The following is a 65857-nucleotide window of genomic DNA, read 5'->3' as shown; positions in this document are numbered from 1 at the left end:
GCTCCTCAGATCCAGGTGGGGACAAGTCCTGGTGGTCCTGGCTCCTGATTGTCCTTCAGTCTGGCCACTCCCCCCCCCCCCCCCATGGCCGCAGTCTCAGTGTACGGTGTCTGGATTACCTCAACAATTTTCTGACTGGTTTTCCTGCATCTGCCCTTCTCTCCGATCCATCCTGCACCCTGAATCTGTAATGTTCTTTATAAAACACAAAGCTGGACATTTTCCCTCCCCGGCTTAAAACCCTTTCATCCCTCCCCTGTTGTCCTCGGGTTGTTGCCCCACTCCCCCCACATGATGTAGCTCCTGCATACCTCTCGGTGCCCTCCCTGCCAGCGTCCCCGTGACTCCAGCCGTCCAGCCACACTGCCGTTTCCCTTCCCGTGTCCCATTTGATCCCTGTGTCTTGCTCCTCTGACTGGAATGCCCTGTGCCCTTTGCTGGGTGAGCGCTCACTCCTTCATGACTTACCCTTGTTATCATGCCTCAGAAGCTTCCCGGAGGCAGAATCGGGTGCTTCTACCTTTGTGCCCAAACTGCATCACGTACGCACTGCTGATACAGCACTGATTACACTAAATTCAGTTTTCATGTCTGTCTCTCTCCCTAGACTAAGCCCCTCAAGGGCAGGGCTGGATTTCTTCTTACGCATCCCCAGTGCCCAGAGCAAGGCCAGCCTAGAGCAGGCACCAGACGCTGTTGAAGAAAGGAGGATGAGGGCTCCCTGCCCTTGGAACCTTTCTCCCCACTGCTAGCAGGGTGGCTGTTGAATGTCGAACCTGCTGTCTGCAGTGGGACCCAGGCATGGGGCACATTGGGCCTCACCTTCCCAGAAATGAGTAACTTGGGGCTCAGATGTGAAAGGGAGGGGCTTTACCAGTGGCTCCGCACAGCCTGGAGAAGGAAGCGGGGAAGAGACGATTATCTGTTTTACAGTGGGAAACTGAGCGTTTGTGGCTTGCGCAAGATCACACAGCTCCTTAGTGGTGTCTCAGGCAGATATTCCTGCAGTGCCTTCTCACGAGAGTGGAGTGGCCCTAGCAGGAGCTTCTGGCGCATGCCTTGTCCTTGCCACAGGCGTCATCAGAACTGGAGGCAGAATCGTGTCCAACGTCCTGTTTGTTGGGCTTGTTGGTTGTCTGGCTGGACAGGATGGCCCCCTTACCTGTATGCTGTCCCAGTGTTGCCATTCCTTCCCCAGGCTCTGCCCTCCCCCTGCACCATGGGGTGACACATTGACTGGTTTCCCTTTTTCTTCGTGTGTCCTGATGGGAGCTGGTCCTCAGCCCAGAGCTTGGCTCTCTGCTGGGTCTGGGTCCATGTGGAGGGGCTTTGCTGGGTGGGCTTTCCGTTTTGGCCTCAGGGTGCAGTTTCCTTCCCTAGGCCTGCCAATGGCTTGCCTGGCCAGCCTCATAGCATATTGGCCACTATCCTATCCAAGAAGGAGTCCTCTGGTTTAAGTGGACCCAATAGGTTCCTTTCTTTGGCCAGACCAAGAGCCCAAAGGCCATCGAAGTGAGGGGGCACCTTCTCAGGCCCTGACACCATGGCCATTTCAGGGCTTTCAGCCAGGCCTCCAAAGGGGGTACAAGACCCAAACTCCCACCAGCCCTGCCCAACTCCTCGATGGATAGTGACAGGAAGGTATCTGCTAGGAAGCAGTGTAGGGCCACCCTAGTCTGCCGGAGGCTACAACAAGAGTGTGGGGGCTGTTTCTTCAGCTATGTGGAATCCAGCAGTGTTCAAACCCCAAAGGATCTCTTGGGGGATTGACCTGAGGAGGAGTGGGGAGTAGGTGGAAGGCCCCTTGGGAGGGAGCTGGGGCAGGCCCGTCCTTCACTTTGCCGTCTCTTTCTGTTGGGCTTCTCCCCGTTCATGGTTTTTGTATGTTTTGTTTCTTTATCTTGCTTCCTGCTGCTCATGTGCCCCCATGCTGTCTCCCTGCAGGCTCTCAGTCCCACATAACTATATGAGGTTGAGTTGCTGTTTGTATAATTTTTTCTTAAGTTCCATCTTTATTATATTTTAGGGCCCAGGGATCATCCTGATATTGTTGATTCATTTATGCAACTCCTGGCACAGGTGTGTTTTAGTTTTATTCATTCACGTTCTGTTCTCTCTCTTTCTCTTTCTCTTATGTTGAAATTCAATTTAAGCCTATTTTTAGCTTTCTGTTGACAAATTTTTTTTCTGTTCAGTTGAATAGAGTTTCTTCATCTGTTTCCGTGGAAGTTGACAACCCAACATCCTCCTTTAGAGCCCCTTTGCCTCAACTAGCTCAGTCTTCTCCAAAGACCAGGGAGAGGCTAATCCTGAAGGGAGGGAGCTGGGCTGGCCTGGTGGGGTGGGGGCGCGGGGTGGTGAGCGTTCCCAGCAGCTCCTGTGTGGCTGGAGTGTCCGAGAAGTGCAGGGGTAAGACTGGAGCTGAAGGGCCTGGGCTTCCCGTGCTCCTGCCGGGAACTCCCTGCCTCAGTGCCCCAGCCTGCTCTGGAGAGGTAGGCTGGGAGGAGCTCTGAAGGGAGGGCTGAGATGAATGTGCTGCGGGGGAGCCCATAGTTGGGCTGTTAGACAGGCTGCGTTGCTGCTGGGAAGTGGGGTTGTGTTTGGTGTGTGTTCAAGTGTGTTGGACCTTACTTTGTATGTTTTGAGTTTGGTTTGGGAAGGGAACAGAAATCACGTAACTGCTGTTAAGTAGTATGTGTGTAGCGTGTTGGGTGCATGTGTAGCTGAAGTGTGCACATGTGCACTGAGCCGTGCTTTATGTGGCTGTGTGTTGGGCATCGATGGATTTTGAATGTTGCTGTGTGTTGGAGGCGTGTGCATGTTGGGCTGTGGGAATGTGTGTTATGGAGGATAGGAGTATATATTGTGCTATTGGGGTTGGTATGTCTGTAATAGGGTGTGTATATTCTGGAAGATACATGTGTTGGGCTGTGGGAATGTGGGATTAGTATGGTGGGAGTGCTCTGTGTTAGGGGTTCCTGTGCTTTGGGGGTCCTGTGGGTTGGAGTTAATAATACATTTATTTGCTTAATCATTCCACAAATATTTCCTGAGTATGTAATACATGCTTGGTACTCTGCGAGGTGCTGAGGGTATAACGGTGAGCAAAAGCACACACAGTTCTTACTCTCTAGGCACTTACACTTTAGTTAGGGGACAGGGTGTGAGGAGTTGGGGGAGGGAGTACGTTCTGGGCCTGGGTGGATGTGTGTGGAGGTATGTGCGAGGGTGTATCTTAGGGGTGAGGGTCTTTGTGTTCTTGTGGATGGGCGAGTACATGTGCTGGAGGACTGGGTAGATTGAGGGTGTGCGTAGGGACATGGTTTCGGGATGTGGGGAATTTTGGGGGTATGACTATGAAGTGAGAGTGTGTTGCAAATGTGGGAGAGTGAGTGTAAAAGATGTGATCGAAGTGTGTTTGAGGGTAAATAGGGCGTTTCAAGTGAGGTTGCATGTTGGGGGTGTTTGCACGTGCGTTAACATGGTGGAGTGGAAGGTATGTGAGGCGCTGGAGGGTTAGGGGTCTATTTGGTATGCGCTGGGGGTGCTGCTGGGAAACAGCAGTGTTTTATGACTGCTGGAGCTGTGCAGAGCATCTCCTGTGACCTGAAGATGTGCCAGTCATGTCCTGGTACCACTTGGGGTGGGCTGTCTGCCCCCCGTACTCCATCTGTTCCCCCCAAATGGCAATGTGGTTCCTTGGCTGGGTATGACTGCCAAGGGCCTGGACACAGGGTACCCTGGGTGAAAGGTGGGGCCATGGCTCCAAGGCTCCTACCCTACATTTCCTCTTCCTGAACTGGAGGGTGTCTGAGGAATGCACGCGGAACGTGGGAAGGGGCTGTTGGACTGTGTTCCATGTCCAGCTGCCATCTCGTCTTCCTGTTGCTCTGTTAATAAATACAGGGGTCTCAACTACCTCTGTGAATCAAAGCGAAGTCACTGCTGGCGACCTCAGCCTGCAGGAGGTCTGGCCCTGAGGGAGGGGAGAGGGGAAGGTATTGGCTCAGGGAGTGACTTGGGAACCGAGCTTTCTGCATTATGACCCCTCCCAACCTCTCATATACACCTATGCATTCATGTACACATACATGTACATAGTATCCCTGAGCTACTTCTCTCCTGGCCTACTGAGCGCTGGGGTGGTCGGGTCCCCCAGACATGGCTGGTAGCTGGTTTTGGCAGCCGCTACCTGTGGTGTGTGAAGTTGGGGCCTGAGGTGGCAGATGAGTGGGGGGGATAGTCCTTGGAACTGGCTGGAGCTGGGCTTACCAGCTCCACCTCCTACAGGCTCTGAAGCGGAAGCCAGATTTGTTCCTGTGTGAACGGTTGGATGTCAAAACTGTGTTCCAGTGTGGTAAGTGGGGCCAGGTGGACAGGTGGGCCTGGGGCCTCCTCGGGAAGATCCTTAGGCCCCATCTGATCTGCTTCTGCCTCTCCTACAGCTGTGCTGGCCCTCAAGTTCCCTGAGGCACCTACTGTCAAGGCCTCCTGTGGCTTCTTTGTGAGTCCCATGCTGACCCCTGAACACCCACCACCCCTACACCCAGTCCTACTCTGCCCAGGACTCCAGAGGGTAGGGGTGTGGTGTGCAGGCTTTGTCTCCAGGGTGAGGGGGGAGGGAGCTGGGACTGACAGGCCTCTCCATCCTCTGCAGACAGAGCTACTGCCTCGATGTGGGGAAGTAGAACGCGTGGGGAAGGTAGTACAGGAGGACGGCCGTATGCTGCTCATAGCAGTACTGGAGGTGAGATGGAGCAGGTGGGGGCTTGATGGGGGTGCAGTGACCCTCACTGCTGAAGCAGCTGCACCTTCTGCGAGTCTTGAGCCTTTGGTTTCTAAGCTCTTTGATTCTGTTTCTTCCTCATTTAAATGGCTGGAAGTTGTCAGGGTTGCTGTGAGGATCAGCTGGCTCTCAAAAAGCAGCTGTCACTTGCCATGTGCAGTGTAGCTGAGGCGGAGGGGTCGTGGCTCAGCACCCTTGCTGCAGAAGGGGCAAGGCTCTGGTATGCTGAGAACCCGTGTTCCTCAGGCCATTGGGGGCCAGGCCTCCCGCAGCCTCATGGACTGCTTTGCTGACATCCTGTTTGCTCTGAACAAACACTGCTTCAGCCTTCTGAGCATGTGGATCAAGGAGGCACTGCAGCCACCTGGTTTTCCTTCTGCCCGCCTCAGCCCTGAACAGAAGGACACCTTCAGCCAGCAGATCCTTCGGTGAGCAGAGCTGGTGGGGCCTGGGCTCAGGTCTGGAGGAGAAGGAGGTAGTGGTGGATGGTGCTAACCTGCGCTCCCTTCTCTCCTTTAGTGAGCGAGTGAACAAGAGGCGGGTGAAGGAGATGGTGAAGGAGTTTACACTGCTGTGCCGGGGGCTACATGGCACAGATTACACAGCTGACTACTGAGGGGCGCTCCCGTCCCACCTACACATCCTCGTCACCCCTCCCTGTCCCCAAAGAGTAAACCTAGACCCTCACTGCGTTATTGTCTCTGCTTCCTTTCTGCTTCCACCACCGCCTAACTGGGTGACCCCAGAAGGCCTGGGGGAAAGATGGGAGGATGCTTGGATCCAGGCCTTGGTAGGGAGTAGTGGGGCCAACCTCTAGCTCCTAGGGTGGAAGGGGCACTGCTGGAGCAAGCTGCTCCTAGGCTGGAGCCATTCAGAATACTGCCATTGTCCTTGGGGTGGGGTGGGGATTGCAGTGGTATCAGCAACCTCCCCCATTAAATTAGTCCCAGTGTTCATAAGTGCATACATTTATTTAATCAGTAATGCTGAGTACTAGGCCTCTAGTTCTGCCTTGCCTTGTTCTGTCTAAACAAAGGTTGATCTAGTTCATAGCTACCATGCCAAGCTGGGAGAATGGGACCAGTGAAGGAAGGCTACGTGGAGGAAGTTTCATTTCTGATGGGAATGGGTGGCTTCTGAGGTAGAGGACTTGAGGCCTTGGGCTGGAGGTGAGGTTGGGGCTGGGTCCATTTGTGAGGGAGGAACTGGAGAGTGACTTTGAGTTCCTGGATGGGTTTCTGGTGTGGGGTTATGGGAGCACCCAAACTTGCACGTAGTGGAGAGGTATAGAAAGTAAGGCTGTGCATGTGCGGGAGGAGGCATTGCATGCCCCAGAGGAAGAGGAAGGCAGGACCTAGTGTTGTCCGTGTACCCGTAACTCCCCACCTCTAGGTTCCTGACCAGCACACTGGTTCCTGACCAGTGGTCAGGGCTTGGTCAGGACCAGGGACAGCTCCTGCACAGCTGCTGCTCTTCTCCCTTTGCAGGGTTCCCTCCCTTTCTACCCGGCTGCCTCTCAGGAACCCCAGCGTTCTCAGTAAGATCTGACGATCAGGTCTGGGTTCTCCCCCATCCTGCCTGTGAGCCCGAGTCTCCTTAGGGGTGATAGAACTGGTTATGCCCACATTTGTCTCCTTCCCCTGTTCTTTTCCCAACCTTTGCACAAATTCTGTATCCTCCATTCTTCATTCTCGCTCAATCTCTTCCCATGCCAGCCTTTTATGTGCCATCATCTGAGGCCACTTTGTCCCCCTTCCCCTACCTTTCTCACCTTACTCTTGGTTTCTCACTTAGACCTGTTCTACTACATATCCAAGTGTTTCCTCCCCACCCTCACCCCCACCCCCTCCATGACCAGCATAGCACATGTAAGCTAAGAGAATGAGGAATCAAAATCCCGGATCCTGAAATCAGACCTGGGTTTGATTGTGCCACTGACTTGCTGTATCTTATTAGACAGGTGGTTAGCCTCTTTTAACCTTGCTTTCCTCACCTGTAAAATGAGACAGTTCTTAGTCTAAAGACTATAAACTAAGATTGTAGTGCCTGGTGAACAGAAAGTGCTCAATGTTTGCCTGACTGACAGACTGCTGTGAGGATAATAGCAATGCTTTCAGTACATGGGATATGCAAAGGATTACTTCTTAAGTTTTATATCTAAATTGTTTTGACCCAACAATCCTATTAGACTATTGCTACAATCCCCATTCTGCAGATGAGGAAACGACCATGGAGACGTTGGAGCTACTTAAACTGGAGTAGTTATTTTCAGGGAGTTGGTGTTTCTGAGGGCCGGGGGTGGGCTGAACCTGAAAACTCCCAATTCCTGGAGAGGAGGGACAGAACTACAACTCCCACAAGGCTTCGCGCCTCCCCTGAGGCGCTTCGGATTGGCCTCGGACTCAGAGGCCAACCATTGGTTCTCCGTGGGCGGTTTAGTGGCAAGGATTGGAGGGCTGGAGCCATGCTGGTTTAGGATTGGTAAGATTGCCATCAGCCCCGCCTCAAAAACCCGGAAGTAATTTTTCTTGTTGGCCCATGTGTACCGGGGAAACCCCAGTTTGGAGGCGCGGACTGACTGACTGACTCATTGGGGGTCCCTTTTGAGGACGTGAGGCCTGAAGCTGACCGAAGGAGGTCACCGCTGCTTCCCGCCACCCAAACTCATGGAGTCTACATTCAGCAGTCCCGCAGAGGCGGCGCTGCAGCGGGAGGCGGGCGCCGCGGGGCTGCTCACTCCTCTCGCGGATCTGGACCGAGTATACGAGCTGGAACGAGTCGTCGCATTTGTCCGCGACCTGGGGTGTCAACGGGTGAGGGCAAATTAAGGAGTGGTAGCTCACCTCTCTGGGGATGGGTCGCCCAAAGGATCGGGGTCTTGGGGTAATTTTGTGAGGAAGGTGGTAGGGGCGTGCGCCTCTGCGACGAAGGGCTTTGAAGAGTGTGTAGGGACGCCAAGAAGTTTTTCCTTGAAGAGACCCTCGGTGAAGGAGAAGCCACTCCTGATTCCATAGTTTATACTTATAGGTGGCCTTGCAGTTCCCTGACCGCCTATTGGGAGATGCTGGCGTGGTGGCTGCACGACTGGAGGAGAGCACGAAGTCGAAGATGTTCATTCTTGGGGACACGGCCTATGGCAGGTGCGAACTTGAGCTGAAGGATGGAGTGTGGGATAGGCCTAGTGGTCCTCGGCTTGCTTCTCCCCTACTGTGACAGTGTCTGCTCCGGTGGCCGCGTTTCTCCTCGATGGTGACTGCTCTCCCGATACCGCTCCTTTTCTTCTCATAACATCATTTTCTTCACTGACCACATTTCCCATTGACGACAGCAACGGTCTTCCTTCTGAGAGCCCCTCTCACTAATGGTATCTCCCTTGCAGCTGCTGTGTGGATGTTCTGGGTGCTGAGCAGGCCGGAGCTCAGGCCCTTGTACATTTTGGCCCTGCCTGCTTAAGCCCTCCAGCCCGCCCGCTGCCCACTGCCTTCGTCCTTGGTCAGCGTTCTGTGGTCCTGGAGCTCTGCGCCAGAGCCTTTGAGGCCCAGAACCCAGACCCCACAGCGCCCGTGGTGCTGCTGAGTGAGCCGGCCTGCGCCCATGCCCTGGGTGAGGGGTTTTGCCTGTGCATGCATGAAGGGTGGGTCAACTACTTTGTGCTTTAATTTCCCCGTCTCAGTACATTCCCATTGGGTTCTCCATAAGGGCTTGACCCCAGCCTCTGCTTCTGGGTCACATTCAGTCTTCTGGGGGATGAGAGGGCTCCTGTTTTGCCAGGCCCCAACCTTGACACTGCCTTCTTCTTCCAGAGGCCTTGGCCACTCTCCTGCGCCCACGGTACCTGGACCTGCTTGTCTCCAGCCCAGCTCTTCCCCTGCCAGTGGGCTCCCTCAATCCAGAGCCTGAGTTTCTGGAGCGTTTTGGGCGTCGCTTTCCCCTGGCTCCCGGAAGGTGTCTAGAAGAGTATGGTGCCTTCTATGTAGGAGGCTCTGAGGCCAGCCCTGACTCTGACCTTGACCCTGACCTGAGCCGACTGCTCTTGGGCTGGGCACCAGGGCGGCCCTTCTCCTCCTGCTGCCCAGACACAGGGCGGACTCAGGATGAAGGTGCCCGGGCTGGGAGGCTAAGGGCACGTAGACACTACCTGATAGAGAGGGCCAGAGATGCCCGAGTGGTGGGGCTGCTGGTGGGGACATTAGGTGTGGCCCGGCACCGAGAGGCGCTAGCACACTTGCAGAACCTGACTCAGGTTGCCGGCAAGCGTAGCTATGTATTGGCTCTGGGGCGGCCCACACCTCCCAAGCTTGCCAATTTCCCTGAGGTGGACGTCTTTGTGCTGTTGGCCTGTCCTCTTGGTGCCCTAGCTCCCTGGCCTTCTGGTAGCTTCTTTCGGCCTGTATTGGCACCATGTGAGCTGGAGGCTGCTTGCAACCCCGCCTGGCCACCTCCAGGCCTGGCTCCTTACCTCACACACTACGCAGATTTATTGCCTGGTGAGTGGTGGGTGGGGCACTGCCTGAGCTAGAAACACTTGAGGCATGGAATCAAGGGGCCAGCATGGATCATCTTTCTCCCTCCTAGGCTCTCCCTTCCACGTGCCCCTCCCCCCACCTGAATCGGAACTGTGGGACACCCCGGATGTGTCACTCATTACCGGGGAGCTCCGACCCCCACCTTCCTGGAAGCCATCAACTGATTCTGGATGCTCAGCCCTGACCCTGCGGCCCCAGCTGGAGCTGGTTGAGAGCAGCCCAGCAGGTGAGTGTGCCAAGTCTCCACTCCCATCTGAGCTCTTCCCCCAGATTCTGCCCACTCACCTTCAATTCCCTCCCTTTGCAGCCTCATTTCTTAGTTCCCGGAGCTGGCAAGGACTGCAGCCCCACCTGGGTCAGACACCAGTGAAAGGAGCTGTGAGTGGAAGACGAGGGATTGCCATTGCCTACGAAGACGAGGGAAGCAGCTGATACCATGGGGGGCCAGAGACACAAATGGACTTAAAAATCACTGCTAAGACTCTGGTGCTCCCTACACCAACCTTACCCCTCTGCCAGGATCCTTGAAGAACCCTGGATGGAGGGGAGGGCAGGCCGCCTCTCACTGAAGATAGGTTCTAGCCTTGTCCTGTCCTAGCTCTGACACAAGGCTTAGCATATATTGGCTTAGTAAATGCCTGTTGTTTGACTGGTGGGGACTGATTTGGGGCTTTCCTGAAGCCTTCTAGGCCCATCTGTCCTCCTGGGAGCAGTCTAGGACCTCTGGCCAGTCCCAGGTCCTGGTGTGCAGTTGAGGGTCTGCCCGTGTCAAAGGCAGGTATAGGTGGTTTAGACAAGGGTTTCTCAACCTTGGCACTATTGTCATTTTAGGCCTGGTAATTCTTTGTTGGGAGGGGTTGTTCTGTGCATTGTAGGATGTTTGGCATCATCCCTGGTTTCTGCCACTAGATGCCAGTAGCACCCTTCCCCAATTGTGATAACTAAAAATATCTCCAGACATTGACAAATGTCCCCTGTGGGGGCAATATTGCCCCCAGTTGAGAACCACTGGTCTACATTTGTGCTGTCCAGTACAGCAGCCACTAGACACATGTGGCTATTTAAACATAAATTTAAGATTAAAAACTCAGTTTCCCAGTCACACTAGTAATATTTCAGTGCTCAAATAGCCACATGAGAGGGCAGCATAGCTATAGGGTATCTCCATTATCACAGAAAATTCTGTTAGACTCTGATTTGTTTCTCAATGAGATCACAGAAACTTGAATAAACCAGATACTTTTTCTCCTTCCGTTTTTTATTCAAATACTGCAGGTTCTGCACAGACCCTGCGGGTGGAGATCTCAATTGTATTTAACTGGATTCCTGTCCTTACAGTGTAATTGGGAAGAGAGGCAGTTAAGTAGGCAATTACCACATGGTGCAACAGTACTCTGTGAGGAGGGAAGCCTCCAGGGGTAGCTGGAGCCCAAAGAAGGCTTCCCTGAAGGGGTGATACCTAAGCTGAATCTCTTAGACAAAAAGAAAAAAAAAAGGAAAAAGGAAAGAAAGAAATTTTCAGGAGAAAAGAACATTTGGGCAAAGGATACACCGGGCTTAGACACACAGGCATGAACCAGCATGGTGGGTTCATGCTTAAAGCAGCGTGGAGTTGCTAGATCCCAAAGGTTGAGACGGGTGAAATAAAACAACTCACTTCTTCATTCCCCACATTGGCTGAGAATCTTGGCATAGTGGTATTGTCCAAGGTGTTGAAGAAGCAGGTGAACAAGGGAGACAAGGTCCCTGCCCTTAGGGAGGGCCCAGTCTACTGGTAGAGGCAGATCTGTGAACTGACCGTGGTAACTGAGACAAGGTGGGCAACAAACATATTCTACAAATATGTATTGTGTAGCCACTGTGTGTGAGGCACTGGAATACAGCAATGAGCTCAACAGAAATCCTTTCATGGTGCTTACATTCTCTTTAAGGAGAGATGGACATCCAAAACTGTGTGCCAAATGGTGATAAGTGCTACGGAGAAATATAAAGCTGGGAAGGGAGTGTTAAGGGAGACGGGGGTTGCATTATTCAACAGGATGGTCAGAGACAGTCTTTTCAAGAAGGTGAACAAAGACTAAAAGGAAGTTACAGAGTGAGCCACATGGACAATTAGGAGAAGCAGAGGGTACAAGGACAAGGTCAGTATGGTGAGGCTATGGCTGGTGTGTTCAAGGAATAGCAAAGAGGCCAGTGAAGCCAGAGGAGAATTCGTGGGGGAGTATTAGGAGATGAAGTCCAGAGTACACTGGCAGATGACTAGTAGGCCTTTAAAAGGACTATGGCGTTAGAGTGAATGGGGGCCACCAGGGCATTTTAAACAGAGTGACATGATCTTGTCGAAGTTTCATAAGGATCACTAGGGCAGAAGGGGAGCCCAGAGCAGGTGCGTCACCCTGCCCGTGTGTTAGGGAAGGCTTCCTGGAAAAATGATTTCTGAGGACCAGGAGCTGTTAGGCAATAGCGTGAGCACTAGGAAGCGTGATTCAGGGAGAGGAAACAGCTTGAGCAAAGAAGAGAGCAGGACACCCTCGTGGATCTGAGTAGGAAGGGAAGGGCGGAGGCCCGTGGCTTGGAGGCTAAGCTAGGGAAGGCCAAGGGCAGGCTTGGGTGTAAAGCAGGGCTGGTGGGCTGAAGCAGGCCGGAGTGTCGGGGCTGAGAAGGAGAGACGCGAGCCGGACCCTTCAGAAGTCCATACACTTAGAGCCGGAGCCTCTGCCGAAGCGTGAGACTACAACGACCACAATCCTCAGCGCCTACAGTTCCGGCGTCGCCAAGTTCTGGACCAGCAGCGGCGCAGGGCACGGCGGGGGTCACGTGGTGCCGGCGCGTCACGTGGGCGAGTCAGGTGACAGTGCGGGGCGGGCGGACGGACTGCGGGGCGGACGGTGGACGCAGGGACGTAGTTTTAGCTCTGGCCCCACCGACCCGCGCCCCGCCGTCGTCGCCGCCATGACGGGGCTAGCGCTCCTCTACTCCGGGGTTTTCGTAGCCTTTTGGGCCTGCATGGTCGTCGTGGGTGAGGCCGGGCCCTGGTGGGCGGGGCCAGCACACGGGCCGAACTGGAGCCCAGCGGGGGACGTGGGGTCCCGGGAATACTGGGCCCCAGCGCAGGCTCTGTACCTCGGGCTTCGGGACTTGCCTTACGCCTGTCGGGGCCTCACAGCCCGACAGACGAGACCCGGATCTCCGGCCGCTTCGGAGGGTGCGGGAGGGGACGGGTGGGGGCCGCGAGAGCAGCCTTGGTCGCTTTCTGTCGCTCCCGCCCCCCGCCCCCGTCTCACGGCTGTCGTCCTCTTCTTGCTCCTGACCGGCCCGTTGGGTCACGAGCCGGCTGCTCCAGTTCCTCTTTTCCTGGTGGATTAGCCTTCCCCTGCCCTCCATCCCCCAGCTTGTTGGGTAAACAGCGACTGGGACTGGGCCGCCAGGATCCGGTGGGGCCTGGCCAGGGCCCTTGCTCTCACCCTGCCTCCAGGGTGTTCGGGTCTGCAGGCGGCTGCTCGGGGAGGCTCTTGCTCTAGGAGGTGGTGTCCCTGGGAGATGTCACTGAGGGAGCGGCAGAAAATGGAGGCCTGAGCGGAGGAATCTGTATAGACAGCTACGGTTTCGCGCGGGGTGGAGGGGGTGCAGCTCCCTGGACGTAGGAACAGGCAGACATTTCGGGAGGTGGCCCGTCAGCTGGGCAGCAACTTCTTGTCTCAGTTGGGGAGCATCTCTATAGGGAGCAGCCGCTAACCCCTTTTTTCTCACTGCTGCAGGAATCTGCTACACCATTTTTGACTTGGGCTTCCGCTTTGATGTGGCATGGTAAGGGAAGGAGGGGAGGGAGAGGATTCCCCTAGGAGCTGCTTCACTGCAGCCTTCCTTTTCTGACCTGAGCTCCTTCCTCCACCCCATGCCCAGCTGCCTGGGATGTGGACCTTGGGAGATAACGAAATCTTTTGTTCTTAGCATCCAGGACTGGTAGGGTTGGGGAAGGGGGTCGGTTTGTGCCCACTTCTCCACCAGGGCTGAATTGCTTTCCTGTCTCCACACCAGGTTCCTGACCGAGACTTCCCCTTTTATGTGGTCAAACCTGGGCATTGGCTTAGCTATCTCCCTGTCTGTGGTTGGGGCAGCATGGTGAGTGTTGGGGTGGTGTGACTAGGGGGAGGGGCTGAGTCATAGCAGGTGGTGTCCTTGGGTTATTAGTTTCCCTGGGGGCAGTGGCAAGCTTGAGCTCTGCTCATTGGTTTTCTGTCCTTCCACCAGGGGCATCTATATTACTGGCTCATCCATCATTGGGGGAGGGGTGAAGGCCCCTAGGATCAAGACCAAGAACCTGGTCAGGTAAGTTAGGGCCCTCAGAAAGTTGTGAGAACCATCTGCACTGGGAACTGCCTGTGTGTGTGACCTGACATGCTGCTCCTGACCAGCCTCCCAAAGGGGTGGATGCCAGTGGGGGAAAGGTGGCCAGGGACTCCTAGAGGAGGAAAGTTGGGTTTCTTTCTCATCTCTTTCTTCTCTCCATTCCCTTTGCCCACCAGCATCATCTTCTGTGAGGCTGTGGCTATCTACGGCATAATCATGGCAATTGTCATTAGCAACATGGCTGAGGTATGGAGGACCAGGATGGGGTGGGCATCCATTCCAGTGTGTTCTGTACCTTGCTTAGCAATGGTGGGGGAAGGGTGTAAGGGTAGTTTCTGACACTCCTCTGCCTCCCTCAGCCTTTCAGTGCCACTGACCCTCAAGCCATTGGCCATCGAAACTATCATGCAGGTAGGTGGCTGTGTGAAGGCAAAAGCTGGGGTTTCACACCTGCTTCCCCCCTAATACCCCAAGCTTAGACTCTTCATTTTCATATTCTGTCACCTACTTTGGCCTGCTTTGCAAAATTGGGGTGGTGATTGGGCCCGTTAGTCCACATGGGGCCCTTGTCCTCATCTCCCCTTGTGTCTGGCTCGGCCTCAGTACTCCCTTTCTATCCCCCAGGCTACTCCATGTTTGGAGCTGGCCTCACAGTGGGCCTGTCTAACCTCTTCTGTGGAGTCTGCGTGGGCATTGTGGGCAGTGGAGCCGCCCTGGCTGACGCACAGAACCCGAGCCTCTTTGTGAAGATTCTCATCGTGGAGATCTTTGGCAGCGCCATCGGCCTCTTTGGGGTCATTGTTGCAATCCTTCAGGTGCTGAATCCTCCTGGGGAACCTCTGTCATTGACCCTAACCCAGGCTCACCTTCCTTCCAGAGGAGCTGCAGTACTCCTTTCTCCACCTGAACCCCTCAACAGCTTTTACCAATTCATTCCCATCTTCCTGTTTTCCGCTTTTGAAGCTTTCAACTTAATTTTGTTTTCAATCTGGAAACATTGACAACAGTCCTGTTTTTCTCTCTGTTACTTTGTATATATATATGTTTCATTTAGTCTCTCCGTTACTATATTTTTTTTTCTGTTTGTAGTCTAGACTGGGTTGGGATTTTTATCAGTTTGTCTTGGTGTGTTTCACCGTTTCTCATGGCCTTTGTGTATCTGTGCTGTCAGTAGGACAGCATGTCTGAATTGGGTCTTGTCTGACAATGTGTGAGTTTGTGGCTGAGAATCAGCCTGAGGGTCTGAGGGTGATTGTGGGTGCCTGACTGGGTTGACTCTTGGTGACTGGCACTGTCCATCTGCCACTGCTCTCCATCTGTCTGTCCTACAGCCTAACTGCGGTTGTTCCTGTTCATCTGTAAGTGTCTGTCATTGCTTTTGCATCCTGCTCCAGTCATCCATCTGTTGTCTGTCCATCCTACCATGAGTTAGTTAGGTCTTATCTTCCGTCATTTGTCACTGTCTATTCCTCTGTCCCTACCTGATTTCTCCTGTTCTTCTTTTGCAGACCTCCACAGTGAAGATGGGTGACTAGATGATCTGTGTGGGTGGGGCCGTGCCCCACTCTTATTTATTTGTGGTTTTCCTGGGACAGCTGGAGCTGTGCCCCTTAGCCTCTCAAGGGGCTTGGTGTTCAGAGCCCTCCCTGCGCTCACTTCTTGCTCCTGTCGAATTGAAGGCATTGCCTGGCTGGATCTTCAGTGTGGGGAGTGGGCTGCTGATGACTGCAGCTGTGCACCCATGTCCCACGTCCGGCCCCAACCCATCTTCCCAGTGTTTGTGAAATAAATGTGGTATTTGTCTGGGTCGTGCCTCTTCTGTTGCCCTCCTTCGTCACCTCCTTTCAGAGAAGAAGAGTAAACAGGCCTATGGGCCTCAACCTCATGCCAGGCTCTTGCCACTTTCTGACTCATACATAGTCTCTGCTCTAGACAGAGCTGGCTCCTGGGTGGGGAGGTAAGGGTGCTGGACTGAGGACTCGCTAGCCCTGAACATGGTTATTGAAGGGCACAGGGAGTCTGGGGTTATAGTCCCAGATGTTTGTCTTGGGGAGGGAGGAGGGTGTCCTCCTCAGTCCTATGTCCTTGGGGCTCTGTCTGCCAAGCCCAAATCGGCCACATCTACTTACCTGGCTCTACCTTCAGATACCATCTCTCCGTACCCTTGTGGAGCTTGGAACTCATTCATTTGCCCCCATCCCAGCAGCGGCCCCTGCCAGTGACTAACTTGATCCCTTTTTCCTAGGGCTACGTACAGCTCCTCCCACTCCTATCCATTGTCTAACCCAATCTCCTGTTACCCTAAAACCCCAGTCACCTTCAGGCCCCTGCCACACACTTCTCTCCGCGCGTTTAACGGTCCTGTCCAACTAGCATTCCCCTCCGCAGGACGCTGGACGCCCCTTAATCATGCTTCCATCAATGAGCTGACAAATCCCTAACCTCCCTGCCCTAGTCGGCCTAACTTCCAGGCCCTTGCTTTGGCTAAGTTCCTGCTCCAACCCAGACCCACCTCCCCCGAGACGGGTTTGACCCATCCACACCCTCCCCAGTCAGGACCTCGAATGCACCTCCTTGGATGAGCCTGATTTCTTCCGCTCCTTCCTGGTCTTGTGCCACCTCCGTCCCCTCGCTCCATCGCACTTGGTCGCGGGCAGGAGCGGGCATCGGAGACGCGCGGCGGGTGCGGGCGCGCTGGAGGCGGGGGCCGCGGGGGCGCGCGTGCGGGCGCGCCGGCCGAGCCTGCCCCTCCGAGGCGCCGTAGCGCGGGAGGGAGGCGGCGGCACTGTGGTCCAACAGTCCGCGGTTCCGTGGGTCTGCCCGGGCGCCCGGCCCCGCCCGGCCCCCCCGGGGCGGCTCCGCTCCATGGCCCGCGGCGGCGGCGGGAAGCGGCCCGGGGGCCGCTGACCGGGCGGCGGGAGGCGGCGGGGCCGGGCCATGGGGGATGGAGCAGTCTGCAGCCGCCGGAGCCCGGAAGCCAGCCCCAACCGGAGCGGCACCCCCTGCTGAGCCCCGAGCGCCGGGTGAGAGGGAAGCGCGCGCGTCCCTCAGCCCAGGGCCCCGAGATTCCAGACCCGGTCCCGCGATCCCCGCCCAGGACCCGGTGAGAGGCGCTGGCGGCCAGACCCTGGCCTAGCGTTACCCCACCCTACCCCCATCCTTCGGCTCCCCGTGGGCTCCTCTGCCCGCCCCCGGCCAGCTTCCCTTATTGTCCCTGCTTGCCCCGGCCTCGTGGAGCGGGGAGGCGCTCCACTCACGTTTCCCCGTTGCCTCGGCCCCCGCCCCACATCCACGCCCCCCCACCCCAGGCTCCACACCCACCGGGTCGTTGCTGCCTCCTCCGTCCCGGGTGCCACGTGTTCAGGCGGCTCAGCCTTCCAGCCCCGCCCAAGCGCATCTCGTAGCCTGGCGGTCAGCCTGACCCAGAACCCCTGCCCCAGGAGGTGTGGGGATGCTTGCACGTGGGGCTGGGTGTTGTGAGCGACCCGGGAGATTGTAGGTATGGCTGGGTAAGTGCAGTATCAGCGGCTTTGTTTGTGAGTGTGTAACTCTGTGTGTTCCTGTCATCGGGTGTGTCCTGACTATGTAGTTCTCTGTGTCTGAGTGCAGGTGACTATTGCTGGGACCCAGGGTGTCTGTGAGGTTGTCTGGTACTGTGTACCTGTGGGTGAGGTGCTCCCTGCTCCCTGAAGCACTGCTGGAAGTGCCCACAGAAGTGTTGCTGTGCTGTTGGAACCACAGCTGGAGCCGGGGCCCAGGCAAGACCTTTTCCTGCCATGTTGAGTCCCGTGTATCTGTCTCCAGGGCCCAGGCAGTCCCCCTTCTGGGAATCAGAACCATCAGTGCTGGGCAGACCCCAGAGTTCATCCCAATGCTGGAGGTCTTAGGGGAGCGGTGTCCTGTGCCCCTCCTTGTATTGTTACCTCTTGCTCCAGAAGGAAGGGATCCCATAAACAATCCTGTCCATGACTGGGCCACTGGATGCTGAGGGCCGCTTCCCAACCTGGTCCCAGCTGGCCTGGCCTGCTTGCCACTGAGACCTGTCTGACCAAACCACCACCACCATGCTCCTGGGAAGACTGAGTGAAGTCATGAGTGTAAAGCGCTCCTGCATGGTAGTTATTCAGTAAATGGTCTCTGTCCCTCACATCATGAGTCCTGGGTTGAGGATGTACCTTGTGGCGTGTCTATTCTCTGGGGCACAGGTACACGTGTGGGTCTGTAGGTGCACGTGTTTCCATGTTTAGGTATGAACCAGTGTGGTCAGAGGTCCTGGGAATCCATGGGCGTGTGTATGTGTAACATGCAGTAAGGGCATGTGCCTGAGTGTGAGAGTGTGTGAGGCTGGGCTTGTGTGTGTGTCAGCGAGGCTGAGGAAAGCAGGTATATGTAGATGAGTGCTCAGGGGGGTGAAGATGTGTGAGTAGTGAGTTGCCAGGCACTGTCTGTGTGCCTATTTGCAGGTCAAATGTGAGTCCATGAGTGTCAGAGGATATAAGCAGGTAAGTGTGAGGATGAGGGTCCGGAAGTGTGAGCAGTGGGCAGGAGTTGGGTGGTAGCTTTGCCCATCTGGCCTGACCTGCTGGGTCGGTTTCTCTCCTACCCCTGCTCAGGCCGGCAGCTGGATGCCCGGGCCCATTGGCTGGGCCGGAGGTCGCCTGCGGGATGAGCAGATTGCTGGGGGGGACGCTGGAGCGCGTCTGCAAGGCTGTGCTCCTTCTCTGCCTGCTGCACTTTCTCGTGGCCGTCATCCTCTACTTTGACGTCTACGCCCAGCACTTGGCCTTCTTCAGCCGCTTCAGTGCCCGTGGCACTGCCCGTGCCCTTCACCCAGCTGCCAGCAGCAGCACCAACTGCTCCCGGCCCAACACCACTGCCCCCAGCTCTGGGCTCGCTGAGGCCCCCAGTGTCCGGCCCGGCTCCACGGCTCCCATCCTGCCACCCTGTCCTGACTCGCCACCTGGTCTTGGTGAGCCTGCAGGGTAGGGCCTGCCTATAGGGGTGGGCAGAGGACCTAACCATTTTGCCTGGGGGAATGGAGACTTGTCTTGACCCACGGGGATGCCAAAGGTTCAGGTCTGTTGTAAGAGGGTTATTCCTGGGGTTCCCTTGCCCACCCCCAGGCTGAGGGAGAGGGCTGGTGTCCCTGGCTTTTGATGAAGACCTGATTCCTGCCACCGTCCTGTCTGCAGTGGGCCGACTGCTCATTGAGTTCACCTCACCCATGCCACTGGAGCGGGTGCAGAGGGAGAACCCAGGGGTACTCCTGGGGGGCCGCTATACGCCGCCTGACTGCACCCCAACCCAGACAGTGGCAGTCATCATCCCCTTTCGACACCGGGAGCACCACCTACGCTACTGGCTCCACTACCTGCACCCCATCCTGAGGCGACAGCGGCTACGCTATGGCATCTACGTCATTAACCAGGTATGCCGCTCATGCCCCCCAGACTGGACACGAGCACCTGTGAGTGTGGGGGCCCGTGTGTCTATTGGTGTATGTGTGGGTCGGGGGTGCTCGTGGGTCCTTGTCTGCCATGGTTGTGTGGATATGTGAAGGTAGCTGTGGGGGTACATGCGTGTCAGTGTGCTCGTAGGAAGGTGTGTGTGAGTGCATGAAGGGGGAGTATGTGCGTGTGAGTGTTGGTAAGCACACTGGCAGGTGTGTGCGTGGCCACTGGTGATGAGCCCCACTATCCACCCGTGGTGGGCCGCACCCCACGGCACTGGAGGCTTAGGATCAGCTGGCTATGAGATGTTGAGGGCCCCAAGGAGAGGAAGACTTAGCCTCTGAAAGACGGGTGAAATCTACGGGTGAAATCTACCTTAGGGCCACGTGCTGGTCACAGCTAGGCCCAGGAACTCAGCTCACCATCTGAGCCCTGCCGCGGGAGGTCTCTAAGAGAGGAGCTGACGCAGGCCCTCTTCTCCACAGAGAACTCCCAGAATTGGACTTGGATCCCTGTAGACTCCAGGACAATGGTGTGTGACTGGAGTTGGAGCAGGGGGTTGTGGGAGCACCAAGAGGCCTTTTTGTCCTGGGGTTGGGAAGCAATGATTGAGATGGGTCTTGAGGGATGAACAGGCAGGCATTAGCTCGCAGAGGGACTGGAGGAGGCAGGCGTTCTAGGCAGTGGGACCCGGAGGACTGAGGCCCAAGCAAGAGAACTGGCCTGGTGTGTTCGGAATTACTGGCTGAGGTGTGGGGTCCAACATGAAGTAACAAAGATGACGCCAGAGGAGCTGACGGAGGCCAAATCCAGAGGGTCTTCGGAAGCATGTTAAGCACTCGAAATGCACTGAAGGAGGTGGGGCGCTAATGTAAGGTTGTAAGGGGGAGTAATGTAGGTTTGCTTATTAGAAAGATCGCTCTGATTGCATGTGGAGAATTGGATGGAACGGGAGATAAGAGGCAGGGTGGCCGGTGGGGAAAGGCTACGATGTTGAGAAGGAGACGGTGAACATGCATATGAGTCGGGCAGAGTGGTGGGACACACAGTGGAGAGTAAGGAAAGGCGAATGCCAGGACAGTTCGAGGGCTTCTGTCTTGGTTGTTTGCTGTGTGGATGGCTGTGCCTGTGAGCGAAATGGGAACACAGGAGCTGGATGAGGTCTGGGGGAGAGCATGACTCTGAATTCTTTTCTGCACGTGAGGAGTTTGAGTGCCTGGGGGAAGTGTCAGAGGAATGTTTAGCAGGCATCTGGACAAATGAGTCGACCTAGGAGTGAGGTCTGAGGTGGAGGGAGGTGTCTGTGTGTAGATGGTCCCTAAAAACAACAACGTCTAAGCTGCCCAGGGAGCGTGGGACCTGAGAGGACAAAGCCAGCACGTGAGAGATGGGTGGAGAAAGAGAGAGACTGCCACAGAGGCTGCGAAGGTTGGCTGGAAAGGTTAGAGGATACCTGGAAGAATGTGGTGTTCTGGAAGCCCAGGAATTAGTGTCAAGAAGGAAGCATGGCAGCTGCATGAGGGCTGCCGGGGGAGTAAGTAAGGATGTGGACCAAGAAGCGTCCAGTGGATTTAGCAACAAGGTGGGCCCAGCGAGAGCCATTTCAGGGGCATGGTGGGGGCGGAAGCAGATTGCAGTGGGTTGAGGAAGGAATCAGATTTGACAAAGTGGAAATAGCCAATTGGAGACAACTCCTTAAAAAAAAAAAATCCTCTGCCAAGAAGGGACGGCAAAAGGTAGGGTGGTGGCTAGAGGGAGGTTTTTTTCAGATGGGAGAGAATTGCGCATGTTTATGAGCTGTGTGGGAGAAACTTAGGGCTCTTGGCTGGTGAGAGAGGTTAGAAAGGAGTGCTGATGAGCCAGGAGAAAATGGACTGGTGGGAGAGAAGGTACAGGGGAAGGAGAGAAGAGAGCAAGGGGGGCTGGGCAGTTCAGGGTTGCAAGAGAGCAACTCCCGTCCCATTGGGCCCAGGCTGGCTGGTGGAGAGGGACACTATTCCTTCTGTGCTTCCAGAAGGGTCCACTCAAAGACCCCTTCTCCAGGAACCTCTCTGGCTCCAGCCTAGAGATTGTGTGTTGGGGCAGGGGGCTCAGGGGCCAGCTCCTTCCATAGAATCCTCCTTGTTCTGGCCAGAATTTGGAGCTTGGGCCTGCATGGCCAGGATCCCAGCCTCAAGGAGATCTGGCCCTGCAGCCCCATTTCTCGGGAGACCCCAGACTCACTGGACTATGACTGCCTATAGAGCCCATGCTTGTCATTTGGTTGGGAGACAAGAGAATCTAACCCAGCCCTGTCCTGGCCTCAGAGGCTGCCCAGAGAGAGGATGTGGACCCATATAAGCCTGAGAGGTCCGGTGGCCGAGGCTCAGTAGCTCAGTCCCTGTGGTTTTTGCCTCTTAGACACTGGTCATGTGGGGCATTTGTTGTCTCACTTCATGACTGTGCTCGGCAGGGATATTGTGCTCAGGGCCACTCATCTCCAGGATCCCCAGTGGTGCAAAGACGGCACCTAGCACAAGGGACAGGGCCACAGGGTGTGTCCAAGTGAATGAATGAATGGAATACCTCGAAATCACAGTTTAAGGGGCCACTGGCACACGTGAAGCACACAGGAGGGAATAAAGAATAATACTTGGCAAGGAGGTTTGCTCAGGGAGACCTTCTAGATGGACTTGCCAAGCAGAGGAGAGCGTTCCAGGCAGGGGACATTGCTAACACCAAGGCCTAAGCAAGGAGTCTCGCATGTTCTGGACCCCTGAGGAGTGGAGTGGAGCTGGGCCTTGGGCTCTGAAGCCAGTGGCCAGAGAGAAGACTAGAGCCAAATCATGAAAGGCCTTGGAAGGCCGGTCCAGGCTAAGGAGCTGGACTTAATCCTAAGAGTCTGCAGGAGCCACGTGGGGTTGGGGTTGGGTAGTAGGCGCAGAGGGACTGCTCTGGACAGTGGTAAAGTGGCAGGTGCTTGCCAGTTTCAGGCCAAGAACTGACCTGTCCTCTCTACCAACCCCAGCATGGTGAGGACACCTTCAACCGGGCCAAGCTGCTCAATGTAGGCTTCCTAGAGGCGCTGAAGGAGGACGCCACCTACGACTGCTTCATCTTCAGTGACGTGGACCTGGTCCCCATGGATGACCGCAACCTGTACCACTGTGGCGACCAGCCCCGCCACTTTGCCATTGCTGTGGACAAGTTCGGCTTCCGGTGAGCGCTCCCTTTGCAGCCGGACCCAGACTTCCCCACCTTCACCATCCCCATCTCCCCCCACCACACCCGGGCCCTTGCTCCTGGGCACACTCTCCCCCACCCCATCTCGGGTCCTGGGTCCTCCATCGGGAATCCCCTCAGGCCCCTCACTGACACGTGCCCTCCCGTGCCATAGGCTGCCCTATGCTGGCTACTTTGGAGGCGTGTCGGGCCTGAGTAAAGCCCAGTTTCTGAGAATCAATGGCTTCCCCAATGAGTACTGGGGCTGGGGTGGTGAGGATGACGACATCTTCAACCGGTGAGTAGGGATTGGCTGGGGAGCAGACTGGGTGTGAGGGTGCAGCAGAGGGGGCGGGGCTCCTTGCCCTTCCTGGTGCCTGCTCCAGTCCGTCTGTCCCCGTCCCCAGGATCTCCCTGACTGGGATGAAGATCTCGCGCCCAGACATCCGCATAGGCCGCTACCGAATGATCAAGCACGACCGGGACAAGCATAACGAGCCCAACCCTCAGAGGTGACCCCAGCACCCCTGACCCCAGGGCCCCTAACCCCTCACTCCCTGACGTGACCCCCAGTACCATGGATCCCCAGAGGGGATTCCAAGGCCCCTGAGCCTTGATGGATCTCAGCACCGCTGATCCCGTTTCCCACTGCCCAGCTCAGCCTCACCTCAGACAGCTCTCACCCCTGGCCCGGTGACTAAATAAAGGCAGGGCTCAAATCATCACTGAGTAGATTGCATTCACATAGGTGCCCTCCCAGACCTCCCTTGTGCCAGAGCCGAGAGGATGAGATGTAGCAGGCACTGGGCTTAGCTTCTGGGCCTGGGTACCCAGCAAAGGCGGCCTGAGCAGTGTGGGGCGGGCACCGGAAAGACAGGACTGACCCCTCTGAGACGGGAGCAGGCAGCTCCCCGTCTCTGAGGATGTAGCAACATTTGGTGTCTGATTTTAGCTCTGGGAGGTGTGCCGAAGGGCATGTGAAATGTAGACCAAGGTTTCCTGACAGTGCTTGGGACTGTCTGGTGCCAAACCTTGGGGCTAGAGGGGCCCAGAGCTGGATATCCCGCCTAAAGTTCATTCTAGGGAGGGAGACTGGCAGTTACAGCACAAGGTGATCAGGGCAAGGTGCTGTCTTGGCAGAGTGATGGTGGGAGGCTTCCTGGAGGAGGTGATACCAAACTGGAGTTTGAAAAGAATTATTCATTCAGCAAATATTTAAAGTAGGTAAAAATACACCTACCTTGGGCACAGTGATGTAGTCACCAGGCTAATGGAAGAGGAAATAGTATGTCTAGGAGTCTGGAATGTGAACATGCATGGTAAAACTAAGAGTCTAAAACTCTCAGGTATTAAAATTTCTGAGGGCTGGGAGTGACAGTAGATGGGTCAGTGCTGGGTGTTTGGGGGTCTCGAATCCCAGGTTGGAGTTTTACTTTTGTCCCAGGGGTGCTGAGGAGTCATGGAAGGGCTTTAAGCAGGGAAGGAGCAGGACCAGATTTGGGAGTTTAGAAGGATCACCCTTTGAGCTTGAAGAAGGTGAAGGGCTGGCAGAGCAGCTGGATGGCGCTGAAGGGAAGTCCACCAGGTCTGAAAGATCAATGGGGCCCGGGAGGTGTGCTGGGCGTGAGGCTGGTATGCCCCAGCTGGGACAGTGGGCTTCTTCTGCTCTGAACCCAGGGTGTAAGAGTGGGGGAGGGAGGTTGCTGCACTGATGTAGGGTTGATCTTTAGCAGAGTGTGGAGCACCGGGCATTCAGGGAGCTGATGAAAAAGCAGTTCAGATAAAAACCATGGTGAGCAGGGAAGAGACGAGAGACTGGGAGAAGAGGGCTTTAGGGCATATGAGAGAGCGTGCTCAGTGTAGGGATGGCTGCAGAGAGGGATGTGAGCTCAGAAGGGCTGGGATGACCCAAACAGTTGGGATGAGGGTGGGAGTGGAGCTCTAGAATGCCCGGAGCGTTGGTCCTATTTTAGGAATAGCCATCCTCAGTTAGTGACATCTGCCTTGGGTGGGGAAGTTGCAAGACAACAAGACATTCTAGCTAAAGAAACTCTGGATGGTGGTTCCATTTACCTAGCTGCTTTTGCCTCAAATTTAGGAGTTCTCCTGGATTCTTTTTCCCCTCATCCTACATGACCCAACCATCAGCAAGTCATATCAATGCCACGCCCCAAACATATCTGAGCCCATCCACTTTTCCCTTTATGAACTCTTCTCTAGTGCAGCCTCTGTCATCTTGCCTGGACTACTGCAATGACCTCTCACTGGTTTCCCTGCTTCCCCCTTGCCCTTCTATACTTCATGTTCCCTCCCTCCCCACAAACTGAGCTAAAAATCCCTCTGTCTTCTCACAGAATTAAAAAAAAAAAAACCACAACTGCTTCCTCTGACTTACAGAGCCCTGCTCATACATGCTCTAACCTCCAAGCTAATCTTCTGTTTCTTCCCTTGACCCAGTAAGCTCTAGCTACTCAACTGTGCAAATTCTCAGTCCTAGTTTAGGGTCAGCACGGCCTATTACCTCTGCCTGGAATGCTCTTCCCCTGCTGTCAGCTTGCTACCACATAATGACCCCTTCCAACTCAGTCGTCTTCGCCTCCCTCTCCTATCTCCCTTAGCACTCGGGTGTGTTTTTGTCTGTTACCTGTCTCCCCTAGTAGAATAGACTTGTCATAAGAGGAAGGAAGGACCTTGCTGTCCTTTTCACAGCTATGTCCCTGGTGCTTGGAGTAGAGCCTGGCTTATGGGGACTACTCAATAAATAGATGGTGAAGGAGTGACTAAAGGATGAGGAACAGAGAAGATGGCACAGAGATAATGGGTTTGGGGAGTAAAGATTATAGACCTGATACAGGACACGGTGCATTTGAGGTACCTATGGAACGCCTCATGTCTGCTACTGACTTGGAAGGTCTGAGATGAGAGAAATATTTGTAAGGGTGTCACAATTTGGACTCAAGGAGGTGAGATCTCTGTTTTGAGGGTAGATGTAAGAGGAAAAGGTTCCAGGCAGGTGGAGGGTAGAGGGGAAGCAAGGAGAATCGATTCACCCCTGGGAGAAACCAGGATGGTTTGAGCCTTGGCCCCAGAGATCCCACATTGGGTTTGGCGGTTAGCCCTGATCTGGACCCATTTCCATTCTGTCTAGGTTTACCAAGATTCAAAACACGATCCTGACCATGAAGCAGGATGGCATTGGGTCAGTGCGGTACCAGGTCTTGGAAGTGTCTCGGCAGCCACTCTTCACCAACATCACAGTGGACATTGGGCGGCCCCCATCATGGCCCCCTCGGGGATGACACTAATGGACAAAGGCTCCCGTGCCAAGGATTGCCTGCCAGAGGACTGACCTACAGCCTGGCTGGAGGCTGCTCTGTGGGGGATCCCCAGGACTGAGACTGTGGGCTCTGTTTTTTGAGGGTCTTCAATAGGCCCCCCCCAGCTGCACCTGAAAGTTTCAGAACCTACTTTGGGGGGAGGTTTCCATCCTGGGGAGGCCCCTCAAGTGTGGCCCTCTCTGGGGTCAACCCTCCTTTTTGCCCCTCCCTCCCCATCCCAGCCCCCCCTCACTGTCAGGGTCGGGCCAGCCCCTGCACTGCCTCACCGAGTGGCCTGGGCTAGGTCACTCCACCTCTCTGTGCCTCAGTTTCCCCTCCCTTGAGTCCCCTAGGGCCTGGAAGAGTGGGAGGTATGACTAGGGGGCAGTGCTGCTTCCAGGGGGAATTGTCAGACATGGGGATCCCCCTTGCTCCCAGGGGAGGGGAAACCTTTTTCATTCAACATTGTAGGGGGCAAACTGGTGGCCCCCTGCTGAGGAGCAGCCTCAGGAGGGGACCAGAGTGGGTGCTGTGTCGCTGCCTGGGATCTTGGGGTTGGGATTTGCATGGGTGGCAGGAGGGGTTTGGATCAGTGTGGTTCCCGCCTCCCTGTCTCAGAGGGAAGGCATTAGCCCCAGGGCCAGCTCGTGTTTGTATATTGCACAGAAACTTGTGTGGGTGCTTTAGTAAAAAACGTTAATGGAGCAGCCCCTTTGTCTGTTTGGGGATGGGAATCTGGGTCCCTGGACCCAGACCCTCAAAGTATTGTGGGAGGGCGCCTAGCCCAACCTGTTGTTCTGGCCAGGGCTAGCCCAGTCTGTCCCAGTTCCCCAGACCCCTCCAAGGGGAAACGCTTTCCCTGCCACACTGCCTCCAGGCCAAAAGAGGCAACGAAGTAATAAATCCAGTGGGCCCAGACTTCTCAGTTCTTTCACCTGTCCCGAAACCGACAGGTGCCCAGGGACAAGCCCAAGGTACTTGGGGTCAGGGACCCGCGGATGGTTCGGACTCCAAAACCACCTACCTCGGCTATGGGACGGACTCTTGGTAAACTGGTGCCTCCAGACCTGGACTAGGCGGGGGCGGGGGCGCGGCGGGGGCGGGGCCTGGGTAGCGTGCAGTTTCCCGGGTGACGGCCGCGCGAAGGAGGCTGGGCTTGGGTCCGGGTGTCCAGGGCCCGGCTCCTGGGGACGGTGACCAGGAACCGCAGCCCGGGAAAGTCAGCAAGAATGGGGCACAAGAGACAGCGCCGAAGCCTGGCAGCTCGGGACCGGGTAATTAAGTCGGGAGGCCCGGCGGCAGAACAAGGGTTATGCTTTGAAGAGGGCGGCGGGCGCTACAGGCTGAGGGCGTGGCCTATGAGGTCGGGAAGGGGGCGGGGCGTGCGGGGGCGGGGCCCCGCCCGACACCACTAGCGGTCAGTCCCGCAGGTCTGAGCGTGGGGTTGCGCGTCCGGGTGTCGCGGCGCCGGCGGGCCATGCCTGGGGGTGCTCGGTCGCTGTGGGAGCTGGTGGAGGAGCACGTTCCGTTCCCGGAGCGGCCCGAAGTAAAGAGGATTCTGGGGGAGACCACGGTGGACCTGAGCCTGGAGCTGCGGGCAGAGGTCGGGGGAGTGGGAAGCTGGGCCACACCCCAGGCCTGTCCCACGACTCGGGTGATTTCCTCCGCCTCCTCCGGTCCCCAGCTCTACCAGATAACTCGAGATCCTCTCGGATCTCAGTCTGCCCAGCCCTCTCCTGTCTGACTCCACCTCACTCCCCCAGCTGCTCTCACTCCCTTCATTTCCCACCCCAGTCGCAAGTTATCTTAGCTCTCCTTGCAGGTGGTGATGTTAAGGTCACTGCTCCAAGAGGCTCGAGCCTCCCAAACCCCGGGCTCCCGCCCCACTTCTGACCCATCCTCCCTCCTGGCTCCACCCCCCCTCCTAAGAGACCTCGTGCGCCAGGAACTGCGGCAGCTGCTCCAAGGTCTCCGTCAGAAGGCCATCTATGAGGGCAGGTGGGAGCCTCAAACCTGGGCCTGGGCTTTCCCCAGAACTCAGATGGGCTAGTCCTGCACCTGACAAGGGGCTGGGGTGGCCTTTCCTGTGGTTCCCTAGAAAGAGCCCCTGAGTTTCCCTCGTGTGCACACCTTCTGCAGGGACCAGACCCAGGCTTGGGTCCAGTATAGCCCCAGAGTCCTGCGTTTTGCATTGAAGGAGCCCAGGTGTGATTTTACAGAACAGGAGATATTCCATATGAGAGCTGGTGAACTCAGGTAAAGTGGTGATAGGAGAGGAGGGATCTGTCCCTGATTCTCAGACATTCCCAGCTAATTGGCGAGTCCCACCTGGCTCCATGCAGGAGCTCCTGATCTGGGGCTGGACACTTCTACAGCCACTTGTAGTAGGCATGAGTACATGAGGGCTGCAGAAGCCCAGGAAACATCTGCCAGGCCTTGGGGCAGGCAAGGCTTCCTGGAGAAAGTGATAGGTTTGATCTGTGTCTTGGAGTAGAGGAACAGATTTCCAGGCAGACCAAAAAAAGAAGAGCTTTGCAGAAAGAGGGAGCACTGTATTCAAACATGGGTGGGAGGGAAGGAGGCTGTGTCCACTAGTCACTTGTTCCTCAGGCTTAGAGAACAGGAACGAGAGCTGGGATAGAGAGGCATGGGGACTGAATGAGATAAACGAGCAGGAGTGTGTTCGTAAGAAGTGAACGGCAGCAACTTATTTCTAAGTCTCACACAACCCTATAAGGTGGGTGATGTCCCCATCTTGCAGATGAGGAAACTAAAGCTCAGAAAGGCCCCTAGATCACACACAGTGAAAGGTGGCAGAGCCCATTTGCAAACCCAGACTCCTGAACTTCCCCTCTTTGCACTATATCATGTTGCCTTTGTGAGAAAAGACACGAAATTGCCTAGAAGTGGCATTTGTGTCATGAAGGCCTGGGGTGAGGCAACATGAGGAGAGTGATGTGGACTTCATCTGCCAGCAGCAGTCACAGAGACCTCAGTGTCATCAAGGACCAACTGAACATGGGCAACATTGATGAGGTTGCTGGACACCTACGGTGAGGCCCCTGAGTGTGTAGTGGGGATGGAAACGGGGAGGAGACTGTGAGAGAGGAAAGGGAGGCAGCATCCCTGGGGTGGGGGTGGGGGAAGATGAGCCAGGAGAGCAAGGCAGAGAGGTAGGAAAGGCATGTTGCTGCAGGGCTGGTCAGGTTGCTGCCAGGAAGTAGCCAAGAACCAATGCCAGCAGGGGCCATGGCCCGAGGACTTTTATCCTGAGGTTGGGATGGGGGAAACCACAGAAGAGTTTTAAAGTAGGGGAAGGGCTGTGATGTGGAGGAGAATGGAGGCAGGAAGTATCGCAGGCCCAGTGCCATAGTGCAGAAGGAAGAATGATGCCTGCCGGGGTGGGCACGGTGAGATATGCAAAGAGTGGACACATTCTGCCCAGGAAGAGGCTGGGCGGGTCTGGAAGGCTGTACTGGGCAGCACCCGGGCAGCAGAGGGCCTGGAGGGGGCTCCTGGTGAGGCTTGAGGGTGGGGCTGTGTGGAGGACTCAGCTGAGACCCGGTCCTGTGGCGCTGGTTCTGGCTGCTGCACACCCTGTGACCCAGGAGCCTCCTGGAGGATGAGTGTCACACTTTGGCGAGAGAGATCCCCATCCTGCAGGTGAGCTGTAACTCTGAGCCTACGTCTTCACCCCACCTCAGCCTTTCTGCTGAATGTAGACACAGCCACCTCTCACCTGGTGTATGAGCCCACGTACGGGCGTGTCTGTGTGCGTACATGCATGTAAAGGCTGAGTCCTGTGTCCGTTTCTTACGTGTGCATTTCTTGTGTGTGTGAATCCAGAAGCCCAAGATTCTGGTTGAGCCTCTAAGTCAGGGGTGTCCAAACTTTTTTCAGTGTTTTCCACCAAGGGCCATATGCGGTAAAGTACACAAACAGCCGGGCCACTCACTCGAGGTGAAGTACGTATTGCCTCACCTGGTTTATTTAAGTAAACTGAATATATTTTTGGAATTTGCTGCGGGCCAGTTAACAATGGATTGCGGGCCGCAGTTGGCCCGCGGGCGCAGTTTGGACACCCCTGCTCTAAGTCCAAGGTCAGCATGTTTAGATTAACCTGCTGGATTTGCTTTCCAGGCTTTTGCCGCCTTCCTTTCCCTAAGTGTGGGTCTAGGCCTGCTACCAGCTCACCAAAGTGGGCTTTTCAGGAAGGCTGACGTTCCCCTGGGGACTGCCCTCAGGTGGTTGGGATGAGAAGGCTGGCACGGGCTGGTTCTTGGGCCCTGCCATGGGGATCTTGGCCTCTATACCTGACCTGCCGTGCCCCACCCCTGCCATAAGGCTGGGGTACTGAGGCAGCTCTGCTTGCAGCGCTGCCTGGAAGAGGAGTACACTGGGGCACCCCAGCCCTCTGAGGCCACCTTAGAGCCCACCCTGGCAGGTGAGGCCCCTGAGTCCCCCGTCTCCTGCTCCCCGCCCCTCTCTGGTACATGCCCTAGAAGAGCTAGGTGCTTCATCTCAGATACACCTCTCCTCCAGAGCTAAAGGAACAGAAAGCAGCCATGCAGCAGGAGCTACAGGAACCTCTGACGCCTTCCTGTGTCTCCACCAGCCACAGGTAAACCAGAGCAGATGGACAGCTGGACAGGATGGGTAAGGGTCAGGTTACGACCTTCTCATGGCTACTCCTTCTTGTTTAGGCAGCAGCCCTTGGGGTCCTCCAGCCAGGGCCTCAGACCCTTGCCTTACCTCCGTGGGGCTGCTGGAGTTGGGGCTGGGTCTTTCCACTGCTGCCTTCCTGCTCCTCCTCTGGAACGCAGGCCTCAAGGCCTGGCTGCCACCTGCCGCTGGGGACGGAAGCTGCAGTGCAGCCCCAGGAAAAGACCAGCTTCTACCCCAATGTCCAGTGCAGCGCCGCAGGCCCCAACCTGATGGGCTCGTCACAAAGTAGGCTTTGGCTTCGCTGGAACTCTCGTCTGCTGCTGCCACCTCTCCGCGGCCACAGCCCGGCCCGTTTCAGGTCTAGTCTTGGACGGGCCCTCACCAGGACCCCAAGTCTGTCTGTCTGGCTGGCTCTCACCCACCCCTCCTTGCCAAGTCCCTGGTATCTGGTCCTGACCATCATAGCCTTTGGCCTTTCTCCTCCCAGGCCTCCACAAAGGCCTGCTGAGTGTGGACAGTATAGAGGTCTCATCCCAGCCCTGACTCTTGTCCCTCTGGGGGACCCAGACAAAGCACAGTAGCAGCTCAGAGACAGGAATAGAAATTTCATTAAAATCTATGGACTTTAAAATCCTAGTGGTGCACGGATGGACAGGGGTGGGCGGTGCACCATTATTGCTACAGAGAATTAGAGGCAGCTCTGCCGGGGCTGTCACTGCACAGAGGGGCACATAGGATGGACAAATGGACAATGCAGGGCTTGGGGGAAGGAGCTCTGGCTCCGGAGAAGGGATGGGGCACGCGGCTGGGGCCATTTGGCACGTGAACAAGGGCAGCCCAATTTGGGAAGACTGGGCCTTTAGTCTGGTAGAGGGAGGGCAAGGCGGTGTCATGTAGGGTCCTCTTCCCCAGGGCTCTGGGCTCAGACCTCCTGCTGAGCAGCACTCTACCCCTGAACCCCCAGAAACTAGTGCTTTGGGCAGGCTGCTGAGTCATGGGTCTCTGCTGGCTAGGCCTGGCAGCCAGGGCTGGCATGAGGCACAGAAACCCCAGAGCTGCCGAGTGAGGTGCAGTCAGGCCTGGAAGACAGATTGAGCCCGAGACTGGGGGCAAGGGAGTGGCAACCACAGATAACACAATTTTTACAAAAATCATTGCACAGACAAACGGCTGGGAGCACAGCCTGACAATACTGCACGCCCCTAACCCTTCACCCTGCCCCTGGGCCTTTGCCTGGGCAGAGGCTGGGGTCTGCTCTGAGGGCAGGGACACTGGTCAGGAGGATGAAGGCCCAAGGATAGGGACAGGTGGGGGCCCACCCAGAACCTCAGTTCAGGGTAGCGTGTGGCGGCATCATAGACCACATAAAGCCCAACAGGCCTCTGGGGACCTAGCCCGAGACCCTTTCAAAGTGCTTTGGCCCCACACTGGGCAACCCTGCCTTCCCCCTCCCCCAAGCTGCCATCTTGGCATCCAAAGGACCTGTAAACACTGGGGACACAAGCACGAATGACCGCGCTAGCAGTGGTGGCCAAGGTGACAGCAGCTGCCCTGGCAAGGGCATGGTGGGGGCAGGTGGTGACACCTGTCCCCTGCCTCCCTAGTCTCTGTGGTGGGAGCACAGGGTGGGGTTGGGGTACTCCCAGGCAGCTGTGCTCATATCCGGGAGTCCTGCAGACGGCTGGAGCCATTACTGCCCACCGTCGGGATCTGGGCCTTGTCCGGGTGCAGTGGCTGCACTTCAAGCCCATCTTCAGGAGAGGGCGGTATGATGGGGGCATAGCGTCCAGTCCGATGCTCCAGGAGCGCGGGGCCCCAGTCTCTGCTTGGCTTTGTGGCATTTTTCAAACGCTGCAGGAGAGAGGGGTGGGGGTGGGGGTAGGGCATGTCAGAAGGGAGCCCTTAAGCCCCATCCATCCACCCCATCCAGTTACATCTGGCTGCCCCCTGTCCCCACCCCTCACCTGGAGGAGGGTGTCCCCATCTGTGCGGCAGAGCTGGAACAGGGCGTAGAGTGGGATGCAAATGACAGAGGACAGAGCCATGAGGAAGCCGATGGCCACCGCCCAGCCTGGATACTGGTAGTGGTTATAGGTGATTGGCCGGTACTGGATCACCGTGAAGATGAGAATGAACTGTAGAGAGGGGAGGATAAGAGTGGGCATCAAGCCCACCCAGGTCTCAGGCCTTCTAACAGTACCCACTTTCTCTCTCGAGGTTCCCAAACTCGAAAGAGGCATTTGGGGGAGGGCAGGGCCAATGTCAACTTTTGGGTAGTGGAAGAAGCAGATGGAACTAGGGGTCCAGGGCATGATGGGCACATAGGCACTGTGGAAGGGGAGAGGTCTGTCTTTGCCATAATCCTGAAGCAGCCAGGGAACAAGTAAGCTGCCCTCACCTTTGGAATGCAGTTCTGCTCAAAGGCTCGCAATGCTCCCAATTGCCTACTGAAATAAAGGCCAAATCACTGGGCTTTGGGGTTTTTATCTCCTCATACTGAGACCTCAGCTTATCTTTCTAGCTATGTTACCCTTGTCTCAACTACACCCACCATTTTCCACTTGCTTCATTTACTCTAGAGAATCGTCCTGCATCTTCTTCTGGCAAACCCTATGCAAATGCCACCTCTTTCAAAAGCCTCTCCAGGTTTCCTGTCTCCTCCTGAAAGGTATCTTCCATCTGCTAAGCATTTGTTTAATGGTCCCCAGAGACCTGGGAGCTCCTGGGATTACACCAGCTCTGCGTCTCCAGTGCCCAGCACCGAGCCTGGCACAATCTCATTTGCTGATTTGAACTGACTTGTGCAGAGAGGAGGGAGTGATGGGGGAGAGGGGAGGGCAAAGCCCTGCCTGTCTATGGCTGTGGAGGCTCAAAGGCTAGAAATGGCATCGGACTGGGGATGCTCTTGGGAGCCGCCTTGGAAAGAGATGAGTGAGATGAGAAATAAAGCTTGGGGCTGCAGCAACAACAAAAACTGAAGTAATAACTGTATGGTGTCAGATGGTTACTAGGCTTATCGGGGTGATCACTTCATAACGTTCATAAATGTCTAATCAGTATGCTGTATGCCTGAAATTAATATAATATTGTATGTCAACTATAATTTTAAAATACATTTAAGAAACTAAAGGAAGCAGAAAGATGATGGGCAGGTGGCCCATGGGCCAACAGATTGCCTGGGTGTGTGTGTGCCACTCCCCAGGAGGGCTCAACATCTGCCCCCTGAGCCCTCAGCTGCATCCTGGAGCTCAGGCTCCTTTAGCCGTCCCAGTGACCACATTCTGGAGGTCAAGACCCACATCCATCGGGAGGCCTCCTGGGATGCGGCACATAGTAGGACCCTATAACAAGTTTCCTGAATAAACCTAGATCCTAATCTATTCTCAAATCCCTTATTTGAACTGACAGAAGGATGGAGTTTGTCAAAAAGAGCTTTCCAGAAATATAAAGAAGACCCCTATCCTTCACCCCCCAAAAAAACATGTCAGCCCAGAAACACGTGTTCACAGAGCCTGAAGTTGTCACCTTAGTAACTCCAGCGCACAGAGGGCATTGCCCACTTTGCCTTACTCTCTTGGGAGACACTGGCCCCAGGCCGAGACTGCCCCTGTAATCCCTTCTTGTGTCCATCTCCTTCCTGCCTCGTGCCCTGCCTTGGTTGCTGCTCCAGGTCTCTCCCCAGGGTGGCAGCTTCCTCAGGGCTGTCGAGATGAGCTCCCCTCAGGCAGGACCTGGGCCTCACCCACCACCCCCAGAGGGCATAGTGCTTGGCTGCAATGCCTGCACTCCCTGGCTTCTCACCACTTAGAAGAGACTTCCGCTCCTTCTGTTTCAAAGCTGGGCCAGTGGCCAGAGCTGGTGTCTGTGCCAGGCTCAGGGAAAATCCCACACCCCATGTGGTGGAGGAGGCCTCAGCCTTCAGGGGCCTTTTGTTCAGAAACATGAGCCAAAGTGGAAACCCAGCTAAGATCCCTGTGGCACAGAGGAGCTGGTATGACAGGGGCATGACTCTGGACATTGTCCTTGCTACTGGGCCGAAGCCTCTGCCACTCAGAAATGGCCCCACCTCTTCTCTGTGGAGTGACCATCACACTGTCAAATCCTTTGTGCCCCCGCTTCCCACACTGAGCATAAAGGAGCAAAATCAGACGGTTTTAGTCCATGGACCACTCCTCTTTCCTGTGGGGGTTTCTAGTGTAGCACTGGCCCAGCACACAGGCTTCAGATCGGATTACATGCTTCCAGTGGTGACGCTGCCTCTTACTAGCTGTGTAACCTTGGGTCAATTACTTACCATCTCTGTGCCTCAATTTCCTCATCTGTAACGTGGGGATGATAATGATACCTTGAAACTTGTATTACATGAGTTAATATGTGAACAGCATGTAGAAAGTGCTTGGTTCCTGGCCATAGTGGGAGTTCTCACCAATTCAGCTCTGAGGTGGTTTTCCCAGGTGTAGAATACTGGTGGAAACCAAGACTTCCCTCTCCTAAGGCCCCTGACTCCAATGTGTGGGAGGCTTACAGGTTGCCCCTGATCCTGAACTGACATCTGACTCGTACAGCCTGCTTCTGGAGCACGTATACATTCACACCAGGGCTATAATGGATTGGAGACAGGAGCTCAGTGAGGCCGACAGAGGCTGACACCAATATCATGATGGTTTCTGAGGCCCTTCTGGGGATGCCAGGGAGGAACGCCAGGAAGGCAGGGCCGACTCTCATCTGCCACCAGCCTGCTTTCCCCTTCCAGACTGGGCACTATCTTCAGTCCAATTCAGGGCTCTGTGCTCCCTTCCTCACCCAAGGCCAGGGCCTGGGTGGTTCTGAGTCTCCATGTACCTGTCTGACTATGCACCTCCCTCAGGCTACCAAGGGTCAGAGTTGTGGGGCCCCCAAGGAGGCGCTGGCCAGATGGATGGGCTCCTGCTCTCCCTCTGCTGGCTCCCAAGAGAAGGACACTTGCAAGAGGCAGCAGGGGAAGGGAGAGGCCAGCCCAAGGACTTACAAAGATGATAGCTGGAGAGACAAAGCGCCAGCAGATCTGGAAGAAGAAGGGCGGTGGGAATCCCAGCATCATCTGGATGTCCTGGAAGTAATTCCGGTGCCCTGGAGAGAGGTGGGTCAGAGGGGCCGGGCAGCCCAGGGCTGGACTTGGGAGGCCATGGAAGGCGGGGCACTTACCGTAGATGTACATGATGGACACACACATGATACAGGAGATGACAACCAAGGAGAAGCTGGCTGCGTAGTTGTCCATTAGTAGCAGCCAGTAGATGCCTGCCTACAGGACAGTGGGCAGCTGAGTCAGGAGTGCAGAGGCTAGGCTCCCTGATATGTTATGCCCCCCATACCCTGGAACTCCAGCCCATCCTTCCCCTTGGTTCTTACTTGACTGGTGAGGGGGATGCCCAGCAGGAAGCCAGCCACAGCCACGCCCAAGGTCACATAGGTCTTTTTCTGCAGGATCCACTCATTCCCCACCTCATCCACAATGGCTGTGACCAGCGTCTCCAGGAGACAGAACTGCAGGATACAGCCATCAGAGCAGGGGCATGACCTCTGTCCCTACCCCGCCCCCCCAAAGTTCTGGCCCGCGTCCCGCACCTCATACCTGAGTGCCCAGGCCCAACAAGATGAGCATGAAGAAGAAGAGCAGGGACCAGAGTGGGGAGATGGGCAGTAGTGTGAGAGCCTCCGGGTAAGCCACGAAGGCCAGGCCAGGGCCGTGGTCTGCCACACGGGACACATCCACACCCAGGTGATTGGCCATAAAGCCCAAGATGGAGAAGATGACAAAGCCAGCGTAGACGCTGGTGGCACAGTTGGTGATGCTGATGATGACACTATCCCTGACGGAGAGGAAAGCAGGCTGAGTGCACGGCGTGCGGCTTGCTTCCCTCTGCCTGATTTGGGCCAGGAGAGGGCTTGACCACAGGGAAAGTTCTCTTTTCTGGTCTGCTCTGGGCCTTATTAAGTGGGCCTGAAGCCCTCGAATCCTTACAGATCCCGGGGGCGTCACTGTCCCCATCCCTCTTCTCTCTCCTGCCAAGGGCCTCTATCCACCCTCCAGGAACTTGACCCAGACCCAGCCCTCCCAGAACCTCAAGTGGAAGGGAGGGCCCTGGTGGGCGCGGAGGCTGCATTGGAGCTGCTGGGTTGGGGGGAGCTGAGCTCCGGCTGCAGGCTCTGGCTGCGGGAGAGTCTCACCGGTAGCAGTTGTTGTGGAATTTGTTGTAGGAAGCCATAGTGATGAGGCCTCCCCACGCACAGCCCAGTGAGTAGAAGATCTGGGAGGCAGCATCCCCCCACACCTGCGGGGAGGGAGGGTCCAGCAAGGCGCTGTGGTCAGAGGCAGGCGTGGCTCTGCCCCCGCCCCCATCCCGCTGAGTCGCCCCCCACATCCCACCTTGGCCTCCAGGATCTTGTCCCACTGTGGAGTCAGGTAGTACATGATGCCCGTGAAGGCTCCTTCCAGGGTCACACCGCGGACGAACAGGATGGTCAGCACGACATAGGGAAACGTGGCCGTGAAGTATACCACCTGCATAGGACGGGTCCTTGGACTCCTCTGGGCTTTCCCCACCCTGGGAGCCACCTCACTGGTCCCCAGCCACCACTGGCCCTCGGGGCCTCGTCCCCTCCCATGTCCCTTCATCATCCCCTCTGCGTGCGCATGCACACACACACACACACACACCCCAGGTAGGGAATACAGGAACTTCCTGGGTGGGCACAGACCCTGCCAGAGGAGGGGTGCTTACTTTCCCTGAGGACTTGACCCCTCGGATGAGGCAGAGGAATACAACCACCCAGGAGACGCCGAGGCAGCCCAGGAGGGGCAGTCGCACCTCCCCAAAGTTCCCAATGTCGTTTGACAGCTTCAGCACGTAGAGCCTGAGGAAGGGGATACTCTGTCATTGAGAGCCAGCCCTGTTGCCCAGCAACAAATTCCCAAGGCCCAGAACCAGCTTGGTAGCTCCCTCCTTTCTCACAAGGTCTTAGGAGCCCACTCGTGAGATGGGAGCCACTGTGGGGCCCCAGCCCCCTCTGCCTGCTGCCCTTGGGGAATCCACTGCTTGCAGCATTTCCCAGAATCCCAAAGGCAGTTCTAAAGGCCATAACCCAGGCCTGGGCCAGCCTTCTCAGCCCCCGGGGTGTGGGGGTCTTCCTTTCCCCACTCAGGCCCACATTCAATCAAGTCTCATCTCCTCCAGGAAGCCTTCTGTGAACTTTTCATCCACCCTGGTCTCCTCCTTCTCTGAAGAACTGAGAGAGGCAGCAGAGTGCTAAGTAAACTATATGGACTGAATTTCTCCTCTCCGTATGCATGGTTCTGACACCCTGTGCCACGCCAACTGTGCCCTTTCATTCACCTGGACATTTATGTTTCAGGCCCTGTGCTAGGTGCTGGGCATAGAGACCTGGATCAGGCATTGTGGGAACTGCCAGGAGGGGCTGTCAATCCCATAGGGAAGGGCACACTGGAAGGCTTCCCAGCGGAGGCGAGATTTGAGCTAAGGCTTGAGGAATAGAAAGGAGGTGGGTGAAGAGAAGTGGAAGTATGTGCCAAACTGAGAAAAGAGCCCACAACAAGACAGGGGTCATGAAATACCATGGCCCAGCTGGGCTTCTTGGTAACTCAGAAAGGCTGGAAGAGAAGGTAAAGGGAAGAAAGAAGGACAAGGGATAGTAAGGGACCAGATCATATCACAGCGATGAAGTCAAGGCCGAGAGTTTGAATTTTATCCAGAGGGCAACGGGAGGTTTTTATAAGAGCACTCTCAGGGTCTCTCCTTGGCTCAAAACCTTGCAGCAGCTCCATCTCTGGCCATGGAAAAGCCCAAGTCCTTACAATAGTTATGAGGCCCTACGTGATCCATTGCTCCCTACTTGCCATCTCTCTGATCTCCTCCTACTTTCCCCCTTGTTCCCTGCTCTAGTTGCACAAGGCTCCTTGTTGTTCCTTAAACATGCCAGACATGCCACCTCAGGACCTTTGAACATTCTATTCCCTCTGTCTGGAGTGCTCTTTCCCCACATATCCATATGTACACATGGGTGTGAGACCTATGCAGTCACACAGGGCCCCACACTTAGAAGGGCCTTGTACTTAGTTTAATGCTCTGCCATTGCCATTTAAAATTCTTAATACATTTGAACAAGGGGCCTCATGTTTGCACTGGGCTCCACAAATTAGGCAGCTGGGCTTGTCAACATGACTCCCTCCTTCCTCACTGCGTTCAGGTCTTTCCTCTGGTGTTTTCTTTGCCAAGGAGCCTTTTCTGGCTACCCTGCTTAAAAATTGCAGCTCTGGCCCTAGCCCAACAATCCTTACCCCCTTCTTTGCTTTATTTTCTTCTACAGAACATGTATTCTATCAAACTGTAAATTTTACCTATTTATTTCATTTGTCATCTGTCCTCTGTGAAGACAGGGTTTTTTTTGTCTGTTTTATCCACTGTTATGTCCCCCTGGGATTTGGGATTCGTTTGGCCAGCCTGCCTGCCTGTTAGACTTGCAAGCCCCTTGGCCTACCTCCTCTTGGTCTCAAATCTTCCTCCAGGCCGCCCTTCACACCCTGACCTGCTGAGGGCACTGTCCAACACCTCCCTCTCCTGCCCAACTCCCATCACTGGGATGGTTCCTTCAACAGGCATCAGAGCCAGGCCCTGGGCTAGGCCCTCTCCAGGCTCTTAGTCGATGGGAGAACCAAAGACTAACTGGAGGGAGAAGTTCAGAAGCTGTGGGACCACCAAGGAGAGGCTCCTGCTCCCCTTCAGCAGTGCTTTCCAATCTTTTTTTCTTATTGACTCATTGGAGAAAACAGACGAGGTCACTCACAACTGAAGGCAACCGGGATGGTGACTCTGGGCTACCCAGGCCCTGCCTGACTAGCATACCTACTGGGGGCAGATCCATGTTGAAAAGCTCTGCCCACCAGCTCTGCCCAGCAGTAGGGTCCTTCTACTGCTAATACTCAGAGTCACTTTACTTCAAACACCAGCATTCACAGTAAACAAACCATTGCTTGTTCAAAAGATTCTTTTAAACTTAATTATACATGTTAAATTTCGCAGCATTTTATACTACTTTTTTTTAAGCAAGAGTGTAGCATTACTATACCAGGAATTAAAGAATTTAGAAGGCTAACCTGGGAACAAATAATGAATTCTGCCTTTGTTTTTATGGTACTATATTTAGTTTTTTGTTGTTGGACCATGTGCTTTTTGAGATCAAACATTAACCTAAGAATTTTTGGAACCCAATGTATTTACAAGTTTGTTCTTGATGCAGAACATCTCTGGAATCATTCTGCATTATTTTTAAATTTCCCTAACCACATGGTAAAATAAACGCCTTGAGGACAGGATGTTCTAATCTAGTTCTTTGCCTCTCCAGCAGTGGCTATGATTGTGTTCACTGAGCACTTGTCACTTTTCTTAGAGATTTATGCTGCATTATCTCATTTCATCTTTATAACAATAAGGTAGTTTTTGTAAGCACCCTCATTTAATGGATGAACAGCTGAGACTTAGAGAGGTTTGGTGACCTCCCAAAGCCACACAGCTGGTAAATGGCAGAACTGGGATTTAAGTGAGGTCTGTGTGACACCAGAGCTGCCACGAAGACACTGGGAGAGGGGTACTGGGATCTGAGTCCCACTGGATGTCGGGTGCTGTGCTGAGCACCACAGCTGTGCTGGGGTGATGGGGTGAGAGGGCCTGGTCATGAGCTTAGGGCCTACGAGCAAGAGTCAGACCGGCACACAGGACTGTAAAACAAGACTGAGAATAGTCAGTGAGGGAGGGAGGACTGTGGGCCAGAAGGGCAAGCAGAGGTAGGCATGGGCTCAGAAATCTGCCCTCTGGACTTCTCCCACTTTGGAGGAGGTGCTTAATCTTTCTTTTGATTCACTTTCCTCTTTTGTAAAATGGGAATATTTCATACTACCTGCACAAGCTAGCTAATAGGGTTGTTGTAGGGCTCAAATGAGATCATGCAGCTTTCCAAGGGGGCGTTGAAGAGTGTGGACCAAGAACACCTGCTGAGTATCACGGGTCTAATTCACACCAGGCACCAGGCATCAGGTCCAGAGAAGTCTGATGGACCCGGGAGCACATACCCTGACACAGCACTGCTGCCTGGTTCCCTAACCTCTGAACACTAGCCTCTGAAAAACAGGGATAATATTACATGAGATAATATGTCTGGCACATAGTAGGTGCCCAGGAAATGGGGAGCTTGCTCTTCCTTTTGAAGCCAGCCTGGGCAACCCTCTCAAGGGTCATTTTCTCAGATTCTCCAGGAGGGGTCAGCAGGGAGCCATCCTGCAGGGAAAGACTCCTGCCTGGCACAGCTCCTAGGCAGGCAGGCCTGGCTCAAGTCCTGACTGAGAAGTAGAGTTCAACTGGCCACCAAGTGGAGCCCCCACCCATGACTAGTTTTCTTTGAGGGCTATTTCCCTCTGATTGCACTGGATAAAATCTCCAGAGCTTTGCCCAGGGTGTCCCAACTGGGCTGGGAATCCCTGGCAGACAGCCCTGGGGTGAGCACTTCTGGAACATCCCTGGGGTTCATCCACAGTCCAAATGAAGTTGCCCAGTCCACACCATGCCTCAAATGCAGTCAAACACACAAGCGGGTACTTGTTTGCTTAGTTCTCCCATTGGGTGTGAGCTCCATGACAGCAGTGTGTGTCTTACCCCCCATTCTGTCCCACCTCTGAGTGCCGTGCCTAGTTCCTGGTAGGTGCTCAAGAAATTATCTGTCCAGTGACTGGATGACTGAGTTTGCCTAGAGGTAATTTTGCCTGCCCCCTCACTGGGAAGCCCCCCGCTGCCGCCCCACACCCTTGAATGTCTATAGCCCAGCAGGGGCTGGCACAGGAAGCTGGACCTGCAGGGTTTGAGCTCTGGGACCAGGCTTAGAGGATAGCAACCCACTAGAACTTCAAGTATCACTGGGGCCTTTTCTCCCATGGCTCTTATCACCTAGTGAAGAAAAAGGCTCAAACCCTTAGCCTGGCCTGGGAAGCCCTGTACCATATAATGCCTGCTGGCCTCTTCTGTATTAATACTGAGAGTCCCACCTGCTCCCAAACCAGTTTGCCACCTTCTGGCCTCATGTCTCTCCAATCCCTTCTCCACCTCCCGCCTCCCTCCTCTGAAAAGCCTTCTTAGCTGCCTGCTCTTGCCTCCATCCCCTTAGAACTGACTGTTACCCCCTTTGTGCCCCCACCACAACCCTGTGCATACGTGCACCAAAGCACCTGCTCAAGTGCTATGATTGGCTACCTGTCTCCCCACTGGACTGTGAACTCCTCATGGCAGGAGCCGTATGCCATTCATACCCCATGGGCACACAGGGACTGGCAGAGCCACACAGCAAATGTTTGTGGAATGAATGAATGAGCCCTCTGCCTATGGGTTCCCCCACAGGAGGACATGGGGAATTTCCTCTAGGATATTCGGCTGTGTTACACCCACCCAGTTGGGACAAGGTGTTCCAGAACCCCTCCAGCAGCAGCTGCTCTCCAGCCAGCTGAGACTCCAGTCTCTGTTACCACAGAGCACAGCCTGTGTTTCCTAAGCACAGCTTGACGATGACAGCCCTGGGCTTAGGAAACTTGCATGGCTGCAGCATTAAATGCTGTGTTGTGCAGCACCAAATCTAAGCTTCATTCTTATAAGTTCTCCAAAAAGGCCTGTGCCCCTCCTAGGCTGCCTCACAGCCCATGAGTTCCCCCACAGACCTGTTACTCTGATCAGAACAGGTTCTCCTCAGTCTCAGGACCAGCTGTGGTTCATCTGAGCCCCAGGGCCTTTGCTCAGACTGTTCTCGTCAGGAAACCATCCCCCTATTTCCTGACTCTCCTCTGCAGACCTGCCTGATTGCTGGAGCCCTCCACTTCACAAGAGTTCCTAAGGACTCCAACTCTTCCACTGCTCTCTGTGTGTCAGCCTCTTCTCCTGAACAGGCTGTGAGCTCTTTATACCTCTTCACACACCTCTGCCCTGCTTGGTGCCCCGCAGAGGGCGGAACATGCAGCACGCACACTACCAAGTCTGTAGACAGTTAGTTGCCTGATGGCTCTGATGGCGAGAGGGACGGCTGAGGGTTGGCACCAGGTGTTCCCCAGCCCAAGCCAAAAGGGGGCCTCACCTCCAGTACTCCTCACTGGGGCTGGTCCTCTGGAGCGTGCGGTTGAGCAGGTGGGAGAGGTTGCTGGGCAGGGTGGCAGGCCGGGAGCCATTGGTGAGGTTGGAGGCGTCCAGCACGCCGGTGCAATCGGGTGAGTTCCAGGGGTTATCGCAGTAGGCCCAGGGCAGCACGTGTGTCATGGATGAGAAGAAGTAGTAGAAGGCAATGCAAATAACCACGTTGTAGTAGATGCCGATATACGTAGACACCACCATCATACCATAGCCCACACCTGGGGGAGCGGGACAGGACAGCAGCCTCACACATCTAGCTGAAGGAGGCGAGGTTAATTTCAAAGGGCCCAAGGGGGAGGCTTTCACGGAGGGCCACAGAAGGGACAGGTCAAGGCTTTGGGAGGGGCAGGTTGGGGGGTAAAGGGGTTTTGTGTATACACATGGTAGGAGGGAAGGGTGGAGGCCAGGCAAACATGGGTACCAGCATGCGGCCACGGCCTTGGTCATTGATGTGGAGCTTGGGGTCAGCACCAGGGCTCCATAGGGGTTGGTAGTGTTTGTACAGATGGGTGAGCCTGCACCACCCCCAGAGGCCCGTGTGTGTGTGTGTGTGTGTGTGTGTGTGTGTGTGTGTGTGGACGCACCACCCAGGCCTCACCTTTGAACATGGGGCTGATCCTCCAGACCCCCAAACAGCCCTGACTTGCAAACTGGCCGAAGGAGAGCTCCATGAAGAAGAGAGGGATCCCGCAGAATATCAGCATGATGAAGTAGGGGAACATGAAGGCACCTGGCGGGCAGGGAGAGGCTGGCTCAGGGGCAGCCAGGGAGGTCCCGCCCTCTTTCTGCTCAGAACCCACCAGCAAACCTTTGTGATTGGCTAGGACCTGAGGAAGGTGTGCCACACACTGGGTCTGAGGCACATGGCCTGTCTTTGATCTTGACAGAGGCTCCCAGGAAGTGTGCTCTGAGAAGAACTCAAGCCACTGGGGTTAGGTGGGATTTGATGGCTTTAGCCAAGCAATTTCAGAAACATAAGTCATGGGCTCCTCAAATGTCCCTGAACTATTTAGGGGGCTGTTGAAGATAGAGGACAGGGAATAGAAGACAGGGAACCTCAGGAGACTGCAGTGCTTTTCTCCACCTCTCCTCACGGTGAGGGAGCAAACTAGCAGGTCAGGGCCAAAACAGCAGACCGCCAGTGTCAGAGGTGGTCTGTGCCTTAGGTAAAGGGCTCCTAAGCCGGGAAGGGGGCAAAGGAGATCAGGGCCAGAGGCCAGCCTATCTGGAGTGGTGTCTGGGCCAGGGAGGGGGTGGCCCAGGCCCTGAAGGGTGGGTTCTATCCAAGGGGGTGGCCCGTGCCCTGTGCCCACTGGGTACCTCCCCCGTTGCGGTAGCAGAGGTATGGGAAGCGCCAGACATTGCCCAGGCCCACAGCATAGCCCACGCTCGTCAGTACAAACTCGATCTGGTTGCCCCAGTTGCCCCGTTTGAGGTTCTGGTCCCTCTTGGTGGCCTCACTGGGCACAGCACCATTCTGTAGGGACAGGAGAAAAGCTACCATCAGCAAGATATTTGACCTCCCAGCCTGACCCTCTGTGCCTCCCCCAGCGAGGACACCATGGATCCCCCTCTGCCTGGCAGAGGAGGGGAGCAGGGAGGAGTGGCTGCCAGAGGACGCCAAGTGGGGCCTCCCTCGCCAGCCCCCCAGCACCCCGTGCCAGGAGCACCAGCCCACCTGAGGAGCTGCTGCCAACATCTGACAGGTGGGACACTGAAAGGCAGCTAGAATCGGGAGCCCCCGCCGCCCCCCGCCCCAGCCCCTCCAAAACCTCTCCTTTCCCCTCTGGGTGAGAATCTGGGAGCAGCTGAGCCTCATACCAAGCAGCCAAGTCAGGCTGGGCACAAAGGGGCCTGTGTCCAGACAGCCCCCCCACCGGCCGTCACCACATCACCAGGCTGAGCACGCTGCCCACTACACGCGGCGGCAGAGGAAGGGATGCTGGGCCCCTCCCCCAGCTGAAGTCTTTTTCCTGGGGGCACAGGGTAGGCAGGGCTATGGAGTGAGGGAAAGGGGGACAACTGAGCTGGGCCAGACCTGGGGAGGGCATTCTGGGACTCAGGATGGGAGGACCCAGTGGAGCCATCTATATTGCCCATGGCTGGGGAGCGGGCCCTGCGGAAACTGACCTGGGCTGGGTGGTGCTGGCCATGAGTTGGGGGGGGAAGACCAGAGTTGTAGGCACCACACCAGGCTTAGGGGACAGACTCTGCTAGGGGAAACAGAGGGTATGACCCCAGGAAAGGGTCTCTGGGCTGAGAAGGGGGAGCTGCAGAGGAGGTGCTGGTCAAGAGGGAGTGATGAGGGGATTTGCCCCAAAGGAAGGATGGGAAGCTGCAGGGCTGGGCTGGATGGACTGAGACTCCCCTGAGGGCAGCCCCTTTTGGAACCCCACCTCCATAGTTGCAACTGGCTGAGCAAGTCCCTTTATAAGTATGACTATGGCCCTTCCACCCCCTCTCAGGTGAGCAGGACATCAAGTTACCCTGAGCCAGAGCCTGAGGGGTCAGAGGGATCTCACCAAGAGACATAGGGACCCCAAGAGTCATCAACAGAAAAGTACAGAGTCCTTGAGTGACAGAGACAGCCTTACAGAGATGGGCTATTCTCCTGAGAGAAACAGACAGGAGTCCCTGGAGGACACCCAGGATCAGAGACAGAGCAGCATGGCCTCTGAGGGACAAGCAGCAGTGAAAAAAACATATTCAGCTTGAAAGAAACATATTCAAGGACAATTGTCATGCTGGCCAATAAACAAAGAGGCCTGGTGCTTTGAAATGCTGTCGGACCCTGACACTGACTGACAAACACAGAGGGGAGGAATGGCCTCTTGGGGACCTGGGCGCCTTCTGCAAAGGCACTGGGAATGCAGACACAGAAGGTCCCCACGCCCAGTGGAGGCCCCAGCCATGCACCCCTTGCTCGCATAGTGGGCATATTTGGTCCCTCTGGGCTTGCACACCATGGGCATACCGCACAGACAGCCTTGTGCAGAAACTTAATCTAGTATTGTCCCCAGCAGAGACACCAACCCTCACATCCTCCTGGGAGGTTTGGGGGCACAGCCCCAGGAGCCACAGGGCCCCGTTCAAGAAGCACCCAGAGCAACTGGCAGGCTGAAAGAGCCTGCATCCATCCATTCATTGATTCATTCATGCAACCATGCAGATTTATTAACACCTGCCGTGTGCCAGGCCCTGCACCAGGGACTAGGAATTCAGCAGTGAAAGGACAGCCCACCTACTCAGAGCGAAAAGTCTACTGAGGAGCAAGCCATCAATGAAATAAACAAATACCATAATTTTTATATGCAACTCCAATGTGACCACATTGGAGAAAGGGGTATTTCTCAAGTCACAGCAGCATGAAGGAGGGCAAGGGGTGGGGGTGGGAGCAGGGTGAGGTCGGGGAAGGCCTCTCTGATGCAGAGGCTTGAAGGCCAGCTTGGGAGAGGGTGGCTTGTAGCCCAAGTGTGCCCTCTGTGACAGGCCCCTACAGAATCCAGCCTAAGCCTGTCACCACCTCCCAGGGCCTCCTTTGGGACAGACTTAGTAATACCGCAGGGTCAGGGATATTTTTGGAGGGTGTGAGGCCTGCTTGGGGTAGTTTATTCCTTCCCAAACAAATCCCAGCCAATAGGGCTCCTATAGATTGACCCTACAATAACAGTTTCATTCTGTCCAAGGCTTGTTTACTTAGGGGCACAATGGGGGATTGTGCCAACTGCGGAGTATATGGGTGGGGCCACAGAGCAGCGGTTACAGCTCTAAAAGAGACAACCCAGGGTCCAGGATGGCCTCATGGGCAGGGCAAGGGCAAGACCCCTAGAAAAGAGAGATGTTCCCCAGGGTTTGAACTTTGAGGCCTCTCTCCTGGCCCTAGCCCTCCGACGAAGTGCAGCAGGAACCGACTTGGATCTCTGTGATCTGCTCCTTCCCTGGCATGGAGCGGGCAAGGAGGGTGGTGACGCCCCCAGCCATGCACCACGGGCAGCCATGCCACTAAGCCCTTGAGAGCCAGCGCGCTGCTAATGAACAGCACAACACTGTTAGCATGCGCTAACCAGTTCAACCAGTTGGCCCCCACATAGGGGAGCCCACAACCCCCGGGATAGGGGTCTGGAACTGGGGGTTGGGGATTCTGCTCTGGTGAGAAGTTACCCACAATACTAGGGGTCTGCTGTGCAGAAGGAGCTGGAGGTCACTGAAATGACACGCTGCACACACCTGTTCCCAGCCCCGAATCTCAGCACTGTGGTGCCCCAACTGTGGGAACTGGGGATGGGATGCCTCCAGTCGTGGGAACCTCTAGCTAGGCCTCTGACTTCAATTCCAGCTCGAGCTATGTTCAGGTGGCTTGGCTGGTCAGAGAGGGCTTAGCTCTCAGCAGAGGACAGAGCAAGCCTACCTTTCTCCAAGTACACAGGAGGAAAGGATCTCCAAAATGCTCTGTGGGTGGGTGGGGGGTGTTATAGGGACTCTAGTTCCTTTCTTTCTCTAGCCCCCCTCTGAAACTCCCTTCCGCTTCTTTCCTGGGCAACGAGGTCCAGGCTGGAGAGCCTTTTTCAAGGCTGCATAGTTTTTTTCTTCTTGCATAATTGTCCATATTCTAAGCCTCTCATTTTCTTGACCTGCTGGTTGGATGGCTGTGTCACTGCTTTTAACTGTCCTTGCAGTGGTCGCTTCTGTCAGGCGCCCACGAAAGAACCCTTTGTGCTCACAGTTTGACCCAGACTGGTGGCCCGGCTGCCTAACCCAGCTCAGCCCTGCTGACTGCCCATCACCCGGCTTCCACTGCCTACCCATCACTGCTCTCCCGCCCTCCCTTGCTCACACCTCGGTGGTGAATTAAACCATAGTGGCCTAGGGCCCCTCTTGGTGGGCACCTCTCCCCAGGCTCCCTGGGCAGCTCCTAGCCTTACTTCTGACTCCGCTGCCATGGGCCTGGTGGGTGGTCTCTGGGATGAGGATTACCCTGCCCTGTAACTGAGCCTCCCCCAGGCCAGAATGCAGGCTTTGGAGCTCTCTTTCCACAGCTGAGTGACCCCCACCATACATAGGCACACACACATGACCGTCAGATGCCCCTTCTCCATAGAAGTAGTCCTTGAAGTAGCAGTGTCCATCCCTGCACAAGGATTTGTGACCTGTCTTAGGTTAACAACTCTCCACCCCCAGTCGTCACTTGCGTAAGTCTTTTACATAGCCTTCTGCCCTCTTATTCATAGCTCTGGATGAGCTCCTGGGATTAAGGCTGTTCAGCTCTGAGGGCAGAATCTGAATCTCCTACCATGCCCAGGGCTTAGCAGGGTGGGAGTCAGCGATGGGTGTTAGAACCCTGGCGTTCTGAAGCCCACTCCCCCAGTGACCCTGGGCAGGTCACTTTCCCTCTTGGCTTCTCAGCATCCTTACCTATGAAATCAGAGAAGAGACTAGACAACCTCAACAGACCTAAAATTCTGTACTTCTGCCTTGCCTGGAAGTTTGCTATTTCTGACTCTCCTATATTTTCCGTTAGTTCGCACTAGATTTCTAGACTACTTAAAAAAAAATGTTATTGCTTTTTTTCCGATTATAAAAGCATTATAAGCTTATCACACACACACAAAAACTGGAAACTACAGCAAAGTGTAAAAGAGGACACAAAGCTGCAAAGCTGGCTCCCAAAGTGACCACCATGGGGTGCGCCCCTCCTTTTTCCATGCACGGACTCAGAGACAGCCCAGATTTCTGCCCCGGGCTACGACTCTGCTCTGGCTCCTGACTCCCGCCCTCTGAGATCAGTGTCCACTAGATATTTTTGTGAATTGTTAGCTCCCTCCTCCTGCTCTCGATGGACACTAAGGAATCCTGGAGCTGCCTAGCTGGGCGGACCCCGCTGGGATCCAGCAGGCTTCTTGTTTGGGATTCTGCAGCCCCAGGGTTTGCTCATGGGATGAAGTCCGTCCAAGACAAACTTTATGGAGGAGAACGGGCAAGACCCCACATCCCAGACTGACCTTGAGCCAAATCCAGATCGCTGGCAACTTTCTCTGAGCCTCAGGGGGAAATTTAAGCAGAACAGCCATTACAGTAACTTGTGGCTGCCTCAGAAGAAGAGCCCACAACCTCTTCACACCCGTTGGTTCTTGTTCTTGTTCCCCCTGTTTTCTCCCATCAGTCCAGGGGCCCAGCTGTCCCTTAGGCAGCACCTGTCCTGCAATGACAGTCGTCTGTCTTTCACCTGGTCTTACTTATCCAGACATAGGAAAGAGTCAGGGCCATGGCTGAAGGAGTAGGACCATGGGAAAACCTACCCCTGATCAGTACACAGGGCTGTTAGTGCCTCCTGCCTCAAGGAAAACCTCAGAGTAATCTCTGGGCACCTGTCAGGTATCCAAGCTCTCATGTAACAGGCAAGGGAGGCAAGGACATGCCTTGTGCTCTTTCACCCTACAGCCATGATTGGCACAGAGGGACCCCAGTTTTGTGGCTAGCAGACAGAAGATGCACCCCACAGGCATGCCAGGCTCTGCTCCAGGCCCTGCGAAGCAACGACGGGGGACATTGGGTGGGCCCTGCCTCTGCCCAGCAGAATGCTTTGCACTGTAGTGGCCATGGGCAGTCTCTAATCATCAGTTGGCAGCAGGTTGGCCCTTTGGGAAGTGACTTGGGTTTTTGACCCTAGCAGTCCTGAGGTTTGAAGGCAGCCCTGCATAATGCTTCTCCCAAACCCAACCTACGTCTCCGCAGGGAACATTCCTACTCTTGCCTTCTGAAGGTCAAGTTAGGATGCCCTACAGGGAGAGGGGTGGCTTTCCTGGTCCTCTCACCCTCACTGCCATCAGCCCCATTGTGCCTGACATCCCTGCCCATCTCCCACTTCCAGAGACGAGGGCACACCAGTACCCACCCCACTCGGGCACTTGCCCCGGACACTAGTGAACATTCTGTTGGTCTCTCTCCTTCCAGCTGAGAATCTAGCCCCCTCCCCTTCCCCCACATCAGCACTGAGCCCATGTACCATGTCCCCCATCCCCTTCCCCCACCGCAGCACTGAGTCCATGTACCATGCCCCCTGCCCCATCACCCACTCTCCCCATAGGAGTAACCGCGGTGGCACAATGGGGCTGTATTGATTAGTACAATTCCTGGGCACCTCCGGCCCGTCTCCCCGGGAGCTCGGACAATGCAGCTTTGATACACAGAGCAGATTCTCAGCAGGTCCTTGAGCTGGGGGAGCCCTCACACCCCCACTCTCCTCCCCCGTGCCCCCACCACACAGCTAAGTCTTCCTGCACTCCTTCGCACAGTTGCAACTTTCTGGGTCACTTTGGCTGGTGTCTGTCTCACTGGCTGGCTGTGCCTGCCCCTCCCTGGCACAGACCACTCAGCCCCTCTCCCCACCCCCAGCCCAGCCTCCCAGCCTGCCTGGCACCAGCAAAGGGCCTCAACCTTCTGGAAGGTGACTGACCTGTTCTGGGGAGGAGGGGGCCACAGGTCCATGAGCTGCAGCCATCCTGGGTGAGCACTTTGAGAGGAGCACGCGCGTCTCCACCGCTCATTCACACCTCTGCCAGCTCCAGGCGACACTGACGCATCCCCTGCCTCTCCCACTGCCGGCTGGGCAGCGTCAATTACTTTCACCTCATCTCCTCCCGAAGCTCTGCCTCCCCCTCCCGGGGCCCTCCCCCTCCGGCCAGTCCCCATGCAGCCCAGTGTGAGTCTCCAGACCTAGCGAGAGGCATGGGGTTTGCTGTGTTTTTCCCTTGTTCCCAGCAAGTTATTGGAACAAAAAACACACACACTCACAACCATAGAGTGAGGCAGAGCAGGCGCGGGAGAGAGTAAGAGGGCGGTTCACTTCTCTCCCAGAGCTGAGCCTCAGGGCCGATGCTTCCGAGCCCTTAGGCCTGGCATTTGGTAGGCTCCTGGTAGGGTGGTCAGGTGCCACTCGTCACTAGAGATGGTGAAAGGGCAGGAAGAAGGGGGCAGCCCCCAGGTCACTCCCAAAGCATTTCAGACTTCTTAGAATGGGCTGGGGGATGTTGGGCCTTGTAGCTGTCTCCCCACCCTAGACTTGGGGGTCCCCAACCAGTCCTTGTAGGAGAATGTGACTGTCTGTGCAAAGAAAGCTATGGCCCAGTGAACTGTGCTTTCACCTGTCTGAAGAAAGATGGCATTAGCCAAGAGGGTGGTCACCACAGAGTCCAGACAAACGGGGACCCACAAAATAAGAACCCTTGGGGATTTGTACTTTGTTGCCCAGAACCTGAGGTGTTGCTTTGGGAGTGTGTGCGCTGCACAGGCTGGGTACAGCCCAGCAGGTGTCACCATGACTGGGTGAGATGTGACTCAGACCTACTCAATCCTTCTTCTCTGAGGCCACACTCACTAGTTAGTGTCCAGTTGCTGGTGAGACACCACAAACTAGTGGTCAGGAAGGTGGGCATGAGTGGTCTGGTCCTGGGAAGGCATAGCTGTTTTTGGAAATCGATAGGCTGGCAGAGGGCCTGGTATATGGTAGGATCTTAGGAAACACCCATGAAGTGGCAGCATGCATGAATTCTGATGTAAGAACAGCTTTTCTGCAAGTTTGGTAAGGGTAGAGACCCCAAAGGGAACACGGCAGGATGACATTGACATCCAAAGGGCACAGGTTTTAGAATCAGATAGGCCTGGGTTTCAAAGCCCAGCTCTGTCAGTTTCCCACCATAGATAACCTTAGGCAAGTCACTGAACATGTCTTGTTTCTTCATCTCTAATGGGAATAATATCCACCCATTATTGAATCTAGTGAGCATTAGTAATAATAGTAACAGATAACACATATTAAGTGTTTACTATGAGCCAGACACTCTCCTAAACATCTTATATATATTAACTCATTTAATTCTCCCAACAACCCCTTGAGGTAGGTATGTTATTATCCTCATTTTGGGGGGCAAGCCTTGGCTCAAGCAAGTATTCTAAGAATGGCCTCAGACTCCACTGACTCAGCCACTCACTGGGCCAGCCTTATGCAGCCAGCTCCCCAGACACGCTCTGCTGACTTCCTGCAGGCACAGACTAAGGGCCAAGGCCCTGGCTCGGCCACTGGCTCCAGGAAGGCCCAGTCACCCATGATGCCCAAATGCTCACTTCCACCCAGGGTGGGCTCTGGGTTCTGGCTGCCCTGGCCTGGGCTGGGTGCCCAGAACAGGCAGCCCTGGCTGGACGGCTTTCTCTGGCTCTGGCCATGGGGACAGGAGGCGGCAGCAGCCCAGCTGGGCCCTGGCTGTAATGAGGCCTCATTAGTGGGATCCAACTGCTCCAGCCCCACTTAGGGAGGCTGGCTCCCCCAGCCCCCACCTCTGACTTTTCTTAATAAGAGTGGGCATGCTTCCAGAGGGGTAAGGAGTCGAGGGGCTTATTGTGCCCTGTGACTCTGGGGGAGGGTCCTGCTGAGCTAGGACTTCTGGGGATGGGGGGAGGGCTGCAGGGAAGCTGCATGAGGGGTTGGGGAGGGCACAGAACTGAGGAGGTGGGCTCCAGGGAGAGTGGGGAGGGGAAGGAGACCAAGGGGAAGGGCAGGCAGGGTCCTCGGTCCAGAGAGAAAGCCTGAGGAAGGCTGGGCCTTATCCTTTGGATCTAGATATTGTCCATTTCACTGGGGAAAGGGGGTTGTACATCTAGGATCATCTAGGCTGTCCTGGATAGGAGAGTACCCGCTCTGTGCTAGACCTTACACAAAGAAAGCATCCACTATGTGCCAGGACCTGTATTGAGAAAGAACTCACTGTGTGTCAGCCCCATGCCAGTGAGCCCCTGTGGTGTGCAAGGTCCTGCACTAGGTGAGTGCCCCACGTATGCCAAATCCCATGTCAGGTGAGGACCCTATGTCTATCTAGCCCTGAGTAGCGTAAGTACCCATTGTGTGCCTGGCACTGTGCTAGATGAGTGCCCACTGTGCATCAAGTTGGGCTCCACATTAAGGGAGTGCCCAATGTGTGCCAAGTTGTTACTAGCTGAGCACTTGCTACATGCTGGAACTCGTGCTAGGTGAGTGCCTAGTAGGTGAGACCTTCTACCAAGGGATGCCCAATGTGTGCCAAGCCTTGTGCTTGGTGAACGCCCAATATGTGCGAAGCCTACGCTAGTTGAGCACTTGTGACATGCCAGGGCTTGGGCTGGGTGAGCACCCACTGTGTGCCAGGCCCTGGATTAGATGCTGCAGACAAAAGAGGTCCAAGTCTTCGTGTCAAAGCAGAACAGAACAGGTCAGGGCGGGGCAGCCCCAGGTGGCCTGTGGTGCTTGCAAAGGCTTCTGGGATGACTGAAATGCTCTGGCATTCATGGCCCTAGCCCAGGGGACTCTGCTCTTCTTATTTATCATGAGCCTTCCCAGTGCAGAAGCAACCAGCAAGCTCAAAGACATGGAGAGAAACCGAAGAGGCTCACCAAGGCCTCTGCTGCCCAAGACACTGTATGAGTGGGGAGTGGGCATGGGGGAGGGGACTGAGCCAGCCAGCTTGTGAACTTGGTGTAAGGCTGGAGGTTTAAAACTGACTCTGTGGGGCTCTCCTGTCCTGGGCTCCTCTCCTCCAGCTTCCTGTTCTCTGAGCCCTTGGCAGCCCCACCCCACAGGGAGATATTACGTAGGTCTCCATGGAAGGACCACCCCACCCACCCCCGGTGCCCCTAAGCATCCCAGCTGCTCCCAGGCTTGGAGGCACCCTGGCCAGCTGGGTTCTTGCACAGCCTTGTCCTAGGAGCTGCTGAGGCGTGAGGGAGGCAGCTGAGCTGGCCTGGCAGAGACCATCTGGGCTGGGAGTGGGGGAGGGACACGTGCAACAGGCATGTGGGCCTGGGCACGTGCTGGGAAGTGGCTTGCTCCTCCATGGGGTGCCTGCCACATGAAGAGCCCGGCAGAAGCTCCCAGGATAACACAGGGTATCTGTGCACACTGAAGAGACCTGGGGGGGCCCATGTCCTCACACCCAAACCTGGGGTCAGGGGGGATGGAAATGAGGATACATCCTCACAGTGAGGCCTACCCCCTGCCTACCAGGGCACAGTGACAGAAGCCACAGACCTGGGATGGTCCAAGTGTCACTGGCTTCCAAGCATGGCCCTCTGTCCTGCCTTCCCATGGCATCTAGAGAAGGGGTATGTCTGAAAGAAGCACCCTTAGCCGTTTGTTCGTAGGAGAACACAGCACCTAATAAAGTTCTGGCTAAACTACCTAGGTTAGCTAGGAGAGAGAGCGCTCCTCAGAGGCTGTATCCTAGAGACAAGCAGTGAATGGAGGAGGCTTCAGTTCCAAATGGGGCCCAAGAATAGCAGAAGAGCGTAGCCCAAGGTCATCAGCAGAACTGAAAAAAAGGCAAGAACAGAATGTCGAGCAACCACAGGGGTGCCCAGGGGACAGATGCTATGAGCCTTAAGTGCAGCAGCAGCGGGCAGAAGCCAAAGGGCAGAGGGCACGAGGAAAGCGAGCCCCAGCTATCTTTAGGCACATCTTGGTGCTGGGAACAGAGTCCCAAGGCAGCATTCCCTTCCACAGACCGGCTGGCCTGAGGCTCCGGGAAACTCAGCTCCGGCAGGGTTTCTGGGACATTGTGATTCATGCTCCCTACGGCCCACGTGGGTCCCACGTCTCTCCGGCATGCTCGCCCCAGTGCTTTCAGGGTCACTCTGGAGAAAGAAGCGCAGCCAGGGAGTACACAGAGGGTTTCTTAGGTTTCCTGGGGTTCAGAATCTCCAAGTAGGAAGAGGCAGAGCCACACCCCACTTCCTCAATAGGCCCATGGCAATTCCAAGATTTCTCTGGGAAAGGGGAGGCCGTTCTTGGTTCTATCACAGCACCCACCCCTAGCAAGTGTTTAGGTCATGAGACCTCCATCTCTGCCTATTTCTGAGCACCCAGAGATCCGGATGTCTCAGGAATACTTTCAGAAGCTTGGTTCATTCAGACTTGTTCCAACCAGGATGGGACCAGACTAGAGCAGGCCTAAGGGGCAGGATGGAGGGGACTGAGCCTGGAGTAGAACCGCCTATCTCCCTCCCCCAAACCATTTCTGTGGGCCAGGTACTTTGAGTCCCAGAAATGTTTGATGCTAGATGGTTTTGGAAGGGCTCAGCAGAGACCCTAGGCCAATCAACCTTTAACTAAATGAGAAAAGCAGCAGAAGAAATTGATGTGGGAAAGGGAGGGGCCAAAGGAGGGGCCGTGCTCAGTCACTGGTTCCTCCGACAGACAGCACCCAGCCTAGTTTGTCGGAGGCAAGATCCCAAGAGAAGACACACAACCGCTGCCCTGGAGTAGGATCTGGCATCTTTTCCCTGGTTCCTGCTGCCAGTGCTGCCCTGCTCCGTCCATCAGTGTGAGTCAAAGCACTCACCAAGCCCTGCTCTTGCCCTCTGCTTCTCACGGCCCCTCACCACCGCCTCTCTTGTGCTCTGAGGCAGTGGGCAAAGAACGGGCCATGGCTTGGGAAGGAAGAAGGGGAGGTTCTCTGAGAGGAGTCAAGAGAGGAGTCAAACGAAATGTTCTATGTTACTTTTCAGAGTGGAAGTAGAGAAAAGCCGGACAGGGACAGAGGACCCTTGATCAGCCCAAAGTGAACACTGCCTGCGGCAGGCAGAGCACTGGGTGGGGGTCGGGGTGGGTGTATCCCAGCCCAGGACAGCCCCAGGGGTCCCACTGTCTTCCCAGCAGGAACAACTGCAGCCTTCTTTCCAGGGTGTCTCTTGTGACAGGATGCTGAGTGGGCCTCCTGCCTCCTGGCATGCCTTAGCAGGCTGTGTGGCAGAATCTGGCTTGCTATGCGCTCGGAGCTGTGGCAGTGTAACCTGCCAGGGGAGAAGCTGCTTGCCCAGGCCTGGGATAAGCCTAGCACTCAGGAGCCCTGGCAGCACCAGACTCAGGGCCCCACTGAGCCTCCTAGGCTCTCCTGTCCTGGCAAGCGGCTGGGAGAAGGCCCCAGAGGGGGCAGCGCTCATGTCCCCCTTCCGCCCTGCAGTCTGGTCCCTGTACTCACCAGCATCCCTTTGGCACCTTTTCCCACCATGGTGGCAGTGGGTTGGGGCTCTGGAGTCCCAGGCCACAATCACAGGCTCTGCTTCCAGCACTTTTCAGGCCACAGAACTCAAGAGCTGTGGAGAGAACAGAGAACAGGGTGAGGACCAAGCCAGGGCAGGCAGGGACAGGACGTGTGTGGCCCTCAGGGCGCTCCAGAAGAGGTAGTGTAGGGTCCAGACCACGGGCTGGCAGGCCTCACTTCTCTCCCACCCTGGCCATCCCTCTGCTAAGCTACTTCTCATCTTGCTCCTTTCTGGATGTCCCTAGATCCTCTCCCAACCCTTCCCCTGCATCCAGTCTTCCAGTCCCAATGGGCAAAGGTCTATTTTTGCCTCTCCAGATGCCCAATTCTATAAAAGATGAAAAATGAACACAGAACTGAACTGGGTCCAATTCCTTCATCGTCTGTGTGTATGGCTTCGACCTCTCCCCTGAGGGCAGTCTGCTTGGATCAGCATACTTATAGCAGCCAAACAGCCAGGATGGTCCTTCCTTATCCTGGTGCCACTCAGCTTGGGCTTCAGGGCACTTGGGCTTGTTGTTATGTCACTAACTTGGACCATAAGCTCTGGACACACCGAACACACCATGTGCGGGCATGCTCCTCTGCCCGTGCTTAGGCTGTCCCCTGCCTGCAATACCTTCCCTCTTGTTCACCGGGTGAAATTCTACAAATTCTTTAGGACTGTGCTTACGTGTTGCCTCTTCTCTGTAACCTTTCCTGACACTCTCCTTCAGCAGAATGAATAAATTGCTTCCTCCTTTCTGTTTTGTGCAGACTTCTACTAGTGTTCTTATCAACTCATATTAGACTAATTTGCATTTAAGGCTGTCAACCAAGAGTTGACAGCTGTGTTTCATTTACCCCTCTGTGCCCAGCACCTAGGACAGTGCTCAGCTTAAGGGTAAGGGTAAGCTCAGCTTAATGGGTAAGGCTGAGCCACTGGAATGAGGGTCCAGGTCAGCCAAGATCCTGTAGGAAGCATCTGAGAGGCAATATGGTGCTGGTGAGCTGAAGGGGGCAGCAAGCAAACGGAAGGAGCAGGCAAACGGCCATGCTGCTGTATATAGGTTTAATGTTAGACACAGATGGAAGAGGGTTGTTTTTGACAGGCCACAGGAAAGAAATCAACCTTTAGGGAGCCTCGAAGAATTCTCTCAGAGGAGGAAAAACCTGGCTGGGTCAGATAGACAAGGACATTCAACCTCCATAGGGCCTGGTCCCAGGAAGGATTGGGCTCTGCTTCTTGGACCCTCCCTACCCTCCCAGGAAGCAAACTTTACCCCAAAGGCTGTTCTTTGTCACTCTGACCCACTCACAGCCACCTCTCAAGGGCCAGCTCTCACCCACAGGCCCAGGAAGCCTTTGGAAGGCTAGAAGAGACAGGAAGAAGCTCTTTGCCTATGCAAATCAACTTGGCTTCCTTAGGCCTTTGCTCTGGTCACTAGGTCTCCTGCATGGCCTGGGGGAGCTGAGCATGTAACTTGCAACCTTTTGCCTTTTGTCAACCAAGCTGGCCTCTCTGCCTCTCAAAGTGTCCTCCTAAAGAGGTCCCTGCTCAAGGCTTCGTTCTCCTGGGGCAGTCAGGAGAAGTGCTGATGTATGATCTTAAGTGCTTCCTTAAGATCATACATAGCCTTGGCCCCCTCACTCACTGCACCCCTCCCTCCAAGCTGTAAGCTGTAGATTTGACTTCCCCAAAAGCTGTCCCTCTTTCAACCAACAAATAATGACAGTGTTGACAGTAATAACAACAGATGGCATTAGAGGCACCTCATGGGCTGGGAATCATTATGCCCTCTGGTCAGGTGAGGGTGAGTAAACTGAGGACACTGCCCTAGAACTTAGGCTACAGAGTGTTCTTACCTAGAGTTTCCCCGAGCAATGACTGCAAATGCAGTCCATGCCCTCAAAACTCTTACATATTAGTGGGGAAAAGACTGCTTGGTGGCCAATCTAGGAGAATGAGTTGGGCATAAAACTTGGCTGCTTCTCCAGCTTCTGATATTACTATTAAATGGCCCCATCCATTCATTCAAAAAGTATCAACTGAATGCCCATGACATGCTAAGCTCTCTTCTAGATGTTGGAGATCCACATTACCCAGGCACCAGACCTGCCTCTAACCCACATAGGGGCCACCATTGCCAAGCAGTGGGCAGCAGTAAGGTCAGCATGTGAAGAAGAGCTTGGGCTCTGGGACCTGGTAGCCTTGGGCTGCAATTCTGGCTCTGCCATTCACTGGGTATATGACTTCAGGCAAGTTACTTAACCTCTCGGAGCCTCAGTGTTCTGTTTGGAAGATGGGGCTACTAACATTTCCTTTGTAAATTCTGAAGCTCTGCTTCCTTTTTGACTTAACTGCAAGTTCTCTGTATTTTCCTCCCCTCAAATCCATTAATCTTCCCAAAGCCCTACACCCCTGATTTTCTCCAATAGTTCTCCACAACCAACAGGATATGGCCTAAATTGTTTAGCAGGCATTTGAGGCTGGCCACAATTCAATTCATTTATTCCACAAATATTTATTTCAGGTTTTCTCTGGGCCAGACTTATGCTAGCACCAAGAACTCATTGGTCTCTATTCTCCGGAAGCTTACAGGATAGGGAGGACAGTGGCACTGGTGTCTTAAATACATATAATTAAAGATAAAGGGTATGAAAGATCCTTTTGTGAGAGTCCATAGTAGGTGGGTCTGACCTGTCTGAGAGTACAGAGGGCTTCCCTGAGGAAGTGATATTTGAAGGTCAGAAGCAGTAAATTAGGCAATGTAGTAATAGTGAGGAAGGGAAGAGGAAGAAAGGTTCAAGCAAATGAAATAATGTGTGGAAAGACCCAGAGGCTGGAACTCAGAGAGCCAGGGAGAAAGTGGCGCAAGCTGAAGGCGGACAAAGAAGCAGGGTCTGGGCCTTTGGGGCCTGGATTTTGGTTTCTATCCTGAGGGCAATGGTAGCTATTGAAGGCTCCAAAGCAGAGTTGTAACTGTGAGGAGCAATTGGTGGGATATGTATTTTAAAAACACCCTACATAGAACATGGAGAAAGGACGGGAGGGAAGGGAGAGTGGAAGAGAGGAAATGAATTAGGAATAGGCCAGGCCAGAGATGAGGGGGCTTTGATAGGAAGGTGATGATGAGGTGGGGAAAGGTATACAGATTTGAGAAAAATATAGAAGGTAACATTGGTAGGAGTTGGTGATGAATTGGACTTGGAGAGTGAGAGAAAAGGAAGGTCTTTGGTTTCTGCTGGTGCAATAGGAAGATGCCAGTGTGAGTCCCAGAGACAGTGGGGAGAGGATGAACTGTGTTGAGCAAATTGGGTTTGAATTGCTTGTGAGCCTCCCAAGGGCAGATGGTGAGAGGGTAATCACAGGACCCAGACCACCTTTACAGTCTCATTGCTCAGTCTTTCCTCTCCCTGCAAACAGGACTGTTAATCAATTTTAAAGGTTCACCTGGGCCAAGCCCTGGAGTCCTCTCTGGGGATGGAAAGGGGATAGGCTCTTTCCCTGCCCTCAAGGACCTCACAATTTAAGAGAAAGAGGAGGAAGCATAATCTCCATTCATTGTGATGTAGGGAGTGGAGGGACTGTGGAAGCAGGGAAGGGCCCTTGGTTCTGCTTGGAGCCCAGGTCAGCTACCCATGGCCACCTGTGGCCATGTGGGACTATTCATCATTCCCAGAGGGTTTTTGCCTCCATGCCTTTGCTGCTGTGGTTCCCGCTTACTTGAACACCCGTCTCCATTTCCATCTGTATATATCCTATCCATCTTCAAAACCTATCCCAATGCCATTATCTTCAAGAAGCCACCTTTTCTCCTTCCAGTTGCAACCAACCTTTCCACTGTACCCCCAAGGCACGCTGTACATCTGATTAATACTCTCATCACACGTAGTGTTGCGGCATGGTTACTTGTATCTAAATGGAGCTCCCCACCGGCTGGAGAGATCTTCCCGGGCAGGGGTGTGATTTTTCTGTGTCCCCAAAGATGGACACTGAACGGCACTGCCACAGTTGCAGCATAAGCCAAGTAAGGGGGCGTTTTCTCTGAGGTCCTTGTAAACATTTGGGCATGCTCAGTGTCGCTCATTAGTCCCTAGAACCAGTCCCCTCACCCACTACTCTCTAACTCTCTGATACTCCCTCACTTTGGGAGTCTTTAACCTCCAGGTGTTTCTCTCCTTCTCCAACCTTCTTCGCCCCCCAACCTTTATCATTTAGCAGCCGCAGCAGCATCAGGCTTCTTTCAGCAAATAGACCCAGGCTTTGTGCGGGAGCTGTCAGAGAGCCGGAGACTTGGCTCCTTTAAGAGTGACCAGAGAGGAGGCGTGGTCTGCGGAAAGCAGGCCTGAAAGGAGGCGCGTCTCCTTTAAGAAGCGGCCCGCAGACTGAGAGGAGGCCCAGCTGGTAGGCAGGGAGGGGCGCGGTCGCTTTCGGGGCTGCGGCAGAACCCGGAGCGCCCCGATTCTTCGAAGCGGGGCGCGTCTGCTTTAATCGGGGTGCAAGGAATATGGGAGGGGCGGGCGTTACATCAGCCACCACGTGTAGGCCTCTCTGCTGGAGAGCAGGCGGTGGCCCCGCCCCCGCCCCCTGCCGTGGAAAAGTACCGGGGCGCCCAGGTACCCGCCCCCTTGCCCCGCCCCCGGCCGGCTCCGGCCCCTCCCGGCCTTCTGGGCAAACCCCCCTCCGGTCTGGCCCTGGCCCCACCGCCTTCTCCCGCCCCGCCAAGGCTTAGGAGTGCCGGACGCCAGCTGGGGGTGGGCGCCCCGGGCTGCTAGGCCTCTGCCCTCACCTGTGGCCGCCCAGGCCCGCCCTACAAACATCCAGAATAAAGGTTGGGTTGGGGAGCGCGCGGATTCTTCCCAGGGTAGCAGCCCACAGAGAACTCCACGGCCATAGTCTCTGTCCAAAGCCGTGGCCGGGAGTCGCAGACAAAGAGAACCCGAGGGCGCCAGGACCCCAGGCGCGGCTTCCCGGGCCGGCGGGCGCGCGGGAACCTGCAAGGGCCAGCAAGTGGGCGGGCAGATAGGGAGGCAGGCCGGCTGCACCGGCCAGATAGGCAGCCAGGCCAGCCGGCGGTGCGAAGAGATGGAGTCGGAACCCGCATTCGGGGCGCAGACACGGCCTGCGGGTTCCCGGCCCCCGCAGACCCCGGCGCGCAGACCCACTGGCGCCTCAGACGGACGGTGACACACTCTGGTTCCAGTGCCACCAGCATAGCCTTGCGCCCGCCGCCCCCGACCGAGCCGGCGTCGGCACGCAGCGCCCCCACTCCAGGAGCGGCCCCCCACCCGCAGCCGCCGTTCCTGCCCGCTTCGGCTTCTTGGTGACAGTGGTGACACCCAGACGCGCGCACCTACCCCGACCTTTGCGGCGAGACTGACATCCCGTGCATGCACCCACACTCTTACCCACAGATGCCCGCATGCTTGCGCGATCACACACACACACACACACACGCACACGCACGCACGCACTCTAGTCCTGGGGCTCAGTCCTGCGGAGCCACCAAACACCCAGACCGACCGCAAGACCGACAGAGGTGCGGGCCGCAGCGCCCGCTTCCCTCAGCCCCCTTACCATGCTGCAGCCCCCAGCCCGGGCGTGCTGGGTCCGCACCGCGGTGCGCCCAGGTGGCTTTCTTAAAGGGAAAGTTGCATCAGCCTCCCGAGGCTCGATGCCGCCCGGAGTCAGCCCGCCCCGCCGCGCTGTTCGCGGCTCGTCCAGAGCTTGTTGTGTTTTGGTTTCGGGGAGGCGGGGGCCAAGAGTTTGGTGAAAGTTTGGAGAGTGGAGAAGGCTTGGGAGACCTAGCCAAGTCCCTCCCCTCCCTGAACAGCTCCCCTGGCTGCCCAACCCCCCATCCCCACCCTCCTGGCCGACTTCTCAGGCTCCTCCTCCCAGGGAATAAAATTACAAGTCGCTCCAGCTTTCAGATGATTGATCCCCACGAACCCCTGGGAGTGGGCTCCACAAAGGATCCCCCTTCTCGGTTCCTCCAGCTGGGGCCCTTGGAGAAAGCAGATGTCGTCCCCTTTGGGCTAGGCTGGCATGAAGCCAGAAGGCCTGGGGCACTTCGGGGGGCTGGGTCTCGAGTTAGCCTGCCAGGCCCCCGGCCTTCTGCGCCTGCGTTCCCCCTAGAGAGAAGTCAGAGTGAATTCCATTCCCTTTGGAGCAGCGCAGCTAGGGACTGTGGGCACAGATGGGTAAGGCCTGGGTCGTACTTCTTGGAACTGGAATTCTGGGGGTAATCCTTTCTTCAGGGACCCTACTTTGACCACTGGTTTGGTCAACCCTACTCTGACCATTGTGTTACAGGGGCTGCAGACACCAACCTGGGCCCCCTCTTCTCTCCCTGGGGAGACAGACCGGAGTTCCAATACCAGCTAAAGGAGACTTTATTAAAAGGAGCCTTAGTGAACCTCAGTTTCCTCCCCTGAGAAATGGAGAGGATGAGCTAAGGGAATGCAGATACTTCTATGTGAAACACATAGCTCCAGGCTGCCTCTGGGCAGTAATGCTTGCCAGTGGTGGAAAGAGGCTCCCACATTTGCTTACCTTGTGAGAACCACCAGCTTTCAGGGAGAAGGGCCAGTTAATACTGGCTGCCAGAGAAACCGTTGCTGTCCCAGCCTGAGTGGGGCATAGCCTTGGGAACGGCCGTCTGCATCCTGAGTCCATTCCTCACTGTTGTCTGGTCAGAAAACAGGTTTTGTTTGTTCCCGGGGGACAATCAGCCTCCAAGAAACATGCACACCTGCCAAACTCGCACAAGATCAATTGATGAGTGCGATTCCATTTTATTAATTTACAATCAGAGGCACTGAGCAAGATAGCAGGTGTCAGGCACAGACACTTCCTGCCGATGGGACTCTCAGGTCAGACACAGTGCTCTCCACAGGTCTTCCCCAGGGCCCTACCATCTTGGAACTTACAACCTATTCCCATTGGAGACTTGATCAGATCTAGGAACTCGTGTTGGTCTCATCAGCAAGATTATTTTCATTTTCACTTTGTCCCCAAACTAGCAGGTATAGCATGTTCAGGATTTATATTCTATGAATGAATTGCAAGTGTGCTTGCGTCTCTGCCTGAGCAGTCTGTTATGTCTGGATTTGTGTAGGTGGATCTGTGTGTGTGGAAGAGGGACTGTATGTGCACTGCTGCCGCTCTGTATACGTGGTGCATGTGCCAAATTCTGGGGACTGGGCATATCTGATCCAGGCCTCTCCTGCCAGAACATGAATTCTGCTTCTGGTCTCTCCCTCCGCTCTGAAGCTTGTCAAAAAGGGCCACCACACAGGGAAGGCAGGAAGGAGGCTATTGGAAGAGGCCCCGGGTAGAGGAGTGAGGACAAGGAAGAGGGTGAGAGGGGGGACAATGACCTCCTTCCCCTTCGAAGTAGAAAACTGGGGGTAGCAGTGGGCTGAGAAGAAGACACTTAGAATGTCAATGAAGGTTCTGAAAATTGTCATGGCCTAGGGAAAGTGGGCCTTCCCACCTTACCCTAGAGACTATGAAGGGAGTCAGGAGAGGTGTTCAATATGCTCACAGCCAGACTCCCTGGAGGCCCTTGGCCCAGGAGAGGTGGGGCAGGTGTTCAGGATTCAGCCCTTAGGAAGAGAGAGAGTTGGGATTAATCTGGGGTCAGGCAGGCAGCATAGCACCTTAGCCCCTGGGGTAAGGGAAAGAGATTTTCTCTGGGATGTTTGGGGAAGTTAGAGATGTTGCTCATGAGGGTTTATTAGACAACCAGATGGCAAAACACAAAGTGTATTTGTATACATGTAGATTTACAGACGTGTGCATTTTACCCATGTTGACCCAGAAAGGGCTTGAGGCAACCACACAGTGAGTTGAATCCCGAGAAGCTTGGGAGAAAAGAGTTCATTTGAAAAGTTATTTCCACAAGACAGGGACTAGAGCAGCTGTTTTTTTCCCCAACCAGAACGAGGTCCCAGGGGAGGCAGGTCTGGGCTGAGCCTAGGTCAGAGTTCCAACGGCCTTCATCCCTAGCTGTGCGCTCCGGGCCCTGGGCAGCTAGCCCACGGGGTGGGAGAGTAGGGGGCTCAGGCCTGAGGACAGATAGGAGGACTACTGGGGTCAGACATCCCTCTGGCCGGCTTCTGCTTGGGGCAGGCAGCCAGCGAGGCGCCACCTGCTGTGATCTAAGGTTGTCTCAGAGCCTCGAGTTACAGGGCTATTTCCTGGGAGGACTTCATCCAGCGTCAGATCCCCCGGAGCTGACTGGTTTCCTCACTTGTTGTCATGAGCCTGAAGGATCAAAGCCTCTGCTGGGACTCACAGAATCAGTGTAGTGTGTCTGGAGGGATTAGGGATCAGGCCAGATGTGGGCCACTTCTGGAGGGCACCATAGGAGCTGGCAGCCTTGGGCACCTTGGTGGAGGGGTGCTGAGGGACCCAGCTGAGAAGTTGGGAGAGGGTGGACATTGCTTTGAGTTGCAGTCTGGCCTGTCCAGTGGTTTCCACCTCGTTGGAACCCCAGGAGCTGGTAGTAGCCCCCTGGGCTGTGCTGTCAGGTTCTTCCTCCCTGGAAGTTGGAGCACAGTGGTCAGTGCCCAGCACCTTCTCTCCCCTGTCCCGCTGGAGAGGAGCAGGTTAGATTGGGTCTAGATCCAGGAGCTGTCTCTGGGGCCCCAGGTGCCTCTCGGCCCACTCTGTTGTGCTTTCCCTGGCCCTGGTCCCTGGGGGCACCATGAACCAATCATGGTCCTCAGAACAAAGTTCCAGATTGGCCCTCAGTGGTTCCAGATAAAATTAGGCATCCACGTTGGAAACACTGACTTGGCCCTGCCTGGGGGCAGCCGTAATGTCTAGAGCATTCAGTGCCCAGACACCTAAATACCTTCGAGATTCTAAAGTGCAGAATTCCCAATGCCAAGGGTGCCAGAGCTCCCCACACTGTAGAAAACCCCAAACCCAGAGTCCTCGATACCTAGAACCCCCAGTGCCCAACACCCAGGAGACCTAATGCCCAGGGTTCTCAACATCTAGACCATTCAATGTTCTTAACAGCAAACCTTCAGAGTGCCAGTGTCCCGATTCCCTGGAAAAGACCCTGGAGAGGAGGAAATGGTGCCCCTGCATGACTCAGGTCCCTTCCGTGACTGCTGTTGTCTGGTGAGTGGCCATCCATGAGGTTTGGGTTGGGGGTGGTGCTGGAAGCAGCACCAGTGCTTCTTTGATACTCCGATTCTGGTCCTGGAAAGGTCAAGAGGATCTGAGGCTTTTCCTCCAGCCTCAGCTCCACCCGTGTCACGGGACCTGTGTAATGAATGTCCGTTTACTCACTGTGTGCTGGGAATTGTGCTAATCTCTCGGAATCCCACCGTGAGAGAAAAGGGGATCCTACTCTTCTATATGAGTCGTGCAACAGTGTGCCTGTTGAGGTGTCGCCCGGGGTCAGCCTGTTGCCATCTGTGGCCCGTGTGTGGCTAAGGTCATGACTGTGAGAATGAATGGCTGTTGGCATATAATGGGGTTGGTGTGAGGCTGTGAGCACAGACTGTGTCAGCAAGTTGACATGTGTGACTGTCCGAGCGGGTCTGACTATGTCCATCTGTCTGGCCATCCTTATAACTCCTCCCTACCTCCCTGCGTTTCCAAAGGATAGGTTATAAGGCCCCGCTTCCCCCTGCCCCCCAGGTTCTGAGGCTCAGGACTCCCTGTGGGGAGGGGGGATGACCCCCAGAGCCCCCTGCAGCAGGCCTGGAGATTCCTCCCACCGCCCTTGCCCCTGCTGGACCCAAAGCTTCTTTGGTTTGGGAAGACAGGAAGCGTGGTGGCTATAAATGGAGCAGCCAACACCAAAAATAGCCATGCACCCTGGGGAGGATTTTCTGACACCTCCCTCTTCCCAGGGTACTCAACCTGGCCTGTTGACCTGCAGCCTGGGTAGGCTCCTGTCTGCCTCTACTTCCCTGACTCTTACCTAAGTAACCCCTACAGATTTGAAAGAGGGACAGAGCAATGATGTCACTCCAAATTATGACTTCATAGGGAAGTATGACTTCACAGGGAGTGACACCAGGCTCCTGGTGCAGGGCTGCCTGGATGGGTGGGGCTCCATCTGTAGGCACCTCCCCACAACTCCCAGCAGCTGGGGATGGCAGGGCTGGATAAGACCATGCTCGAGGGCCCCACCTTGTCTGTCCGCCACACATGCCTGATAAGCCTCTTACCATGGACTGGCCCAGGGAGCAGGCTGGAAGAGGGGAAAAGGTCAGCTGGGGCTGAGCTCTAGGGCAGACAGTCGGGGTCAGAGAGTGCTGGCAGAGCCCCG

At 55.4% G+C, this 65857-nt stretch overlaps 6 protein-coding genes across 20 annotated transcripts in view; 5 read left to right on the top strand and 1 right to left on the bottom strand.

Moving 5' to 3' along the window:
- The window catches only part of IPO13 (importin 13), a gene marked incomplete at its 3' end in the record, with an annotated part of 20043 nt that extends 14564 nt beyond the window's left edge, over positions 1-5479 (top strand). The window contains exons 15-20 of one of the 3 annotated variants that reach the window (XM_081057903.1): positions 2027-2079; positions 4291-4357; positions 4446-4504; positions 4658-4747; positions 5033-5214; positions 5306-5479. In XM_081057903.1, coding sequence (XP_080914029.1) covers positions 2027-2079; positions 4291-4357; positions 4446-4504; positions 4658-4747; positions 5033-5214; positions 5306-5402 — 548 coding nt within the window. Of the gene's footprint in view, positions 1-2026; positions 2080-4290; positions 4358-4445; positions 4505-4657; positions 4748-5032; positions 5215-5305 lie in introns of those variants that run through there. The other 2 variants (XR_013993901.1, XM_081057904.1) reach the window with 2 other exon arrangements.
- Positions 5480-7331: 1852 nt separating this feature from the next.
- DPH2 (diphthamide biosynthesis 2) lies at positions 7332-10982 on the top strand. Of its 4 annotated transcripts, XM_081057907.1 has the most exons (7): positions 7332-7599; positions 7814-7926; positions 8166-8389; positions 8590-8886; positions 9145-9273; positions 9362-9538; positions 9620-10561. In XM_081057907.1, the coding sequence occupies exons 1-7, from the start codon at positions 7453-7455 to the stop codon at positions 9742-9744; spliced, it is 1212 nt and encodes a 403-aa protein (XP_080914033.1). In that variant the 5' UTR covers positions 7332-7452; the 3' UTR covers positions 9745-10561. The 4 variants fall into 4 exon arrangements, with proteins under 4 accessions (XP_080914033.1, XP_080914032.1, XP_080914034.1 ...); XM_081057906.1 differs by having other exon boundaries at positions 8590-9273; positions 9620-10982; XM_081057908.1 differs by lacking the exon at positions 9145-9273 and having other exon boundaries at positions 9620-10560.
- A 1166-nt stretch (positions 10983-12148) lies between these two features.
- On the top strand, positions 12149-15468 carry ATP6V0B (ATPase H+ transporting V0 subunit b). Its single transcript, XM_081057909.1, has 8 exons — positions 12149-12331; positions 13071-13119; positions 13351-13434; positions 13564-13641; positions 13839-13908; positions 14022-14073; positions 14287-14477; positions 15171-15468. The coding sequence occupies exons 1-8, from the start codon at positions 12265-12267 to the stop codon at positions 15195-15197; spliced, it is 618 nt and encodes a 205-aa protein (XP_080914035.1). The 5' UTR covers positions 12149-12264; the 3' UTR covers positions 15198-15468.
- A 937-nt stretch (positions 15469-16405) lies between these two features.
- On the top strand, positions 16406-26547 carry B4GALT2 (beta-1,4-galactosyltransferase 2). 6 transcript variants are annotated; one of them, XM_081056466.1, is made up of 8 exons: positions 16562-16685; positions 16971-17161; positions 18276-18631; positions 18855-19090; positions 22120-22310; positions 22489-22611; positions 22721-22825; positions 25462-26428. In XM_081056466.1, the coding sequence occupies exons 3-8, from the start codon at positions 18328-18330 to the stop codon at positions 25610-25612; spliced, it is 1110 nt and encodes a 369-aa protein (XP_080912592.1). In that variant the 5' UTR covers positions 16562-16685; positions 16971-17161; positions 18276-18327; the 3' UTR covers positions 25613-26428. The 6 variants fall into 6 exon arrangements, with proteins under 6 accessions (XP_080912593.1, XP_080912590.1, XP_080912592.1 ...); XM_081056462.1 differs by having other exon boundaries at positions 16971-17171; XM_081056463.1 differs by having other exon boundaries at positions 16648-16765; positions 16971-17171.
- A 223-nt stretch (positions 26548-26770) lies between these two features.
- Positions 26771-30922, top strand: CCDC24 (coiled-coil domain containing 24). Its single transcript, XM_081055334.1, has 9 exons — positions 26771-26904; positions 27061-27233; positions 27453-27628; positions 27770-27886; positions 28609-28683; positions 29239-29293; positions 30005-30074; positions 30173-30251; positions 30334-30922. Exons 2-9 carry the CDS (start codon positions 27108-27110, stop codon positions 30563-30565), a joined length of 930 nt encoding a protein of 309 aa, XP_080911460.1. The 5' UTR covers positions 26771-26904; positions 27061-27107; the 3' UTR covers positions 30566-30922.
- SLC6A9 (solute carrier family 6 member 9) lies at positions 30881-61407 on the bottom strand (the record flags this gene model as incomplete). Of its 5 annotated transcripts, none has more annotated exons than XM_081055330.1 (14): positions 30881-32146; positions 32260-32430; positions 35304-35404; positions 35480-35579; positions 35687-35821; positions 35910-36147; positions 36506-36609; positions 36705-36839; positions 37060-37192; positions 42461-42731; positions 43112-43243; positions 43834-43990; positions 55515-55629; positions 61138-61407. In XM_081055330.1, the coding sequence occupies 13 exons, from the start codon at positions 55542-55544 to the stop codon at positions 31952-31954; spliced, it is 1902 nt and encodes a 633-aa protein (XP_080911456.1). In that variant the 3' UTR covers positions 30881-31951. The 5 variants fall into 5 exon arrangements, with proteins under 5 accessions (XP_080911456.1, XP_080911457.1, XP_080911458.1 ...); XM_081055331.1 differs by lacking the exon at positions 61138-61407 and adding an exon at positions 60918-60988; XM_081055332.1 differs by lacking the exon at positions 61138-61407 and adding an exon at positions 60350-60437.
- Between the last annotated feature and the right edge of the window lie 4450 nt (positions 61408-65857).

Source organism: Rhinolophus hipposideros (assembly GCF_964194185.1).
Source record: "Rhinolophus hipposideros genome assembly, chromosome: 8".
In the NCBI taxonomy this organism is placed as follows: Eukaryota; Metazoa; Chordata; class Mammalia; order Chiroptera; family Rhinolophidae; genus Rhinolophus; species Rhinolophus hipposideros.
This window is presented reverse-complemented; position numbering and strand designations above follow the sequence as displayed.

Bases quoted from the DNA above. Each gene is read 5' to 3' on its own strand.
- DPH2 (XM_081057905.1), top strand. From the start codon at position 7,453: ATGGAGTCTACATTCAGCAGTCCCGCAGAGGCGGCGCTGCAGCGGGAG. The intron at 7,927-8,165 runs GTGCGAACTTGA...TCTCCCTTGCAG, and splicing joins GGGGACACGGCCTATGGCAG to CTGCTGTGTGGATGTTCTGG. The intron at 8,390-8,589 runs GTGAGGGGTTTT...TTCTTCTTCCAG, and splicing joins GGCCTGCGCCCATGCCCTGG to AGGCCTTGGCCACTCTCCTG.
- ATP6V0B (XM_081057909.1), top strand. From the start codon at position 12,265: ATGACGGGGCTAGCGCTCCTCTACTCCGGGGTTTTCGTAGCCTTTTGG. The intron at 12,332-13,070 runs GTGAGGCCGGGC...TCACTGCTGCAG, and splicing joins GGCCTGCATGGTCGTCGTGG to GAATCTGCTACACCATTTTT. The intron at 14,478-15,170 runs GTGCTGAATCCT...CTTCTTTTGCAG, and splicing joins TCATTGTTGCAATCCTTCAG to ACCTCCACAGTGAAGATGGG.
- B4GALT2 (XM_081056462.1), top strand. The intron at 19,091-22,119 runs GTATGCCGCTCA...TACCAACCCCAG, and splicing joins GCATCTACGTCATTAACCAG to CATGGTGAGGACACCTTCAA. The intron at 22,311-22,488 runs GTGAGCGCTCCC...CCCGTGCCATAG, and splicing joins GTGGACAAGTTCGGCTTCCG to GCTGCCCTATGCTGGCTACT.
- CCDC24 (XM_081055334.1), top strand. From the start codon at position 27,108: ATGCCTGGGGGTGCTCGGTCGCTGTGGGAGCTGGTGGAGGAGCACGTT. The intron at 27,234-27,452 runs GTCGGGGGAGTG...CTCTCCTTGCAG, and splicing joins GCCTGGAGCTGCGGGCAGAG to GTGGTGATGTTAAGGTCACT. The intron at 28,684-29,238 runs GTGAGGCCCCTG...CCTGTGACCCAG, and splicing joins GAGGTTGCTGGACACCTACG to GAGCCTCCTGGAGGATGAGT.